Raw genomic sequence first — 72089 nt, 5'->3', positions numbered from 1 at the left:
CATGCCGGCCACATGCCTCCATGCCGGCTGCGCCACCGTGCCGGCGTAGCTCGCCGCCGCCCGTCCAGATCCGGGGAAGGATACCCCGGATCCAACTCCTCCGACCTCCTCCGCGCCGCCCCGCCGGCGATGAACTCGCCGGAGACGCCGCCGCAACCGCCTGGGTCCTCCTCTGCCTCGAACCGGCCCGATCCGCTCTGCCTCCGTGACCCAATCCGACCCGTTGACTTTTCGCGGGGTAAAAATCTCACCAAGTCCCCAGATTCCTATCGCATGTCGCCCTGTTCATCGTGTCGTAACTTTGCGCTCGCTACTCTATTTTGCATGAATGATATATCAAAATGTTCATCATGATGTGCTCTACATTTCATTATACTGCACCATGCTTGTTTGAGTCCATCTTGATGCCCTAAATGTTGTTGCAAGAGTGCTATGTAATGTTAGTTCCTGATTCTTATCAATTTATGAGCATTTGTCATTTTTGCCATGATTATTGTGTGCTCCATATGAGCATGAGCTCTACATGTGTTTTGTTATATGCCATGCCATCTTTACAGGGTTGCGTGCCATGTATTTTTGTGATCAATATGGTGTCTAGCACAAGCATGCAAAGTAGCTCTCGTGATGTTGCTGATTTCAGGGACTTAGAATTCTTCTAAGTCATTTCCCTGATGTTATTTTTATGCCATGTATTCATGTTGCTACAGAGTGATCCATGCCTCTTTTGAGCATGTTCAGTAAGGATGATTTTGAGATATTGTTATGTTCTATCCATCCATGTCTTTGTTTGCAATTATGGAGTACCCTAGTATGACTCAATCTTGCTATATTTTTGCTATAAAATGTTCTTGGCAGATTGTTTACATGTTATTTAATTTTGCCAAGGTTGTTGTAGCTGATCCATGCATGCTATGAGGTTGTTCTTGCCATTTTTAGCTTCTTGATCATGTCTTCTTGCTGGGTGTATGCTTAGTTTGTCATGCAATGCCTTGTGGTGAGTGCATGGAGCTCGCAAACATGCCTTCACAATTCTGTTTCTGCCATGTCTAGTTTTCTGCTAAGTCTGAATCTATTAACGAAACTTGCTATGTTTACATGGGTGCCATCTTATCTTCTGATCCTTTTTGGCTTATGGTCAGTCAGGGACTTTTGTTATATGCTTTGAGTTGTTTCATTCCATGCCTTGCTTTGCCATGATATGTTCCTGTACCATGTTGTTATCTTGCTCTAAACATTGCTTCGTGATGTTAATTCCTGACATGTTGTTATTTTCACTAAGTCTGTGAACCTGTTATCTTTTGCACTTTTGCCATGATTGTTTGAACCTGCTATTGTGTGTTTTAGCAGTATCTCATTGTTCATCTTTTGTCAAGCATCTTGAGTGGATCACTGCCATGTGCTTTGTTTCTATTGTAGACTGCAGTAGCTTATTTTCTTGATGCATTTTAGATGGCATAGTGTTGTTAATCGCAGAATCGTGCCATTATTGTTTTTGCTTGCCATTTGCAAACTGTGCATCCGATTCCGGTGATCTTTATATCGATTTCGAACAAAATCAACTCATCTTTCCAGCGGCGCTCTTGGTTTGCCAAGATGAGGCATGGTTCAATCTTTTCCTTCCGGAGCATGCATATGCGTTGCATATTACTTCCTGCATATCATGCCATGTTTTGCATCATGTTGCTTGCGCATTGCACCGTGGTTGATTGTGGTTCCCTTTGCTTGTGTTCTTGCTTTGGGTAGAGCCAGGAGACGAGTACGTGATCGAGGAACCGGTTGAGAACGCTTACGAGGTTCAAGCTTACGTCTTCTCGGAGAACTTTGCAGGCAAGATGACCATACCCTCGAAATCACTTCTATCTTTGCTTGCTAGATGCTCGCTCTATTGCTATGCCTATGTCGCATTACCTACCACTTTCTATATCATGCCTCCCATATTGCCTTGTCAAGCCTCTAAACCACCTTGTCCTAGCAAACCGTTGTTTGGCTATGTTACCGCTTTGCTCAACCTCTTTTATAGCGTTGCTAGTTGCAGGTGAAGATGGAGTTTGTTCCTAACAATATATCTTATTTAATTAATGCATCTATGTACTTGGTAAAGGGTGGAAGGCTCGGCCTTATGCCTGGTGTTTTGTTCCACTCTTGCCGCCCTAGTTTCCGTCATACCGGTGTTATGTTCCTTGATTTTGCATTCCTTATGCGGTTGGGTTATAATGGGAACCCCTTGATAGTTCGCCTTGAATAAAACTCCTCCAGCAAGGCCCAACCTTGGTTTTACATTTGCACTAACAACCTAGCTTTTTTCCCTTGGGTTTCCGGAGCCCGAGGGCATCTTTATTTTAACCCCCCCGGGCCAGTGCTTCTCTAAGTGTTGGTTCAACCTGAGCGATGTCCGGCGCCCCCTGGGAAACCAGGGTCTATGCCAACCCGACGTCTTGCTCATCCGGTGTGCCTTGAGAACGAGATATGTGCAGCTCCTATCGGGATTTGTCGGCACATTCGGGCGGCTTTGCTGGTCTTGTTTTACCACTGTCGAAATGTCTTGTAACCGGGATTCCGAGTCTGATTGGGTCTTCCTGGGAGAAGGAATATCATTCGTTGACCGTGAGAGCTTGTGATGGGCTAAGTTGGGACACCCTTGCAGGGTTTTGAACTTTCGAAAGTCGTGCACGCGGTTATGGGCAGATGGGAATTTGTTAATGTCCGGTTGTAGACAACTTGACACTTAACTTAATTAAAATGCATCAACCGCGTGTGTAGCGGTGATGGTCTCTTTCCGGCGGAGTGCGGGAAGTGAACACGGTTCTTGTGTTATGCTTGAACGTAAGTAGTTTCAGGATCACTTCTTGATCACTTCTAGTTAACGACCGTGCTTTGCTTCTCTTCTCGCTCTAATTTGTGTAAGTTAGCCACCATATATGCTAGTGCTTGCTGCAGCTCCACCTCACTACCCTTTCCTTCCCATAAGCTTAAATAGTCTTGATCGCAAGGGTGTGAGATTGCTGATTCCGCGTGACTCACAGATTACTTCCAAAACCAGTTGCAGGTGCCGATGATAACCGTGCAGGTGACACAACCGAGCTTAAGGAGGAGCTCGATGAAGATCGTGTTCGTGGTGTTGTTTCGTTTTCCAGTTGATCAGTAGTGGAGCCCAGTCGGGGCGATCGGGGATCTTTTGCATTAGGGGTCGTCTTCTTTTATTTTTGTTTCCGTAGTCGGACCTTGTTTGTATTCTGGATGATGTAATGCTATATGTATGTATTGTGTGAAGTGGCGATTGTAAGCAAACTCTTTATCCCTTTCTTATTCAGTACTTGGGATGTGTAAAGATTACCCCTCTTGCGACATGCCTACCATGCGGTTATGCCTCTAAGTCATGCTCTGACACGTGGGAGATACAGCCACATCGTGGGTGTTACATAGCTTGCTTGCCTTGATTCATATGATCGTTTGCTTTGTCGCATCACCCATGTTCCACTCTTACTTGCTTTCTTGGGTTGATGACATAAATGTTCATGCCTCTCACTTGATTTGTCTTGATCCATGTCGCTTGCCTCCAATTGTTGCATCTATGCTTATTGATCATGGAGACATGGACACTTTACTTGTGATGCATGCTTGCTTAATTGAGCCTATTGCATTTGGTTGTTCTCACATCATATGCCTCCTTACTATGAAATGCTCCCTTGTCCATTCTTATGATGAGCATGACGCATACACTTGTTGAGTATCTTACCACACGAATGATAGGTTTTGCATCTCCGCTAACCTCATTTGTTTTTCCGAGTGTTTGTCATGTTCTTTCATGTTGAAGGATTCACAAGGCGATACCGTCATGACACAATTTGGTCATGTGAAGGCATACACGATGTGCAACACCAACATTTGCGAGAATCTCCTAAAGGTGAACTCCTTTCCTTTGAGCCATCCTCAAATATGCATATTGGATGGGTCATTCTTTCATTGTTGTTTCCTTCTTCTTGTCTACATGTTGCACCTATTGGATGGAGGACCGACATTGAAGATTGGCTCTATGGACCTTCACATTGAGGAGCGCTCGGACTTCTTGGATGCACCTTCGAACCTCCACTCATGCCACGACATCGAGCATTGGTACACCAACACCTCCATATTTGTTGATTGTGCTCTCACATGTCATGCTCGATGGACATATCATACACATGACAAATTTGTATCTTATGCATGGATTGACTCATATTATGATTGCCTTGTTGCATCTTGTCTTTCTATGTCATCCATGATATATGAGCTTGTGCATTTCCTTAGCAAATTTGTTGTGATATACCTTGATGGCATATTCATACATCATGATCTTATTGCCTACCATCAATTGCATGATCACATCACATTGAGCATTCATTGCCATATTCATGCTATTGATAAACCGTCTCTCTATGACATCATTTTGCACCAATGTTGCATTGATCATATTCACAACACATTTGTGTGCACAATGAATGCTTTTGCTCCCATGAATGCTTTACATCTCATTTCATATCATCTTCCTAAGCTTCATGTGTTTTTTCACGAACAATATTGCCGAACGGACTCATTCTTACATGATGGACACTTTGTGTGCACTAACCATTGTATTCCCGAGTGTCGTTTGTGTTTTCTCTTTTTGCATGTATACCACTCCGGCGACACCTTGGAGTACTTGGATAGTGCAACGTCTTCCACTATGTCGAACTACAAGTCCGTCCACGACTACCGTTTCCATGGTGATGAGGATCACGATCTGAGGTCGGATCTTTCCCAATGGGGGGGAGATGATGCGGAGCATCCCACATTCATCCCCATGTACACTCCAACTACTCTCCAAGCCCCAAGGATACATAAGATGAGACCTCGACAATACACCATTTGACACAAGGTGAACCGCTCCTCTTCGAACTTTCACTTTCTACATGTGAGACATGGCTACTACCTCCAACGTCTGTGCTATGCATGATCAGGTACTTAGAGGAAAGCCACGGAGCCACCACATCCAACGGATGAGCTAGCAAGGACACCAAGTACAAGGACCAAGAGAAGTCTCCAGCCACCGGATGACCGGGAAACGCCGGATGTCCGACGCCTGGGCACTCATCCAGCAAGAAGGGCAAGCCAACGGAAGCTACAGCGGCCGGACGTCCGACAAGAACCAGATGTCCGACACACCCCAGCGACCGAACGTCCGACCGTCTCCGGAACTCCGGCGCCACCTCAACCGAGCGAAAACGCCAGACGTCCGACAAGTACCGGCCGACCGGACCCTCGCGAGCCACCGGACGTCCGGTACTTGTCAGACGACCGGCCCCTGGCTATGTCCAGTGTTGCGGGGCGAAGCCCATGTGCCACTCACTTACCCCTCCGTGTCTCTAGACTATATATACTCCTCCACCACCTCCTAGTTAGGGTTAGCATTGGTTTAGCTCATGCTTAGAGATAGAGAATTGCTCATCCACATTGGATCTACTCCACGAGAGAGACTGCGGCCTCTACGGAGAAGATCCCTTTGGATTCAAGACCTCCTTGCGGAGAAGAACTTCAAGACCTCCTCACGGAGAAGACCTGTTACCTCTTGTATCGTTCGTTGTTGACTTTGGATCTTGTACCTTCCTTTGTGTTCATGGATCTAGCACATGTGTGATCATACTTGTTGGTTTGACTGTTCTCTTCTGTTCCCCTTGTGTTTTCCCCTCGTTTCCCTCATCGTGTTCTTCGTGTTCATCACGGAATCCGCTCCTTTCGTCAAAGATCGGCCTATAGGGATTCTACCTTACCCTATAGGGATCCTCTCCTTTCGTGACAGATCGTCCTATAGGGATTCTCCCGCATATACCCAATCACTATCTTGGTTTGTGCATTCCGCATTGTGGCCATACACATACAAAAAAAGGATAAGCTTTTAAGCAAAAGAGAAGGGCAAATAAGTTTGTAAGGAAGTGCCATAGCATCATACCACATTGCATATAAGATTGTCATATCCGATCATCTTGGATCATAGCACCGGAACATCATACATATATAGCATACTTGGGATAGAAAGTTCTTACATTTTGCATATCATAGGTTGTGCACAAGTGTCGTATCCGCCTATTGATCAATCGTTCAAGCGTCTCTCTTGAGTTGTGCAACACAAGCGTTTTCCGTGGACTCCACATTTTGAGCTCATTCCTTGGTTGCATGACCCCATTTATCTATCCATGTGTGTTTTTCCATGTGCCATCTATTGCTATAGGTCTAGTTGTTTCACTTGCGAATTTGTGAATCTCTTTCAACATTATTGACTCTTGCTAAAATTTTGCATCAATTTTTTGTGCCACTATCCTCACTGAGCTCCACCATAAGCCTTATTTCTGTAGGTGTGAGAAACCGACAAGAATTGGTACCAATTGTGCTATTTCCTTGTTACATCATTGAGTGATCATTGATCCATCTTCAACATCGTTCAAGGTACATTTGGTATAGTTCTTCTCCTTTCTCCACTCACATTTGCTCGAGTATTCTGATGGATAGGCAAGGCATTTCAGCTTCGGTATACAACAACAACGACAAGTTCGATGCCACGAACAACTCCACCGACGCCAAGATGCAAGCTCAAATGGTGGAGATCAAAGCCCTCATCAATTCCTACAAGTGGTCTTCCTCATCTTCGAGAAGACGCTCAAGAGCACATGCTTCCGAGCTACCATCTCCGGCAAAATCACATCGGCATCGACACCATCACCAACAAGGACGTGAAGGTCAAGAGCTCAACGACTTCACCATCTCCCTTGGCATCTTCGCCAAGCGACTTCAAGGCATCTTCGCCTATGGACATACGGCATCTTCGCCCACAAGCACTTCAAGAGAAGCTCCCCAAGCTCAAGTTCTCGACTTCCACAAGCTACTACCTTAACATCGACCATGCGATTCCTTTCTATGGGACACAAGAACCCGAGGAGTATCTCGAATGGGAGCGTTTGATGGACGACTACCTAAAGCTACATCAAGTTCCTCCCGAAGATCAAGTGAAGTGCACCACAAGGAACTTCCATGACTACGCGTCCACATGGTGGCTTCACACACCTTCGGAGACCTACGACATGAGTTGGGCCAAAACGAAGAGAGCTATGCGGCGAGAGTTTGTGCCTCCAACCTACACGAAACAACTTCAACGCCAATTGGAGAACACCATCCAAGGATCCAAGTCCATCGATGAGTACTTCAAGGAGATGAAGAAAGCCTTGCGACGAGCCGGCGTGGACGACCCCATTTCGATAAAGTTCCACTTCATGATGGGATTGCACAATGACATCTCCAAGATGATCATCCTCGAGAACTACAAGTCCCTTGATGACAAGTAAATTGGTGCTCTCAAGGCGGAACAAGAACTCATGAAGGCCAAAGCTTCTCCACCCCAAGCTCACTTCATGATGACCAAGCTCCATGAGAACGAGCATGAGGCTAGTACCACCATGATTTCCAAGCCCGACAAGCTCCAAGACGATGCTCCCAAGTTCGACTTCACCGCCATAACTCTTTGTGGCATTGTTGATGCCGAGTCCTCCATGACTCTTTTTCAAGACGGTGCGGTGACGAGTACAACTACGGAGATCCTCAAGGACCAAGCTTTGGAGGCAAGCGACAAGGTGGCGAGCAAGAATGATGCTTCCATCTTAGGAGGTGAGAGTGATGATGTGCCATCTCACGGCGACGACGATGAGATGGTTGAGCATGGGATTTTCTCTTCGACCATGGCGACGTATGATGACTTCAGTGACTTTTGCCACCATATTGAGAGTGAGAGTGACTTCACCACTAGCCCCATATATGATGTGTTAGCCCAATTCCCATGTGAGGAGAGCCACAACCTCCACCACTTGAGTGAGATGAGTGACTCCACCATACGTGAGATTGAGTGCACCTATTTTCCGGGAGTGAGTGAACCACCACATAGAGAGAGAGAGTGATAGTTGATAGGGCATGTGAGGCCACTTCGATTTGGTCTTACCCACCACAATGATGATCTTGACCACCATTTGGTCTTACCCACCTCACCTACACCACTAGAGTGGAATGAATAAGGTAACATAGGAGACGGTGATGCTCTAATCCTGATAGAGGCGAAGGTGTCCCGATGTTTCGATGAGATAGATATCGTTTTCTGTGGGAGTCGACTTTGACGATCCGACTACGAACGTGCGAAGACGTCGCGCCTTAGCAATCGCTAAACCAAGTTATGAGGGTTATTGACCACGCCGGAGCATGATCAACCTGACCATGATGGTTTGTTTCCTCTGAGAAAATGAAGAACAAGCAAGAAACTGAGAGTGCAATATGGATATTGCGAATAAAAGAGGAAAGCTTTATTAATGAAGGTGGGGTTCTGTGATGTCTTGGTCTGGTCGTTGGATACAAATGAACTACGCGAAGTTGCAGCTATGGCGAACTTTTAATCTAAACAAAACCCAAAGTCTAAACGATGCCCTAAGGGTTGTATATATACAGAAGAGAGGGAGGAATTTCGTGGCCCTTGAAGGAGCGGTCCGAAAACAACACTAACTCTTGTTTCCCCACACATACGGACTCTAAAAACTGCCGATAATCAAGTATTTCGAAATTACATGGGCCTGGCCCAAAAATAAGGTGACACAGCACCTAGAATAGCATCTGGACAAAATTTATGAAGTGGCATCTTGTATATTTCGTCCAAGGCTTCATGCACTCATTATGGTGGCCTCAAAGTCCTGGAATCATCACTTGTAACTCCGTTCTTGTTCTCCTTGCGCATGCCATCATCTCCATGCTTGAACTTGCTCCAAGGTTCATCTTTCTTGTCCCAACCAGGCCCTTCATTTGTAAGCAAAACAAATGTATCCAATTTAGGCAGCATCATATTCTCATAAACATTAGAATCGTTACCAAGAAACGAAAGTACCGGATAATTCAATTGGCGTACGCGAGCTCTAGTAATTGGTCCAGTATGTATAGCAGCAGGGATTGTGGGTGTAACAATGGTATTGATGTCCTCATCATCCTCCCCTTCTTGAAATGAAGTCGTCCTCAACGAAAGCTCATCTTCCTCACCCAAATAAGGCTTCAAATCTGCAATGTTAAAAGTGGGACTAACCCCAAAATCTGTAGGCGGCTCAAGTTTATATGCATTATCATTTATTTTCTCTAACACCTTAAAAGGACCATCAGCATGTGGCATTAGCTTTGATTTGCGAAAATTAGGAAATCTATCCTTACAGAAAATGTAACCAAACAAGATCTTTAGGTGCAAACACAACATGTTTTCTACCCTTATCTCTAGCAAGTTTATATTTAGCATTCATACCCTCAATGTTGTCCTTACTTAACTCATGCATTTTTAAAATCAATTTAGCACGTTCTTTAGCATCAAAATTAACCTTCTCCGAAGATGGAAGAGGCAACAAATCAATAGGTGCATGAGGTAGGAAACCATACATAATTTCAAAAGGGCACATCTTAGTAGTAGAATGCAATGAACGATTATAAGCAAATTCAATATGAGGCAAGCATTCTTCCCACATTTTCTTATTATTCTTCAAAACAGCCGTAAGCATAGTAGACAATGTTCTATTGACTACTTCAGTTTGTCCATCAGTTTGGGGGTGGCAAGTAGTACTAAAAAGCAGTTTAGTTCCCAACTTAGCCCATAAACATCTCCAAAAGTGGCTAAGAAATTTAGTGTCACGATCTGAAACAATACTATTTGGCACACCATGCAAGCAAATAATTTCACGAAAGAACAAATCAGCAACATTAATAGCATCATCGCTTTTTATGACATGGTATAAAGTGTGCCATTTTCGAGAACCTATCCACGACAACAAAAATTCTATGTGTCCCCTTATTTGTTCGAGGTAAACCTAAAACAAAGTCCATAGATATATCCTCCCATGGAACACTAGGTATAGGCAAAGGCATATATAAACCGTGAGGATTGAGTCGTGACTTAGCCTTTTGACATGTAGTGTAGCGAGCAACAAAATGCTCAACATCCCGCCTCATCTTTGGCCAAAGAAATGTGTAGCAAGTACGTCCCCCGTCTTCTTCACGCCAAAGTGTCCCATTAGTCCTCCTCCATGTGCCTCCTGCAACAACAAAAGACGAACGGAGCTATCTGGAATGCATAGCTTGTTAGCACGGAACACAAATCCATCATTAACGACAAAATTGTTCCACGTTCTTCCTTCTTTACAATTCTACATTACATCTTTAAAATCAGCATCATGCACATATTGATATTTGATGGTCTCCAAACCAAATATTTTGAAGTCAAGTTGTGAAAGCATAGTATAGCAACGAGACAATGCATCAGCAATAACATTTTCTTTACCCTTCTTGTGCTTAATAATATAAGGGAAAGTCTCAATGAATACAACCCATTTAGCATGTCTACGATTCAGTTTAGCTTGACTTTTAATATGTTTCAAAGATTCATGATCAGAATGTATAACAAATTATTTGGGCCATAAATAATGTTGCCATGTCTCTAAAGTCCGAGCAAGAGCATATAATTCTTTATCATAAGTAGAATAATTTAGACTAGGCCCACTCAATTTTCCAGAAAAGTATGCAACAGGTTTGCCATATTGTAATAACACACCTCCTAATCCAATTCCACTAGCATCACATTCAAGCTCAAAAGTCTTATTAAAATCAGGGAGTTGGAGTAAAGGAGCACGTGTCAACTTATCTTTCAATAACGTGAAGGCTTCTTCCTGTGTGGTACTCCAAACAAAAGGCACATACTTCTTTGTAAGCTCATTGAGAGGTGCACCAATGGTGCTGAAATCTCTCACAAAACACCTATAGAATCCAGCGAGGCCAAGAAAACTTCTCACTTGTGTGACCATTTTGGGCTGTGGCCAACTCTCAATAGCTTCAATCTTGGCTTTATCAACTTCAATTCCCTGTGGAGTAACAACATAGCCCAGAAAAGATACTCGGTCAGTGCAGAAGGTGCACTTCCCAAGGTTACCAAAAAAACATGCATCACGTAGAGCAATAAAAATCACGTAAATGTTCCAAATGTTCCTCCAAAGATTTGCTATAAATCAGTATATCATCAAAATAGACTACCACAAATCGTCCAATGAAAGCACGTAAAACTTTGTTCATTAGTCTCATGAAAGTACTAGGTGCATTAGTTAACCGAAAAGGCATGACTAACCACTCATATAAACCAAACTTAGTTTTAAATGTTTTTTCCCATTCATCTCCCAATTTCATACGAATTTGATGGTATCCACTATGCAAATCAACTTTGGAGAAAATTGTAGAGCCACTCAATTCATCGTGCATATCATCTAGCCTAGGAATAGGATGACAATAACGAATAGTAATATTAGACTTGATCTAAACTAGAAAAACTATAAAATCTCACCGAGCAACCTGAAAATATGATACCACTTGATAGAGGCGAAGGTGTCCCGATGTTTCGATGAGATAGATATCATTTTCTGTGGGAGTCGATTTTGACGATCCGACTACGAACGTGCGAAGATGTCAAGCCTTAGCAATCGCTAAACCAACTTCTGAGGGTTATTGACCATGCCGGAGCACGATCAACCTAACCACGAGGGTCTATTTCCTGTGAGCAAACGAATAACAAGCGAGAAACTGAGATTGCAATCTGGATATTGTGAATAAATGAGGAAAGCTTTATTAATGAAGGTGGGGTTCTGTGACGTCTTGGTCTGGTCGTTGGACACAAACGAAGTACACGAAGTTGCAGCTATGGCGAACTTTTAATCTAAACAAAACCAAAAGTACAAACAATTCCCTAAGGGCTGTATATATGGAGAAGAGAGGGGGGAATTTCGTGGACCTTGAAGGAGGGGTCCGAAACCAACCCTAACTCTTGTTTCCCCACACATATGGACTCTAAAAACTGCCTATAATCAAGTATTTCGAAATTACATGGGCCTAGCCCAAAAATAAGTTGACGCAGCACCTAGAATAGCCTCTGGACGAAATTTATGAAGTGGCATCTTGTATATTTCGTCCAAGGCTTCATGCACTCATTATGGTGGCTTCAAGGTCCTGGAATCATCACTTGTAACTCTGTTCTTGTTCTCCTTGCGCATGCCATCATCTCCATGCTTGAACTTTCTCCAAGGTTCATCTTTCTTGTCCCAACTAGGCCCTTCATTTGTAAGCAAAACAAATGTATCCAATTTAGGCAGCATCATATTCTCATGAACATTAGAATCGTTACCAAGAAACGAAAGTACTGATAATTCAATTGGCGTGCGTGAGCTCTAGTAATTGGTCCAGTATGTATAGCAACAGGGCCTGTGGGTGTAACAATGGTATTGATGTCCTCATCAAATCCCACTAGTGGACTTTCTTGACATTGATTGCTTGCATGATGTTGATCAAACTATTACCATGCTTCATGCTAGTGCGACTTCCCCATGCGATGATTTACCCATTTATGATGAGTTTGATGATTGCCATGTGGAGTCTATTAGTTGTGATGCCATGTTGCATAGGATTTCTTGTGACAATTCTTTTGGTCACATCATGTTTGTCAATCCGCTTGACTTGTCATATGCTATGCATGAGATCAATCATATGTGACATTTTCAATCTCTTCATAGTGACTATGCATATGCTATTAAAATAAACCCAATTTGCACATATGGCATAGATGACAAGCCCATGGTTATTGGCATTTGTTTCTCTTGTGATGATATTGATATGCTCCCTTTGCATCATTTATCTCATAAGCCATGCCATGACCACCTAGCTTCGGATATGCATTGTTTTGGATGTTGTCCATTTTCTCCATATGATGTTTCCGATATTGCTCATGAGGAGACCCCCATAGTTTCCTCATACATGTTAGGAGATTTTTTTTCATCCTATCCATTGCATGATCCCAACACTTGTGTGCACAATATGCTCCCATGAATAAACATGCTATTGATGTGCCATATACTTGCATTCTCAATTTGTGTCCCCATCATGTTACACACAATAACTATTATTTCATGACGGATGACATGTTCCTATACCATGCATCAAATTTCTTTGAGCGATGCTTATCTTGTGCTAACTCTCACGTGCACATACACATCATGATGGATGATGTGTACATTTACCACACACACAATTTCTTTCGTTTGTGTTTCTTTTGTGTATAGGTACCCATGAATACTTGTCAACCTCGCAATCCCACGAGTTAAGAAAATGAGCTCTAGAGAGCAACAATAGCTTGGGATCCCATGGATTGTCTTTCCCACCGCTCTCTTCATGCAAAGACTCTGTGCATTTCTTCTACATGGTCCTCACTTGGCTATAGGTTATTGTCCATTACATATTATATGCCCATCTTGCCATTTTCACTTTGCATGATATGCTCATTCCTATGCCTTTTCCATGCATTTGTGACCCATGCTTTACATTACACATGATGATTGATTCTCATACTTGTATGTGTATTTGCAAGCTTGGTGGAGATATTGCTTGTTATTGCCATGTTTGCTTTGTGCCCCATGCCTATAATGATACTATGATCTTGCTTTGTGTTTGTGCTTGCGATATGTCATGTGCATTGCCTATGCCTATTATTTGCTCACATGACATGATTGCCATGATTTCCTCTAGTATGTTGCATCTTCGCACTACTAGCTTGCACGACTTGATTCTTATGATTGCTTGCCTTGTTGCATCACCGATGATTCATACTTGCTCACTTCATGCGGTTGATGACAACCACCTACATGCTTATCACATGATTGTTATTGCTTGCCATCATATATCTCCATATGTTTCCACTCTCATGCTAGATGATTTGCCATGTATTGAGTGCAATTATTCATCATATAATGAGTTTGCCCCCATAGCATTCTCGCATATATTTGGAGATTTTGACATTTCTTTTGTGAAGCATGCTTGTCTTACCTCTTTGCACCATATACCTAGTTCCATGAATATTGTCGTTGTTGCATCATATTATTCATGCACTTGTGCTTCTAATGGTTATGTGCAAGAGAAGAGACCCATCATGATGGATGATGTGTTTATCTACCATGCGCATATGTTCCTTGCCTTGTTTTGTGCATGTGTAGCAAACTTGGACCTCGTGTCAACTTCCACGTCACATGAGTTGACCATTCGAGCTCTTGAGAGCGAACCACCTCCTACCACGACGATTCTACATCACACTTGCTTGTACTTCGGCATTGTGAAGGACGCACAAGGACATGCTTTCACGGTGATATCCTTCTCTTTTGAGAACCCCCAAACCATGAGCATGGATATTGCGGATCATACTACTTGTGTTACTTGCACCATGAGACTTGATTGCACACATGTTAGAGATCTTGCTTCAACTTGTCATTTTCACCGTTCCATGCATCATGATATTTATGCCTTGTGTGTTGCATCCAATTCTTCTATTATTTGCTCCTATCACATGCTTGGTTGCAACAATATCATTTCTTCACATATTCCATGTCTCATTGATTGCTACATGCTTGCCTTGATTGCCTCACACATGATGAACAATTTCTCTTTCTATTGTGTTGAGTGCCACACTATATTCACTACACCCTATGCACATTATGCTCGGATTGTCTTGCACTTGACCCATGTGTTTAGACACTTCATTTCTGTTGGTGTTGTGAATGATTCCTATGCCTACCATAGACCTTTCATTGAGCACTTTGCCCATGTTTGCTATGATCTTGAGGTAGATGCTTATTCACTTATCCAACATATTTGCATCACTACCTCACATTTACATGCTTGTCCCCATGATATCTTTTCTTGTGCTCAATTTATGTGCTTATATGCCATGTCACAATCCTTTGTCACACCATATTCTTTGCATGATGACGACACTTGTTTGGTGAATAACCTCTTCAATGCTTGGTTTTGCACTAACACTAACCACATTTGTTTTTCCAAGCGTTTGTTGTCCTTAATCCTTTTGAAGGAATCACAAGACGGTGCGAGGAGAGTTCCCATTTCGAGCTACAAGATGACAAGTACTGGGTGAACGTCCACTTCTACACGGCGAAGCCATCTCTTTCCCATGGTGATTTGCTTTTCGATCCGAGGTCGGATCTTTCCCAAGGGAGGGGAGATGATGTCAAGCATCCTACGGACATCACCATGTCAAGAGTCCGTTTGGCAAGTGCCATGTTGTAGGGTGGAACCATAAGTGGGGATCTTTCATGAGTTGGAGGGGGAAACTCCAAGAACAAGAAGAACACAAGGGGGAAAACAAGAGGAATTGATGTAGGGTGGAACCCTATATGGCCGATCTTTCACGAAAGGAGCGGATCCCGTGATGAACACGAAGAACACGAGGAGGTAAACGAGGGAAAATCACAAAGGGGGCACAAGAGAACACTCAAACCAACAAGAATGATCACACATGCGCTAGATCCATGAACACAAAGGAAGATACAAGATCCAAAGTCAACAATGGACGATACAAAGGTAGCCGGTCTTCTCCGTGAGGAGGTCCTGATGCTCTTCTCCCCAAGGAGGTCTTGAATCCAAAGGGATCTTCTCCGTAGAGGCCGCGGTCTCTCTCGTGGAGTAGATCCGATGTGGATGAGCAATGCTCTATCTCTAAATTGAGCTAAACCAATGGTAACCCTAACTAGGAGGAGTTAGAGGAGTATATATAGTCTAGGTCCACGAAGGGGTAAGTGGGAGAGGGATACATGGGCCTCGGGCCCGATCTTTGTATGCAGACAGGTACCGGACGTCCGCTGGGGACCGGTCGTCCGGTGCCTCGTGGGCTTCCGGATGTCCGGTAGTCGTCGGACTTCCGCTCACTTTGGATCGGTTGGGGTGGCACCGGACGTCCGGTAGCTGGTGGACGTCCGGTCGCTGGTCGTCCGGTGTCGCGGTCTTCCGCTGAATGGGCTCGGGTGTAGATGTACCGGTCGTCCGGTGGGGGCCGGATGTCCGCTTGCTGGGAGGGGCCGGTCGTCCGGTGTCGTCTGGACGTCCACTTGCTGGAGCTTCTTCGGCAGCCCTTCTTCTTGCTTCTTCGTTTCCATGCTTCCCTCGCGGATGGTGTAGTTGTACACTTGCACTCGCACTCCTCCTCGTCGTCCGTAGCATTTCGACAATACCTATGCATGCACACGAGTGAAGTGTCAAGTAGTATTCCATCCTCGAAGGGGTCAAGTGAGCATGAGTAAAGGAGATGATTCACCTTTGTGTATGTGAAGTAGATGTCGCATGTGTCACTTGCCAAACGGACTCTTGACACGGTGATGCCCGTAGGATGCTCCGCATCATCTCCCCTCCCTTGGGAAAGATCTGACCTCGGATAAAAAACCAAATCACCATGGGAAAGGGATGGCTTTGCCGTGTAGAAGCGGACGTTCACCAAGTAGTCATCATCTTTAAGCTTAAAGTGGGCACTCTCCAATGTCGCATTGTCTAGTGATTCCTTCAAAATGAGCAAGGACAACAAATACTTGGAAAAATGAATGTGGTTAGCGTTAGTGCAAAACCAAGCATTCAAGAGGTGATTCACCAAACAAGTGTTGTCATCATGCAAAGCATATGGTGTGACAAAGGATTGTGACATGGCATATAAGCATATCAATCGAGCACAAGCAAAGATATTACGGGGACTAGCATGCAATTGTGAGGTAGAGATGCAAATATGTATAACAAGAGAATAAGCATCTACCTCAAAGTCATAGCAAGCATGGGCAAAGCGCTCAATGAAAGTTCTATGGTAGGCATAAGAAGCATTCACAACACCAAATAAAATGAAGTGTCTAAACACATTGGTCAAGTGCAAGACAATCCAAGCATAATGTGCATGGGGTGTAGTGAATATAGTTGTAGTGAATATAGTGTGGCACTCAACACAATAGAAAGAGCAATTGTTCATCATGAGTGAGGCAATCAAGTCAAGCATGTAGCAATCAATGGGAATCAAGTCATGCAAGCTAGTAGTGCGAAGATGTAACATACTATAGGAAAGCATGACATTCATGTCATGTGAGCAAATAATAGTTATAGGCAATGTACATGACATATCGCAAGCACGAACACAAAGCAAGATTATAGTATCATCATAGGCATGGGGCACAAACCAAACATGGCAATAACAAGCAATGTCTCCACCAAGCTTGCAAATACACATACAAGTATGATAATCAATCATCATGTGTAATGCAACGCATCGGTCACGAATGCATGGCAAAAGCATAGTAAAGAGCATATCATGCAAAGTGAACATGGCAAGATGGCCAGAGAATATGTAATTGACAATAACCCATAGCCAAGTGAGGGTCATGTAGAAGAAATGCGTGAAGTCTTTGCGTGGAGAGAGCGGTGGGAAAGACAATCCATGGGACCCCAAGTCATCATTGCTCTCTAGAGCTCGTTTTCTCAACTCGTGGGATTGCGAGGTTGACAAGAATTCATGGGTACCTTCACAAAAGAGACACAAACGAAAGAAATTGTGTTTGTGGTAAATGTACACATCATCCATCATGATGTGTATGTGCACGTGAAAGTTAGCACAAGATAAGTGTTGCTCAAAGAAATTTGATGCATGGTATAAGAACATGTCATCCATCATGAAAGAATAGTTATTGTGTATAACACGATGGGGATGCAAATTGAGAATGCAAGTATATGGCACATCAAAAGCATGTTTATTCGTGGGGAGCATATTGTGCACATAAGTATGAGGATCATGCAATGGATGGTAGTGATCAAAATCTCCTAAAATGTATGAAGAAACTATTGGGGTCTCCTCATGAGCAATATTGGAAACATCATATGGAGAAAATGGGCAACACCCAAAACAATGCATATCCGAAGCTAGGTGGTCATGGCATGGCATATGAGATAAATGATGCAAAGGAAGCATATCAATGTCATCACAAGAAAAACAAATGCCAATAACCATGGGCTTGTCATCTATGCCACAAGTGCAAATGGGGTTAATGTTAATGGCATATGCATAGTCAATATGAAGAGATTGCAAATATGACATATGATTGATCTCATGCATAGCATAGGACAAGTCAAGCGGATTGTCAAACATGATGTGACCTAGAGAATTGTCACAAGAAATCCTATGTAACATGGCATCACAACTAATAGACTCCACATGAGAATCATCATACTCATCTTAAATGGGCAAGAAATTATCATATGAGGAAGTCGCACTAGCATGAATCATGGAAGGTGGATCAACATCATGCAAGCATTCAATGTCAATAATGTCCACTAGTGGGACTAGAGCATCACCTTCACCTATGTTACCTTTTTCATTCCACTCTAGTGGTGTACGTGAGGTAGATAAGACGAAAAGGTGGTAAAGATCATCATTCTGATGGAACCATGTGGGGGTTGCATCATATTCCACCATGGCCATCGTCTTGTCCAAATGTAGGACGAAGTCATCGAGAATCGGCGCATCATGATATATGGGACCTAGCGCCAAATGAGAAGACACAATAGAGGTAGAGGTCATGTCGTTAGTGTTGAAAGTGGACTCACATGACCTATCAACTATCTCAATCTCTCTATGTAGTGGTTCACTCCCTCCCTCAAAATAGGTGCATTCAATCTCACATATGGTGGAGTCACTCATCTCACTCAAGTGGTGGGGGTTGTGGCTCTCCTCACATGGGAATTGATGCAACACATCATATATGGGGCTAGTGGTGAAGTCACTCTCACTCTCAATATGGTGGCACAAGTCACTCAAGTCATCATACGTCGTCGTGGTCATAGGGAAAATGCCATGCTCAACCATCTCGTCATCGTCGCCATGGATGAACGCCGAAGATGGCACATCATCACTCTCGCCTCCTAAGAGGGAAGCATCCTCCATGCTTGTCACCATGTCGCATGCCTCCAAAGCTTGGTCCTTGAGGGTTTCTGTAGTCGTACTCGTCGCCGCACCGTCTTGAAAAAGAGTCTAAGTAGACTCGGCATCATCAATGCCACAAAGAAGGATGACGATGAAGTCGAACTTGGGAGCATCGTCTTGGAGCTCGTCGGGCTTGGAAATCTTGGTGGTACTATCCTCATGCTCGCCTTCTTGAAGTTTGGTCTTCGAGAAGTGTGCTTGGGGTGGAGAAGCCTTCGCCTTCATGAGTTCTTGTTCCGCCTTGAGAGCACCAATGTAGTAGTCGTCGAGGGACTTGTAGTTCTCGAGGAAGAGAGTCTTGGAGATGTCGTTGTGCAATCCCATCATGATGTGGAACTTCATCGAAATGGGGTTGTCCATGTCAGCTCGTCGTAAGGCAATCTTCGTCTCCTTGAAGTACTCGTCGATGGACTTGGATACTTGGATGGTGTTCTCCAATTGGCGTTGAAGTTGTTCCGTGTAGGTTGGAGGCACGACCTCTCGCCGCAAAGCTCTCTTCATCTTGGGCCAACTCTTGTCATAGGTCTCCGAAGCTGCATGAAGCCACCATGTGGACGCGTAGTCATGGAAGTTCCTTGTGGTGCACTTCACTTGATCTTCGGGAGGAACTTGATGTAGCTTGAGGTAGTCGTCCATCAAACGCTCCCACTCGAGATACTCCTCGGGTTCTTGAGTCCCAAAGAAAGGAATCGCGTGGTCGATGTCAAGGTCATAGTAGCTCGTGGAAATCGCGGACTTGGGCTTCGGGAGCTTCTCTTGAGGTTCTTCTGGGCGAAGATGTCGTATATCCGAAGGCGAAGATGCCTTGAAGTCGCTTGGCGAATATGCCAATGGAGATGGTGAAGTCATTGAGCAGTTGTTGGTGTTGAGCTCTTGACCTTCACGTTCGTGGTGGTGATGGTGTCGATGCCGATGTGACCTTGCTGGAGATGGTAGTTCGAAGGCATGTGCTCTTGAGCATCTTCTCAAAGATGAGGAAGACCGCTTGTAGGACTGGGTGAGGGCTTTGATCTCCTCCATTTGAGCTTGCATCTTGGCGTCGTTGGAGTTGTTCGTGGCACCGAGCTCGTCGTTGTTGTTGTAGACCGAAGATGAAGTGCCTTGCCTATCCATCACAAGACTCGAGCAAATATGAGTGGAGAAAGGAGAAGAACTATACCAAATGTACCTTGGCCGATGTTGAAGATGGATCAATAATCACTCAATGATGTAACAAGGAAATACCACAATTGGTACCAATTCTTGTTAGTTTCTTCAACCTACACAAATAAGGCTTATGGTGGAGCTCGATGTGGATAGTGGCACAAAAATTTGATGTAAAATGTTAGCAAGAGTCAATAATGTTGAAAAAGATTCAAAAATTCGCAAGTGAAACAAGTAGACCAATAGCAATATGTGGCACATGGAAACACACACACGGATAGATAAATGGGGTCATGCAACCAAGGAAAGAGCTCAAAATGTGGAATCCACGGAAAATGCTCTTGTTGCACAACTCTAGAGAGACGCTAGAACGATTTCTCAATAGGCGGATACGACACTTGTGCACAACCTATAGGAGACAAAAATGCCACGACTTCTATCCCAAGTATGCTATATATGTATGATGTTCCGGTGGTATGATCCAAGATGATCAGATATGACAATGTGGTATGATGCTATGGCACTTGCTTACAAGCTCTTTGTTCTTTCTCTTTTGCTTAAAAGCTTTTTATTTATTTTTATTTTTTTGTATATGGCCACAATGCGAAATGCACAAACCAAGATAGTAATTGTGTATATGCGGGAACAAACTTGAGGCACAAGGGATGATATGATGATACCAATATGATATGGTGTGTATGCAATGTATGGTGTAGATCACTAATGTGCACAAGTAATGTTGCCGGCAATAATCAAATGGCTAGTCTCGATAGGAAAGTGACGCAAAATGGGCTAGGGGCTATCAGTGCAATGGCAAGGGAATATACAATGGAGGGATACCACAATACCAAGATGATATGGAGGTTACCGTTCGTGTTGATGATGAGTGGCGGTGATCTTGATGGAGATACCAAGATGATGGAGACTCGTCCCTAAGTAGCCGAAACACCTTAGGAAATGGAAAAACCACGAACTCAAAATCTCAAATGTCAAATGTCAAAATGGTAGTAGCAGGATGCGGTGGCGGAATGATGGGTTATGCGAGTAGGCAATGCGGAAGTGGAGGTTATGGTGGTGTACTAAACACGGTGTCAGAGTTGGAAGCACGGTCCCTAAGTAGCCAAAACACCTTAGGGTACACAACTCACAACACAAACAAAATTGGGTTAAGTCGGTGTGGCGGAAATGTAAGGTGGGTAAGCCTATGCGGAAATGGTGGTGGTGGTTGATGAAGAAGCAACCTTCCCTAAGTAGCCTAGACACCTTAGGAGACTCAAATCACTCCTCAAGCAACCACTAATGGTAAGGGGGTCAATATGGGTTAGGTTGCGGAAATCGGTGGTGGTGTAGCGGATGATGTGGTGGAAGCCCTAGGCAAAGATGCCAAAATTTACAAAATTTTATGGAGTCAAATGATTTTGGTGGTACTTTTGTGGGAAGGAGGATGTCAATAGCTTTCCAACGAGCTAAAGAACGCGAAAATCGGACTTTGGATGAATTAGTTATGGCCGAAACTAAAATCAGCCGAAGTTGATATCTAAAAGTAGCGGACGTCTGGAAAAAACGGATGTCCGGTCGCCGGACGTCCGGTCGGGTCGGAAATCCGCTAATTCTGCTCGGGTTAGGGGTTCCGGTCGTCCAGAAAGGTCGGACGTCCGGTGGTTCCTGCGGCTCCGGACGTCCGGTAAAGTGACGGTCGTCTGGTGGGTCTGGGTCAACGTGAGATGCGAGTTTCGGGACGCGGTTTTTGGCGGAATTTGGGGTCAAAATTGATGAGATTTTGTGGGTGAAAGATGGGGAAACATGGGGAGATGCTAGATCCACTTGAAACCAATCAAATGTATGGATCAAATCCAACAAAAAAATTCATCAAACCAACAAATCGCAAAAAAAATTGGGGCTATTTTTGGTGGGGATTTTCGAAATTGGGGAAGAAAACAACAAAATTAGGCTAGAAAACAAAGAGGGGAGGCTCCGAAATCGTGATCAACGTGGCTCATGATACCAAGATGATGTAGGGTGGAACCCTATACGGCCGATCTTTCACGAAAGGAGCGGATCCCACGATGGACACGAAGAACACGAGGAGGGAAACGAGGGGAAAATCACAAAGGGGGCATAAGAGAACACTCGAACCAACAAGAATGGATCCAAAGTCAACAACCGATGATACAAAGGTATCCGGTCTTCTCCATGAGGAGGTCCTGATGTTCTTCTCCACAAGGAGGTCTTGAATCCAAACCGATATTCTCCATAGAGGCCGAGGTCTCTCTCGTGCAGTAGATCCGATGTGGATGAGCAATGCTCCATCTCTAAAACAAGCTAAACCAATTCTAACCCTTACTAGGAGGAGGTGGAGGAGTATATATAGTCCAGGTCCACGAAGGGGTAAGTGTGAGAGGGATACATGGGCCTCGGTCCCGATCTTTGTACGCAGACAGGTACCGGACATCCGCTGGGGATCGGTTGTCTGGTGGCTCGTGGGCTTCCGGACGTTCGGTACTCGCCAGACTTCCGCTCACTTTGGCTCGGTTGCGGCGGCACCGGGCGTCCGGTAGCTGGCGGTCGTCTAGTCGCCGGTCATCCGGTGTCGTCGGTGTTCCGCTGAATGGGCTCGGGTGTAGATGTATCGGTCGTCCGGTGGGGGCCGGACGTCTGCTCGCTGGGAGGGGCCAGTCGTCCGGTGTCGTCCGCTCGCTGGAGCTTCTTCGGCTGCCCTTCTTCTTGCGTCTTCGTTTCCATGCTTCCCTTGCGGATGGTGTAGTTGTACACTTGCGCTCGCACTCCTCCTCGTCGTCCATAGCGTTCCGACAATACCTATGCATGCACACGAGTGGAGTGTCAAGTAGTATACCATCCTCGAAGGGGTCAAGTGAGCACGAGTAAAGGAGATGATTCACCTTTGTGTATGTGAAGTAGATGTCGCACGTGTCACTTGCCAAACGGACTCTTGACATGGTGATGACCGTAGGATGCTCCGCATCAGGAACACTCAAGAACAAGTCCAACCACACATCCACAAGACCAACAAACACACAAGATCCACAAGGTATATGAACAATCAAAGGGAAACAAGGTACATGGTAGAGTTCATCCCAAATACTATGAAGGAGATGAGGGCTTGATGATCTAGATAGATCCTTCCCTAGATGGGGGCTTTATCCTCTAGGGATCTTCTCCAATGGAGGTCTTGTACTCCAATGGAGTCTTCTCTCTCTCAAGAGGAACCCCACACGGGGAGGTACATGAGCTAAGCTCTAATATCTAGATCTATTCTTAGCTCCCCTAACAAATGGTCTAGGTACTAAATATATAGGTGGCTGGAGGTGAGGGACGAAGTGAAGGCGGAGGGGAAGTTAAAGATGCAATCTTGGCCGCCCATCCTATGGAGCCCGTGTGCACGGGGTAAGTCGGGCCCGTGCGCACGGTACACGCCCGTGCGCACGGGGTGCTGCAGCCATAGCACCCTGTGTAGCCCATGGGCACGGGGTCTCGGGGGCCCGTGCGCACGGGGTCGCCTGGGACCTCCTGCCCAGCTGCAGTTGTGCTTCTCCTTCTCCCTCGTGGCCTTGGGGTCCTTCTCCATGGCCTCCGGGATGCTCCATAGCTGCTGGGTGGTGGTCGTCCTCGTATCTAAAGATGCACGTGGTGAGGTAGCAACCAAGTCCAATAGATATTCATGTAAATCTCGAAGAGGAGTGGGTTCACCTTAGGTTCGTTAGGTCCACTTGGAGCTTGATGTGTTATGAAGGTATACATGGTGATGTCCGTAGGATACTCCACATCATCCCCTCCCCCTTGGGAAAGATCCGACCTTGGATCGAAATCTAAATCACCATGGGAAAGAGATGATGGCGTCGTGTATAAGTGGACGGTCACCACGCATTCGTCATCTTGTAGTTCCAAAGGTGCACTCTCCAATGTTGCACCATCTTGTGATTCTTTCAAAAGGAGCACGAACGACAAAAACATGGAAAAACAAATGTGGTTAGCATTAGTGCAAAACCAAGCATTCAAGTGGTGATTCACCAAACAAGTGTCGTCATCATGCATAGCATATGGTGTAACAAAGGATTGTGACATGGCATGAAATCACATAAATTGAGCGAAATCAAGGACATCATGGAAACAAGCATGTAGATGTGAGGTAGCGATGCAAATATGTGTGTCAAGAGTATAAGCATCTACCTCAAAATCATAGAAAGCATGCATAAGGCGCTCAAAAAATGGTCTATAGTATGCATATGAAGCATTCACAACACCAAACATAATGATATGTCTAAACACATGGGTCAAGTGCATGACTATCCGAGCATAATGTGCATATGGTGGAGTGAAGATATCATGGCACTCAACACAAAGGAAAGAGCAATTGTTCATCATGTGTGAGGCAACCAAGTCAATCATGTGATGCAAGCTAGTAGTGCGAAGATGCAACATACTAGAGGAAATCATGGCAATCATGTCATGTGAGCAAATTATAGGCATAGGCAATGCACATGACATATTTCAAGAACGAACACAAAGCAAGATCATAGTAACATCATAGGCATGGGGCACAAAGCAAACATGGTAATAAGAAGTGATATCTCCACCAAGATTGCAAATACACATACAAGTACTAGAATCAATCATCATGTGTAATGCAAAGCATGAGTCACAAATGCATGGCAAAGGCATAGGAATGAGCATATCATGCAAAGTGAACAAGATACAATGGGCATAAAGTAACAAGTCATATATAGCCGATAGCCTTGTGAGAGCCAAGTAGAAGAGATGCGCGTAGTCGTGGCGCAAAGTGAGCGGTGGGAATGAAAATCCACGGAATCCCAAGTCATCTTCATTCTCAAGAGCTCGTTTCGTCAACTCTTGGGATTGAGAGGTACACGAGCATACGTGAGTACCTACACAAAACAAAGACAAAGGGAAAATTGTGTGTGCGTGGTAGATGTACACATCATCCGTTTTGATGCGCACGTGCGTGTGTTGGTTAGCACAAAATAGCCAATGATCCAATAAATGAGATGCATGATAGAGAAACATGTCATCCATCATGATGGGTTTGTTGTTATGTATAGCATAATGGAGACTCAAGTTGTGTAATGCGTCATGGGAAACATCTAGAGCATTGTTATGCGGTGGAATGCATATGGTGTCTACAAGTGATGCAATCATGTGAAACACAATAATTGTCATGGCATGGAATATGAGATGAATTGCACAAGTCATGTAAAGGAAGCATGGCAATATCATCACATGAAAAACAAAAGCCAAAGACCATCATCTAGTCATGTATGCCATATGTGCAAATAGGATTTATTTTAATGGGGCATGCATAGTTACTATGTTGAGATTGAAATGATGCAATATGGGATATCTCACTCATAGCATATGACAAGGCTAATGGATTGTCAAACAGGATGTGACCAAAAGAATTTTCACATGATATCCTATGGAGCATGGCATCACAACTAGGCAATTCAACATGCTCCTCATCATATTTATCACAAATGGGTGGCATATCTAAGCATGTAGAAGACAAAGTATGTGGTGAATCCATAAGGTGATCATCATCATGCAAGCAATCATTGTGAATATAGTCCACTATTGGGACAGAGATGCACCACCACCTATGTTACCTTTGGAGCTCCACTCATGTGGTGTAGGTGAGGTGTCGAAGACCGAGTAATGGTCATCTTCATCATGATGGAACCATGTGAGGGTGCATCGTATTCCACCATGGCCATCATCTTATCCATAGGAAGGACGAAATCGTCAAGGATCGACGCGTCATCATAAATGGGACCTAGCACCAAATGAGAAGACACAATAGAGGTAGAGGTCAAGTTGTTAGAGTTGAAAGTGGCCTCACTTGACCTATCTACTATCTCATTCTCTCTATTTGGTGGTTCACTCACTCCCTCAAGGTAGGTGCACTCAAATTCACATAAGGTGGAGTCACTCATCTCACTCAAGTGGTGGGGGTTGTGGATCTCCTCACATGGGAGTTGTGGCAACTCGTCATATATGAGGCTAGTGGTGAAGTCACGCTCGCTCTCAATATGGTGGCACAAGTCACTCAAGTCATCATATGTCGCCGTGGTCAAAGGGAAAATCCCATGCTCAACCATCTCCCTTGAGGGGCTTCTGAAGATGGAAGTGGCGCCCTCGCTCGTAGGTGATCGCCTTGGACTTGATGATGTCGAAGTAGGAGTACTCGTGAGAAGTAGGCGAAGATGCTGTACGTCCAAAGGCGAAGATGCCTTGACGTCACTTGGTGAAGATGCCAAAGTTGTTGTCAAAACCGCAGCCTTGGGGTCAATGGTGCTGTTCTGTAGAGTCCATGCGCATGGGGGTGCAGGAGGCCATGGGCATGAGGGTGGTAGAGAAGCCAACTCTCATCCCAAAGGTCGCTCTTCATGGTATTGTCCATGTTCTTGGCGGTCGCCTCGAAGATGATGACGGTGCCGCGTGGTACTTGCATCGTGTGGCCGTAACATAGACTTGCGACTTGAGCGTCTCCGCCTTGAAGATGACGAAGAGGAAGAAGACTTGAAGTTGGCCCACACGTGTCGGATTTCATCCAATTGTGCATCCAACTTGGTGTCGATGTAGTCCCTTGTCCGTACTTCGCGTTGTTGAATGTCGATGGTGGGTTTTGTTGAATGTCGATGGTGGGTTGCTCAATGCTTCCCATTGCTTGTTGTAGTCTGAAGATGGGTGTTTTGGTGATGTAGTTGTTCGCGCCGTCGTTGTCCTGGAAGACCGGAGATGAAATGCCTTGCCTATCCATCGCAAGACTCGAGCAAAGGTGAGTAGGAAATGAGATAAACAATACAAAGCTACCTTTTTCCTGAAGTTGAGGATGTATCTTGTATCACTCAATGTGAAATGAAAGAATAGTGGAATTGGTACCGAACATGTTCACTCGAACCTACAGATTAAAGCTTATGGTGGAGCTTGGTGAGGATAGTGGCACAAAAATTTGATGCAAATTGTTAGCAAGAGTCAATAATGATGGAAAAGATTTCACAAACTCGCAAGTGAAACAAGTAGACCAATAGCAATGGGTGGTACACGGAATCACACACACGGATAGATAAATGGGGTCGTGCAACCAAGGAATGAGCACAAAATGTGGAATCCACGGAAAACGCTCGTGTTTCACAACTCAAGAGAGACGCTAGCACGATTGCTCAAAAGGCGGATATGACACTTGTGCAAAACCTATAAGATGCAAAATGTATGAGCTTTCTATCCCAAGTATGCTATGTGTATGATGTTCCGGTGTTTTGCATACGATGATCCAAGATGATCAATATGGTAGTATGGTATGCAATGTGGCGATGCTATGACTCTTGCTTACAAGCTTCTTGCTCTCTTTTCTTTTGCTTAAAAGCTTATTCTCTCTTTTTTTTGATATGGCCACTATGCGAAATGCACAAACCAAGACAGCGATTTTGTATATGCGGGCACAATCTTATGACACAAGAGATGATATGATGCCAAGATGATACCAATATGATATGGTATGTAAGCAATTGAAGGTGCGGATGACTATTGTGCACAAGTAACATTGCCGGAAGTACTCAAATGGCTAGTCTCGATAGGCAAGTGACGAATAAATGGGCTAAGGGGTTAACAATGTAATGGCAAGAATGTACAATGAAGGGATACCACGATACCAAGATGATATAGAGGTTACCATTCTTGCTTACGGTTAGGGTGTCAAAATGGTTAAGTGGTCAATGTCGATGATGACATCATGGCAATGATGAGTGGCGGTGGTCTTGATGTAGATACCAAGGTGATGTAGAGCCGTCCCTAAGTAGCCGAAACACCTTAGGAAATGATAAAAACCGCATACTCAAATTCTCAAGGAAAAAGTCAAATGGTGGTAGCGGGATGTGTTGGTGGTTCCGGAGTTAGCAATGCGGAAGTGCTGGTGGTGGTTGATGACGAAGCGACCATCCCTAAGTAGCCGAAACACCTTAGGAGACTCAATTCACCACTCAAACAACCACAAATGCTATATGGATCAAAAACGTGTTAGGTTGCGGGAGGTTGTGGTGGTTTTGCGGATGATATGGTGGAGGGCCTAGGCAAAGATGCCAAAATGTCAAAAATTTGATGGAGTCAAATGGTGATGGAACATATCTAGGTGTATGCATAATGTCAGTAGCTACTCAACAAGCTAAAGAACGCGAAAATCGGACTCCGGATGTGGAAGTTATGGCCGAAACGGCGAAGTGCTCGCGGCTGGCCTGGGAGGGTCGTGCGCACGGGGTCTAGGGCCCTAGGCATAGGGTGCCGTGCGCACGGTACATACACCGAGGGGACGGGGTCACCTAGGACACGCGGGTTTGGTGGATTTCTTCTCGATCTGGGCTCCAAATGGATGGATTTCGTTGGTAGGGTGTAGCTGGGGGTATGGGGGTGGTATGGGAGGGTGGGGGTGGGCGAAAACCAAGTGGCCGAGGCGCGCTGGAAGGGTCGTGCGCACGGGGTCTGCGAAGCCCATGTGCACGGGGGCCCGTGTGCACGGGGTCCCGAAGGAGCGGACGAACTGCTCTGGATCCGTGGCAAATCTCGAATCTGAGGTCAAAATCGAAGGATGGAAGGTAGGGGAAGGTGGAGGAAAGCTAGATCCACTTGAAACCAAGCAAATCCATGGATCAAATCCAACAAAACTTCATCAAACCAACAAATCACAAAAAAATTGGGGCTATTTTTGGTGGGGAATTTTCGAAATTGGGACCAAAACAACAAAACTAGGCTAGAAAACAAAGAGGGGGCTCCAATTTCGTGATCAACCTTGCTCTTGATACCAAGATCTTGTAGGGTGGAACCCTAAGTGAGGATCTCTCACGAATTGGAGGGGGAAACCCCAAGAACAAGAAGAACACAAGGGGGAAAACAAGAGGACCACCCAAGAACAAGTCCAATCACACATCCACTAGACCAACAAACACACAAGATCCACAAGGTACATGAACAATCAAAGGGAAACAAGGTACATGGTAGAGTTCATACCAAATCCTATGAAGGAGATGAGGGCTTGATGATCTAGATAGATCCTTCCCTAGATGGGGGCTTTATCCACCAGGGATCTTCTCCAATGGAGGTCTCGTACTCCAATGGAGTCTTTTCTCTCTCAAGAGGAATCCCATAAGGGGAGGTACATGAGCTAAGCTCTAATATCTAGATCTATTCTTAGCTCCCCTAACAAATGGTCTAGGTATGGAATATATAGATGGCTGGAGGTGAGGGACGAAGTGGAGGCGGAGGGGAAGTTGAACATGCAATCTCGGCCGCCCATCCTGTGGAGCCCGTGTGCACGGGGTAAGTTGGGCCCATGCGCACGGGGCCCCGTGCGCATGGTACACGCCCGTGCGCACGGGGTGCTACAGCCGTAGAGCCATGTGCATCCCGTGGGGTCCTTCTCCATGGCCCCCGGGATGCTCCATAGCTGCTGGGTGGCGGTCGTCCTCGTACCTAAAGATGCATAATGTTCCGTGGTGAGGTAGCGACCAAGTCCAATAGATATTCTTGTAAATCTCGAAGAGGAGCGGGTTCACCTTAGGTTCGTTAGGTCCACTTGGAGATTAATGTGCTATGAAGGTGTACATGGTGATGTCCGTAGGATTCTCCGCATCATTACACGTGTGACATCTACTTCACATACAGAAAGGTGAATCATCTCCTTTACAGGTGCTGACTTGACCCCTTCGAGGATGGTATACTACTTGACACTTCTCCCGTGTGCATGCATAGGTATTGTCGGAGCTTCACGGATGTTGAGGAGGAGTGCAAGCACCAAGGAACAACTACAACATCCACGAGGGAAGCCTAGAAGCGACGACGGATGAAGACGGAGCTGCTGAAGCTACAGCGGCCGGACATCCAGGCCAGAGGCCGGACATCCGGCGCCTGTGCAGCCTCCAAGGAGCTGCACCAACAGACGACCGAAGCATCAGCGGCTGGACATCCGGCCCATGTGCCTGGACATCCGGCATCCCTCCCGGAAATCCTGCATCCCATATCCAGAGAAGGACTCGAACTGCCACTTCAGCCCGGACATCCGGCCCGTGCACCGGACATCCGGCCTCCCGCGAACGGCCGGACCTCCGGCCCCCTGCCCGGACATCCGGCGCTTGCCTGCGCATAGAGTCGGGCCAGAGGTCCATGTATCCCTTTCCCACTTACCCCTTCGTGGCTTATACTATATATACTCCTTCCCCTCCTCCTAGTTAGGGTTAGCGTTGTGATAGCTCATTTGAGAGATAGAGCTTCGCTCATCCATATCGGATCTACTCCACGAGAGAGACCGCGACCCCTCTTCGGAGAAGATCCACCTTGGATTCAAGACCCCCTCTTGGGCGGCCCCATCAAGACCTCCTCACGGATGTGTGCAAATAGTGTGTATGAATAATTCACATGACATAGCACAAGCATGAAAGGAGGATACGAGTAAAATAGGATCAATAGCATGAGGCACATGATAAACATGGCAATAGCAACAAGGATCTCCACCAAGCATGCAAATACACATAGGAGTAGCATAATGTTGAATCATGGGTAGATGCAAGCAAGGGTCACAATTGCATGGCAAAGGCATAGAAGCAAGCATAGCATGCAAAGTGAACACGGTAAAATGAGCATGAAGCGACAAGCGGTATATAGCCCAATTGCCATGTGAGGAGAGCCACCACCACATGAGTGATATGAGTGACTCCACCATATGTGACATTGAGTGCATATCCTATGAGAGGATGAGTCTGACCACCACTAGCCCCCCACTTGAGAGCATCCAAGAGGGAGTGAGTGAGCCACCACACTTAGTGAGTGAGGTAGTTGACACGGCATGTGAGGCCACTTTGATTTCTAACGACTTAACCTCTACTCCTAGTGTGTTTTATTCTTTGGGGCTAGGTCTCCTACATGATGACACACCTATCCTCGACGTGTCAATACCTCCAATGGAGACGATGATGGACATGGTGGACGATGATGCACCCCCTACATGGTTCCATAAAGATGAAGATGACCACAAATGGGACCTACCTTGAAGATCATCATCATGAAAGAATACTTATTGTGTATAACACGATTGGGATGCAAATTGAGCATACAAATATATGGCACATCAATATCATGTTTATTCATGGGGAGCATATTGTGCACATAAGTATCCGAAGCTAGATGGTCATTGCATGGCATATGAGATAAATGATGCATAGGGAACATATCAATATCATCACAAGAAAAAACAAATGCCAATAACCATGGGCTTGTCATTTATGCCATATGTGCAAATTGGGTTTATTTTAATGGCATATGCATAGTCACTATGAAGAGATTGCAAATATGACATATGATTGATCTCATGCATAGCATATGACAAGTCAAGCGGATTGGCAAACATGATGTGACCGAGAGAATTAGCACAAGAAATCCTATGTAACATGGCATCACAACTAAGAGACTCCACATGGCAATCATCATAGTCATCATAAATGGGTAAATCATTATATGGGGAAGTCACACTAGCATGAAGCATGGAAATAGATTTATCAACATCACGCAAGCAATCAATGTCAAGAATGTCCACTAGTGGGACTAGAGCATCACCTTCACCTATGTTACCTTGTTCATTCCACTCTAGTGGTGTAGGTGAGGTGGGTAAGGCCAAATGGTGGTCAAGACCATCATCATGATGGAACCATGTGGGGGGTGCAACATATTCCACCATGGCCATAGTCTTGTCCACATGTAGGATGAAGTCATCGAGAATCGGCGCGTCATCATATATGGGACCTAGCACCAAATGAGAAGACACAAGAGAGGTAGAGGTCAAGTCGTTAGTGTTGAAAGTGGCCTCACATGACCTATCAAGCATCTCACTCTCTCTATGTGGTGGTTCACTCACTCCCTCAAAATAGGTGCACTCAATCTCACATATGGTGGAGTCACTCATCTCACTCAAATGGTGGGGGTTGTGGCTCTCCACACATGAGAATTTATGCAACACATCATATATGGGGCTAGTGGTGAAGTCACTCTCACTCTCAATATGGTGGCACAAGTCACCCAAGTCATCATACGTCGCCGTGGTCGTAGGGAAAATCCCATGCTCAACCATCTCGTCGTCGTCGCCATGGATGAAGGCCGAAGATGGCACATCATCACTCTCGCCTCCTAAGATGGAAACATCCTCCATGCTCGTCACCATGTCGCATGCCTTCAAAGCTTGGTTCTTGAGGATCTCCGTAGTAGTACTCGTCGCCGCACCATCTTCAAAAAGAGTCGAAGTAGACTTGGCATCATCAATGCCACAAAGAAGGATGGCGGTAATGTCGAACTTGGGATCATCGTCTTGGAGCTCGTTGGGCTTGGACATCGTGGTGGTACTAGCCTCATGCTCGTTCTCATGGAGCTTGGTCGTCGCGAAGTGTGCTTGGGGTGGAGAAGCCTTGGCCTTCATGATTTCTAGTTCCGCCTTGAGAGCACCAATGTAGTTGTCATCGAGGGACTTGTAGTTCTCGAGGAAGATAGTCTTGGAGATGTCGTTGTTCAATCCCATCATGAAGTAGAACTTCATCGAAATGGGGTCGTCCATGCCGGCTCGTCGCAAGGCAATCTTCATCTCCTTGAAGTACTCATCGATGGACTTGGATCCTTGGGTGGTATTCTCCAATTGGCGTAGAAGTTGTTCCGTGTAGGTTGGAGGCACAAACTCTCTCCGTGAAGCTCTCTTCGTCTTGGGACAAATCATGTCGTAGGTCTCCGAAGGTGTGTGAAGCCACCATGTGGACGCGTAGTCGTGGAAGTTCCTTGTGGCGCACTTCACTTGATCTTCGGGAGGAACTTGATGTAGCTTGAGGTAGTCGTCCATCAAACTCTCCCACTCGAGATACTCCTCGGGTTCTTGAGTCCCATAGAAAGGAATCGCGTGGTCGATGTCGAGGTCGTAGTAGCTCGTGGAAGTCACGGACTTGAGCTTGGGGAGCTTCTCTTGAGGTGCTTGTGGGCGAAGATGCCGTGAAGTCGCTTGGCGAAGATGCCAAGGGAGATGGTTAAGTCGTTGAGTAGTTGTTGGTGTTGAGTTCTTGACCTTCACGTTCGTGGTGGTGATGGTGTCGATGCCGATGTGACCTTGCCGGAGATGGTATCTCAGAGGCTTGTGCTCTTGAGCGTCTTCTCGAAGATCAGGAAGACCGCTTGTAGGACTTGATGAGGGCTTTGATCTCCTCCATTTGAGCTTGCATCTTGGCATCATTGGAGTTGTTCGTGGCATCGAACTCGTCGTTGTTGTTGTAGACCAAAGATGAAATGCCTTGCCTATCCATCACAAAACTCGAGCCATTATGAGTGGAGAAAGGAGAAGATGTCAAATGTCAAATGGTGGTAGCGGGAATGCGGTGGTGGTTGCGGAAGCTCAAAGGGATTGCAGAAATGCAATGATGGGTTGTGGAGTACGCAATGCGGAAGTGGAGGGTGAGGTGGTGGTCTATACACGGTCTCGGAGGTGAGAGCATGGTCCCTAAGTAGCCTAAACACCTTAGGAGACACAAGTCACAACACAAACAAAGTCAAACAAAATTTGGTTATGTTGGGTGGTAGAAGTGTATGGTGGGCAAGCCTATGCGGAAATGGTGGTGGTAGTTGATGAAGAAGCAACCGTCCCTAAGTAGACTAGACACCTTAGGATACTCAAATCAACAAAATTGGTTAGGTTGCAGAAGTCGATGGTGGTGTAGCGGATGATGTGGTGGAAGCCCTAGGCAAAGATGCCAAAATTCACATAATTTGATGGAGTCAAAAGATGTTTGTGGTATTTTTCTTGGAAGGGGGATGTCAAGACCTTCAAAACGAGCTAAAGAACATCAAAATCGGAGTTCGGACGAATTAGTTATGGCCGAAACAAAATTTGAGCGAAATCAGTTTTTACAGGTTACGGACGTCTGGACAAGGTCGGATGTCCGGGGGCCGGACGTCCAGGCGGGCTCGGAAATCCGTAAATTTGGCTTGTGTTAGGGGTTCCGGATTTCCGGAAAAGGTCGGTTGTCAGGAGGGTCGGGGTCAACACGAGATGCGAGATCCGGGGCGCGATTTTGGGCGGATTTTGGGGATTTTGGGGTCAAAATTGATGAGATTTCGTGGGTGAAAGATGGGGAAACTTCGGGAGATGCTAGATCCAATTGAAACCAAGCAAATCCATGGATCAAAATCAACAAAACTTCTTCAAACCAACAAATCACAAAAAAAACTGGGCTATTTTTGGTGGGGATTTTCAAAATTGGGGAAGAAGACAAAAAAATTAGGCTAGAAAACAACGAGGGGACGCTCCAAAATCGTGATCAACGTGGCTCATGATACCAAGATGATGTAGGGTAGGAACCCTATGGGCCGATCTTTCACGAAAGGAGCGGATCCCGCAATGAACACGAAGAACACGAGGAGGGAAACGAGGGGAAAATCACGAGGGAAACACAAGAGAACACTCAACCCAACAAGAATGATCACACATGCGTTAGATCCATGAACACAAATAAAGATACAAGATCCAAATTCAACAACGGACGATACAAGAGGTAACCGGTCTTCTCCGTGAGGAGGTCTTGAAGTTCTTCTCCGCAAGGAGGTCATCAATCCAAAGAGATCTTCTCCGTAGAGGCAGCGGTCTCTCTCGTGGAGTAGATCCGATGTGGATGAGCAATGCTCAATCTCTAAAATGAGCTAAACCAATGCTAACCCTAGAAAGGAGGTGGAGGTGGTCTATTTATAGTCTAAGCCACGAAGGGGGTAAGTGGGAGAGGGGTACAAGGCCAAAGGCCCACGGCTGCACACAGGCAGGTACCGGACGTTTGGTGGGCGTCGGACGTCCGGTGGCTCAGGACGGTCCGGACGTCCGGTGCGCGTCGGACGTCCTCTGATTCTTCTCGGGACAGGTGGTGCCGGACGTCCGGTCGGCGTCGGTCGTCCGTCGTTTCGCTTCGGGATCGGGGGCACCGGATTTCCGGTAAGAGTCAGACGTCCGGTGCTTGGGACTTGTCGGACGTCCGGTGTTCGTCGATCGTCCGGCGGCTATAGAGGGTCGGACGTCCGGTGGCTTCCAGTCGTCCGGTCGCTGTAGACTCTGCAACTCTTTCTTATTCTGTCTTCTCTTCCATGCTTCCCTTGCGGATGGTATAGGTGTTCCTTGGCGCTTGCACTCCTCCTCATCATCCGTGAAGTTTCGATAATACCTATGCATGCACACGAGGGGGGTGTCAAGTTGTATACCATCCTCGAAGGGGTCAAGTGAGCATGTGTAAAGGAGATGATTCACCTTTGTGTATGTGAAGTAGATGTCACACGTGTCACTTGCCAAACGGACTCTTGACATGGTGATGCTCGTAGGATGCTCCGCATCATCACTCATAGCATATGACAAGTTTAAAGGATTGTCAAACATGATGTGAACAATAGAATTTTCACATGATATCCTATGGAGCATAGAATCACAACTAGGCAAATCAACATGCTCATCATCATATTCATCATAAATTGGTAAGTCATGACATGAAGAATTCGCACTAGCATGAAGCATGGGAATAGGTGGATCAACATTATGCAAGCAATCATTGGTGAGATAGTCCACTAGTGGGACAAGAGAAGCACCATCACCTATGTTACCTTTGGAGCATCGCTCATGTGTTGTAGGTGAGGTGTCGAAGACCAAGTTGTGGTCATCTTCATCTTGATGGAACCATGTGGGGGTGCATCTTCTTCCACCATGGCCATCGTCGTCTCCATTGGAGGTACAGACTTGTCGAGGATAGGCATGTCCTCATGTAGGAGACCTAGCACCAAAGAAGAAAACACACTCAGAGTAGAGGTTAAGTCATTAGAAATCAAAGTGGCCTCACATGCCGTCTCAACTACCTCACTCACTAAGTGTTGTGGATCACTCAATCCCTCTTGGATGCTCTCACTCATATGGTTGGTGGAGTCACTCAAATGGCTCTCAACCTCACATAGAATGTGTGGCATGCTCTCAAGTGTGGGGCTAGTGGTGGTCACACTCATCCTATCATTGGAAATGCTCTCAATGTCATGTATGGTGGAGTCACTCATGTGGTGGTGGCTCTCCTCACATGGCAAGTGGGGCATCTCGTCACATGTCGGTGACGGGGAGATGTTGGTGCAAATGTCTCCATGCTCAATCATGTCGTAGTCGTAGCCGTGGATGAAGGCCGAAGATGGCACATCATCACTCTCCTCTAAGACCAAAGATAAGGTCTCATGTGCAGTCTCGTAGCTTGACTCGGAGTATGAGTCCAATATGGGCGTCGTATTCATGTTGCTGGAGAGGTCCGTTCTTGTCGACGTAGTCGAAGGGGATGGCCCTTGCTCGACCTTCTTGTCGCCATCTTGTTGTTGGAGGCCCATATGATGTGGCACCTCGTAACTTGTCTCCATGACCGAAGGGAATGTCCCATGTTCGGCCATCTTCCTTGGGGGGCTTCTGAAGATGGAGGCGTCGCCCTCGCTCGTAGGTGGTCGCCTTATACTTCATGATGTTGATGTAGGCGAAGATTCCGTACGTCCAAAGGAGAAGATTCCTTGATAGCACTTGGCAAAGATACCGAAGTGGTTGGTGTAGCCATAGCTCTGTTCTGGTTGTGCTCATCTCGCGGTCTTCTCTTGTGCTCATGATGTTTGGGCTTGGCGTGAAGTAGGGCTTGTTGGGACTTGTACGTTTGCGGTTGGCGAGCATCTTCATGTTGATGGTGTCGTTGTCGCACTTGAGCTCGTAGTAGATGTCGTTTGTCGTCGTTGTGCACATGTTGCTTGGAGGTGACTTGTCCTTCATGACGAGGTGGATCACGAATGTGATGGTGGTCGCCATGGAGACATGGACGTGGACGACTTGCGCTTGCATCATTTTTGCGCTCCGAAGACTTGTGACTTGAACATCGCCGCCTTGAGGATGATGAAGGGGAAGAACGGTTGATCAACAAGGTCCGAATCTCCTCCATCCTTGCATCTTGCTCCTTGTGCGCGGAAATCTTGTTGTCGATGTAGTCCCTTTTCCTTGCTTCGGATTGACGAATGTTGATGGAGTGGTTCTCGATGCGCTCTCGCAATATTGGTTGTGCGCCTTGCATTTGTCATTGTAGATCGAAGATTGACACTTTGGTGATGTAGTTGTTCATGCCGTCGTTGTTGTGGAAGACCAGAGATGAAATGCCTTGCCTACCCATCACTCCAAGAGAAAAAACCTGAGTGGTAGAAAGAGAAGAATGAATACCAAATGTTCCTTGACCGAAGTTGAAAGTGGATCAATGATCACTCCAATGTGGACAAGGAAATAGCACAATTGGTACCAATTCTTGTCGGTTTCTCACACCTACACAAATAAGGCTTATGGTGGAGCTCGGTGAGGATAGTGGCACAAAAATGTGATGCAAAATGTTAGGAAGAGTCAATAATGTTGAAAGAGATTCACAAATTCGAAAGTGAAACAAGTAGACCAATAGCAATATGTGGCACACGAAAACACACACACAGAGATAGATAAATGGGGTTGTGCAACCAAGGATGAGCACAAAATGTGGAATCCACAGAAAACGCTTGTGTTGCACAACTCAAGAGAGACGCTAGCACGATTTCTCAATAGGCAGATACGACACTTGTGCACAACCTATAAGATGCAAAATGGATAACTTTCTATCCCAAGTATGCTATGTATGTATGGTTCCCGGTGTTTCTCACAAGGTCATCCAAGATGATCTTATATGCAATGTGGTATGATGCTACGGCTATTGCTTACGAGCTCATTGTTCACTCTTTTTATTTGCTTAAAAGCTTATTCCCTTTTTTGTATATGGCCACTATGCGGAATGCACAAACCAAGATAGGGATGGTATGATGATACAAATATGATACCGATATGGTATGGTATGTATGTAATGGGAGGTGTAGACCACTAATGTGCACAAGTAACGTTGCCGGCAATACTCAAAGGCTAGTCTCGATAGGAAAGTGACGCAAAATAGGCTAGGGGTTATCAATGCAATGGCAAGGGAATATACAATGGAGGGATACCACGATACCGAGATGATATGGAGGTTACCGTCCGTGGCGATGATGAGTGGCGGTGATCTTGATGGAGACACCAAGATGATGGAGACTCGTCCCTAAGTAGACGAAACACCTTAGGAAACGGAAAAACCACGAACTCAAAATCTCAATTGTCAAATGTCAAAATGGTGGTAGCGGCAAAGCGGTGGTGGTTTTGTGGAAGCTCAATGGAATTGTGGAATGGAAATGATGGGTTGTCGAGTACGCAATGCAGAAATGGAGGGTAAGGTGGTCGACTATACACGGTGTCAGAGTTGAAAGCGCGGTACCTATGCGGAAGTTATGGTGGTGGTGGTTGATGAAGAAGAAACCGTCCCTAAGTAGCCTAAACACCTTAGGAGACTCAAATCACAACTCAAACAACCACTTATGCGATGGGGAACAAAATTGGTTAGGTTGCAGAAGTCGGTGGTGGTGTAGCGGATGATGTGGTGTAAGCCCTAGGAAAAGATGCCAAATTTGAAAACAATTGATGGAGTCAAATGATGTTGGTTGAATTTTTGTGGGAAGGAGGATGTCAATAGCTTCAAAACAAGCTAAAGAACATCAAAATTGGAGTTCGGATGAATTAGTTATGGCCGCAACAAACATCAGTCGAAGTTGATATCTACAGGTAGCGGACGTCCGGAAATGGACAGATGTCCGGTCGGGTCGGAAATCCGCTAATTTCAGCTCGGGTTAGGGGTTCCGGTCGTCCGGTAAGGTCGGACGTCCGGTGCTTCCTGGGTGTCCGGACGTCCAGTAAAATGACGGTCGTATGATGGGTCTGGGTCAACGCGAGATGCGAGTTTCAGGACGCGATTTTGGGCGGAATTTGGGGATTTTGGGGTCAAAATAGAGGGGATTTCGTGGATGAGAGATGGGGAAACTTGGGGAGATGCTAGATCCACTTGAAACCAAGCAAATCTACGGATCAAATCCAACAAAATTTCGTCAAACCAACAAATCACAAAAAAATTGGGACTATTTTTGGTGGGGATTTTCGAAATTGGGCAAGAACACAACAAAATCAAGCTAGAAAACGAAGAGGGGAGGCTCCGAAATCGTGATCAATGCAGCTCATGATACCAAGATAATTTAGGGTAGGAAACCTAATCGGCCGATCTTTCACGAAAGGAGCGGATGCCGCGATGAACACGAAGAACACGAGGAGGGAAACGAGGGGAAAAACACAAGGGGAACACGAGAGAACACTCAAACCAACAAGAATGATTACACAAGTGCTAGATCATCTAAACACAATAGGAGATACAACATCCAAAGTCAACAACGGATGATACAAAGGTAACTGGTCTTCTCCGTGAGGAGTTCTTGATGTTCTTCTCCGCAGGGAGGTCTTGAATCCAAAGGGATCTTCTCCGAAGAGGGGCCGCAGTCTCTCTCGTGGAGCAGATCCGATGTGGATGAGCAATGCTATATCTCTAAAATGAGCTAAAACCAATGCTAACCCTAACAAGACAAGGTGGAGGAGTCTATATAGTCTAGGTCCATGAAGGGGTAAGTGGGAGAGGGATACATGGGCCTCGGGCCCATACACTGTGCATAGACAGGTACCGGATGTTCGCCGAGGACCGGTCGTCCGATGGCTCATGGGTGGCCGGACGTCCAGTAGACGTCGGACGTCTGCTCGACCTGGCTCAGACGCTGGAGTGCCGAATTTCTGCAGGTGGCCGGTCGTCCGGTCGCCGTCGTCCGCTGGCGTCGGACGTCCACTCATTTGGCTCGGGTGCGGGGTCACCGGTCGTCCGGTGGGTCTTCACGTGCCAGACGTCCAGACCCGACCGGTCGTCCGGTGGCTGGAGCTTCTTCCACAGCTCTTCTTCTTGTTCCTCGCGCTTGGTGTCCTCGCCTTCTTGTCCATGGGCTTCCTCTTGGTTCCTGGTCATGCATAGTACACATGTTTGAGGTAGTAGCCATGTCTCACATGTGGAAAGTGACGATTCGGAGAGGAGCGAGTTCACCTGGTGTTCAATGACGTATACTTGAGGTCTCTTCTTATGTTCTCTTGTGGCTTGGAGAGTAGTCGGAGTGTACATGGGGATGAACGTGGGATGCTCCACATCAGAAAACCTCGCCGCCGACTTGCGACTCTCCGAGAAACGTACAAGGGAATACTTCAACCACAAGCTCGATGATCACAAGCAAGAGAATGACGCAATAATGGACGAGATTTGCGCTTTGTTTCTCAACTGCTCTTCTTCCACTTCGTCTTCATCAAGAAGAAGCCGCTCAAGTCGACACTCCTACTTCACCCTCTCCGGTCAAGTACACCGACATAGAACACTCTTCGACGTGCCATGAGAAACGATCGTCAAGCAAGCCTCAATCCTCTACGCGACACCAACTCTCCCGAACACCGACAACGTCAAACCCAAGAGGCTTTTGCGCTAGCACGAGAACGGCAACGACAACGCCAACATGAAGCGGAAGAGTGAGCGCGTCTACACCAAGAAGCACAAGATGCCGAGGCACAATGTCAAGAGCAACAATTGCGAGATGCTCTAGCACTTGAGGCGCAACAAGCCCTCCAAGATGCAAGTCGCGCCATAGCCAACCGAGACCGACAAGCTCATGAACAAGAAGAAGCACTTCACGAAGAAGCTCACGAACTAAGATTTCAAGCTTGCGTGCATCGTCAAGCTCCTCAAGTTCCTCCTCGAGATCGACAAGCTCCTCCACAAGCTCGCCAAGAACACCAAGTTCATCAAGAGCATGAAGACAATGGAAATCCTCCATGACAAGAGCAACATGAGGTTGACAACCCTCCTCACCAAGAGCAACACGAGTTGGACAATCATCAACAACATGGACATCATCATCCCCGAACCCAACAAAATGAAGAGCAACGCTACGGAAAACTCAAGTTCACCATGCCCAAGTTCAATGGAAGCAACGACCCCGAAGAGTATCTTTTATGGGCATTGAAGGTCGACAAAATCTTATGTTTACACAACTATGAAGAAGAGAAGAAGATCGCGATGGCATCCCTTGAGTTCCAAGACTAATGGAGAGCATCCCAAGGTCATCTCCATGGACATACCATCATCTCACCAAGTGCCTAGGGGACCCTTAACACGAGCATGTGCAAGAGCTCTCGAAACCGAGGTGACATCTCTCCTCTCACAAGTTCACGTCAATGCACATGAGACATGGATACTACCTAAAACGGAGACATTGTGCATACTCAGTATCAAGGAGTTGGCCATGAAGAAGCTAAGGAGCAAGGAAGATCAGAAGAGGAAGATGGGCGTGAAGACAAAGAAGAAGAAGGAGAGCTGCAGACGAAGCCCCAGCCACCGGACTACCGTCCGGGACCGGACGTCCGGAGCCTGAAGCCCCAACCAAGATCGGACGTCTGGAGCCTTAAGCCCCAGTCGAGGTACAACGAGCGGACGTTCGGCCCGGACTGGACGACCGGCGACACTGCACCCGAGCCAAACGAGCGGAAGTCCGGCGACCGGACGACCGGCCCCTTTCGGAAATCTGCAACTTCCACATCCGAGCTAGAACCAGCAGACGACCGCCTACTACCGGACGTCCGGCCGCCCATGAGCCACCGGACGACCGACCCCCAGCGAACGTCTGGTACCTGGCTGTGTCCAGTTTCGGGCCCGAAGCCCATGTACTCCCGCCTTTCGCCCCCCCCATTTGCACTCAGACTATAAATAGACCTCCTATTCATCCTAGCTAGGGTTAGCATTGGTTTAGCTCGTTTTAGAGATAGAGCATTGCTCATCCACATCGGATCTACTCCACAAGAGAGACCGCGGCCCCTCTTCGGAGAAGATCCCTTTGGATTCAAGACCTCCTTGCGGAGAAGAACATTAAGACCTCCTCACGGAGAAGACCAATTACCTTTGTATCGTCCGTTGTTGACTTTGGATCTTCTATCTCCTATCGTGTTTCGAGGATCTAGTACTTGTGAAATCATTCTTGTTGGTTTGAGTGTTCTCTCGTGTTCCCCTTTTATTTTTTTCCTCGTTTCCCTCCTCGTGTTCTTTGTGTTCATCGCGGAATCCGCTCCTTTCGTGAAAGATCGGCCGATTAGGGTTCCTACCCTACATCATCTTGGTATCAAGAGCCACGTTGACCACGATTTTGGAGCCTCCCTGTTGATGAGGACTTCAATACCATTGTTACACCCACAACCCCTGCTGCTATACATATTAGACCAATTACTAGAGCTCGCGCACACCAACTGAATTATCAGGTACTTTCGTTTCTTGGTAATGATTCTAATGTTCATGAGAATATGATGCTGTCTAAATTGGATACATTTGTTTGGCTTACAAATGAAGGGACTAGCTTGGACAAGAAAGGTGAACCTTTGAGCAAGTTCAAGCATGGAGATGATGGCATGCGCAAGGGGATCAAGAACGGAGTTACAAGTGATGATTTCAGGTCTTTGAAGCCACCATAAGGAGTGCATGAAGCCTTGGATGAAATATACAAGATGCCACTTCATAAATTTCGTCCATAGGCTATTCTAGGTGCTGCGTCACCTTAATATTGGGCCAGGCCCATGTATTTTCGAAATACTTAAGTATAGGCTGTTTTTAGAGTCCGTATGTGTGGGGAAACAAGAGTTAGGGTTGGTTTAGGACCCCTCCTCCAAGGGCCACGAAATCCCCCCCCTCTTCCTCCATATATACAACCCTTAGGGCGTTGTTTAGACTTTGGGTTTTGTTTAGATTAAAGATCGCCATAGCTGCAACTTCGTGTATTTCGTTTGTGTTCAACGACGAGACAAAGGCGTCACAGAACCCCACCTTGATCAATAAAACTTTCATCTTATATTCGCAATATCCAGATTGCAATCTTAGTTTCTTGCTTGTTCTTCGTTTGCCTGCAGGAAACAGACCTTCGCGGTCAGGTTGATCGTGCTCCAGCGTGGTCAATAACCTCTCGGAGTTGGTTTAGTGCTTGCTAAGGCACGACGTCCTCGCACGTTCATAGTCGCATCGTCAAATTCGAATTCCTCCAAAACGATAGCCACCATCTCATCGAAAGACGGGACACCTTTGCCACTATCAAGTGGTATCAGATTTCCGGGTTGCTCGGTGAGATTTTACAGTTTTTCGTAGTTTAGATCGAGTATGTTCTTCGTACCTACAGTCCATGAAAAAGCCAAAAAAATTAGGGTTAGTTCATCATATCCGAACTAGTCTGAGCCTTTGCATAGTCTTTTCAGTATTTTGCTTTGTTGAATTTGCGGTTGCATCGTCGTGTCTAGTTGCTGGTCTTAAAGTCTAGTCTTTTAGAGTTTCGAGTTCTGGTTATAAGTTGTCACGTCGCCGCCGCACCATCATCATCGCCCCTGCTATCTACCACCACTGCTTATCCGCCACCGATCCATCTCCATATACCATCACCAACCCGTATCCATATACCACCACCAATCTGTATTCATATACCACCAAAAATCCATATCCATATACCACCACCAATCTGTATCCATATACAACCACCGCTGCCATATCCTACCACCATATATCCACCACCAATCCGAGTTCCTTTCATATTAGGTTTGTTTTCGTGATCCATCTAATTTCCATTTCATGTTTCCTTGCCTGAGTAGGTTTCGAAAATAAAAAAATCGCAGTCTTTAGGACAAAATTTTCACAGGCAAAAAAAAATCTGGAGACCCTCGGGCAGTTTTTAGGCCAAAATTTTCGCAGGCAAAATTTTTCCCTATCCTATTTTTAGGCTTTTCTGAGTCTTTTGAGCCATGTGCCATCATAGTGATTTTTTGCCGCACTTTTTCGTCGTCGCTGCCCTGATTTCCAAAAAAAAATCAAAAAAAATTCATGCCCATCCTATCAGTTTGACGAGGGAAGACTTTTGAGACACTCGCCATTATAGTGATTTTTCGCAAAAAAATAGGAGCGCAAAAAAAGAGGAGTGCCAAAAGAACCGAGCGAAAAAAAAGTTCCAGAGTGTGCTTTTCCCTTGTTTACGTGTAGCGGCGTGATTTTGTTAGTGTTCTAGGCTCGTGTCTCTAGCACGGTCTAGCCTAGGACCAGCACAGTACCGTCGTTGAGCGTTTATTCAACTTTGCATCTCTGAATTGATTATTGCTGACCCTTTTTTGCTACCATATTATATGCCTTCCCAGCTCCACATACATCTACATCATGCCTTTGACTCTCCCTGGTAATCGCTCTATCGAAGCTTTGAGAGTTTTGACTACAACGGTTGCTGATCACCACATGCTACTTGATAAGAAATGGTAAGAATTTGAGATTCGCTTGATGGATTTGTGACTGTCCACCACACCATCACCACCACTTCCTAGTAGTCTATAGGATCATATTCTTGTGTGTTTCTATTGCTGCTAACCATGGCAGGATCACAAGCCGACGAGACTAACTGGAAGAACATGAAAAACAAAGAGTTACATGATAAGTTTCAGCAAATGGTGAGTGGACAGGTGGAAGATGTGCTAAATAGATTTGAGGAGGCCGTGGAGAAGATAGATGGCATTGAGAAGGTGTTTGAAACAAAGCTCGGTAACAAGTTTAATGAATTGCTCGCGCATCTTCCACCGCCCGCTGCACCTGCCGCACCTCTAGAACAACAACAACATCGTCTTCAAAATCAAGTGGGATGACCACATCGCGTTCCCATTGAGCCTGGTCAAACTTCTGGTGCTGATGTACCTACTTTTGGTGCTTCTGTAGCTCCTTCTGCTACTGCAGAGGTGGAGGACCATTACGAGGATGAGGTTGATCAAAATCAGAACTACGTGCAACCACCAGCACCACCACCAGGTCGTCCTCATGCATATCATCGCAACGGTAGGGCTGTACCACCACCTGAGGTACGAGATCATGACCATTTTCCTAAACTAAAATTGAATATTCCACCATTTGAGGGTAGATATGTTCCTGATATATATATCTTACTTGGGAGTTAGAAACTGAACAACGTTTTACATGTTTACAATATCCCGAGGAGAGACGTGTTCCTGCTGCTGTTTGTGCTTTCACTAGTTTTGCATGTGTTTGGTGGTCTGAATATTGTAGATTATATCCCATTCCAGCTACTTGGGCTGCTTTGAAAGCTGCTATGTGTACTCGTTGGGTTCCACCATATTATCAATGTGAATTACTTCAAAAATTGCAGCGTTTAAGACAAGGAAAAAATTCTGTAGAAGAATATTATCAGGAATTACAAACTAGCATGATTAGATGTGGTATTGTGGAGGAGAAGGAAGCTATGCTTGCACGTTTTATGGGTGGATTAAATAGAGAGATTCAGACCATTCTAGAGTACAAGGAGTATAGTAATATCGCTCGTTTATTCCATCTTGCTTGTAAAGCTGAACGTGAAGTGCAGGATCGACATGCATTGGCGCGAACTAACTTTTCTGCAGGTCGATCTGCATCATGGACACCACGTGCATCCTCTACTTCGACTGGACCAGCACCTCCATCAGGTGCCATCTCCAGCCGTGATACAAGAAAGCAGGCACAACCACCACTATCTGCCAAGAGCACACCTGCTGGGCCTGCGCAGAGCTCTTCTTCTTCCACGGCATCAACGGGTCACACAAGTGATATTATTTGTGATCGTTGTAAGGGAAGAGGACATTTTGTGAGAGAATGCAAATCTTAGCGTGTGATGATAGTTACTGAGGATGGTGGGTATGAGTCCGCTAGTGACTATGATGGGGATACTTTGGCTCTTATTACACGTGAAGAACACAGTGGAGATGATTCTGATCATGAGACGCAATACATGTCTCCTGAAGATGCTGATAGGTATGAATGTTTAGTTGCTCAATGTGTTTTGAGTGTGCATGTCACACAAGCTGAGCAACATCAGAGGCATAATTTGTTCCATACAAAGGGAGTTGTGAAGGAACGTTCTGTTCGCGTCATCATAGATGGTGGAGAAGCTATCTTTCACCACAAGACCACATCCACATCCTTACTACATCCAATGGTTCAACAGCAGCGGCAGGGTTAAGGTAACACATACTATTCGTTTGCATTTTAGTATCTCTACATATGCTGATTATGTTGATTGTGATGTGGTACCTATGCAAGCATGTTCCTTATTACTTGGTAGATCATGGCAAATTGATAAAAAATTCTGTACACCATGGTAGAAACAATCATTATACTCTTGTTCATAAGGATAAAAATATTACTTTGCTTCCTATGACTCCTAATTCCATTTTGAAAGATGATATTAAAAGAGCTAATAAAGCAAAATAGGAGAAAAATAAGAGTGAAAATCAGATTGTGGCAATAGAATTTGAGAAACAAATGAAGCCTAATAATAAACCATCTAGTGTTGTTTCTGAAATTAAATTGAAAAGTGCATGCTTACTCGCCACCAAATCTAATATTGATGATCTAGATTTTAGCAAATCTGTTTGCTATGCTTTTGTTTGCAAAGAGGCATTATTTTCATTCAAGGATGTGCCTTCCTCTTTGCCTCCTGCTGTCACTAACATTTTGCAGGAGTTTGCTGACGTCTTTCCACAAGACATGCCACCAGGATTACCACCTATTCGAGGGATTGAGCATCCAATTGACTTAATTCCCGGTACATCATTACCCAACCGTGCACCATACCGTACCAATCTAGAGGAGACAAAGTAGATTATGCGTCAACTACAAGAACTGCTCGACAAAGGTTATATACGCGAATCCTTTAGTCCTTTTGTTGTTCCTATCATTTTAGTGCCGAAAAAGGATGGTACGTCGCGTATGTGCGTTGATTGTAGAGACATCAATAATATTACTATTCATTATCGTCATCCTATGCCTAGGCTAGATGATATGCTTGATGAATTGAGTGGCTCTGCAATATTCTCCAAAGTTGATTTGCGTAGTGGATACCATCAAATTCGTATGAAATTGGGAGATGAATGGAAAACAACATTTAAAACAATGTTTGGATTATATGAGTGGTTAGTCATGCCTTTTGGGTTAACTAATGCACCTAGTACTTTCATGAGATTAATGAACGAAGTTTTACGTGCTTTCATTGGATGATTTGTGGTAGTTTACTTTGATGACATATTGATTTATAGAAAATCTTTGGAGGTACATTTGGAACATTTACCTGCTGTTTTTATTGCTCTACGTGATGCAAGTTTGTTTGGTAACCTTGGAAAGTGCACCTTTTGCACCGACCGAGTATCTTTTCTTGGCTATGTTGTTACTCCACAGGGAATTGAAGTTGATAAAGCAAAGATTGAAGCTATTGAGAGTTGGACGCAACCCAAAACGGTCACACAAATGAGGAGTTTCCTTGGCCTCGCTGGTTTCTTTAGGCGTTTTTTGAGAGATTTCAGCACCATTGCTGCACCTCTCAATGAGCTTATAAAGAAGGATGTGCCTTTTGTTTGGGGTACCGCACATGAAGAAGCCTTCACGGTATTAAAATATAAGTTGACACATGATCCTTTACTCCAACTTCCTGATTTTAATAAGACTTTTGAGCTTCAATGTGATGCTAGTGGAATTGGATTAGGAGGTGTGTTATTACAAGATGGCAAACCTGTTGCATACTTTTCTGAAAAATTGAGTGGGCCTATTTTGAACTATCCTACTTATGATAAAGAATTATATGCTCTTGTTCAGACCTTAGAAACATGGCAACATTATTTATGGCCCAAGGAATTTGTTATACATTCTGATCATGAATCTTTGAAACACATTAAAAGTCAAGCAAAAATGAACCGTAGACATGCTAAATGGGTTGAATTCATTGAGACTTTCCATTATGTCATTAAACACAAGAAGGGTAAAGAAAATGTTATTGCTAATGTTGTCTCGTAGTTATACTATGCTTTCACAACTTGACTTCAAAATATTTGGTTTGGAGACCATCAGAGATCAATATGTGCATGATGCTGAATTTAAAGATGCATTGTACAATTGTAAGGAAGGGAGAACTTGGAACAAGTTCGTTCTTAACGATGGATTTGTGTTTCGTGCTAACAAGCTATGCATTCCAGCTAGCTCCGTTTGTCTTTTGTTGTTGCAGGAGGCGCATGGAGGAGGACTAATGGGACACTTTGGCGTCAAGAAGACGGAGGATATACTTGCTACACATTTCTTTTGGCCAAATGTGAGACGGGATGTTGAGCGTTTTGTTGCTCACTGCACTACATGTCAAAAAGCTAAGTCACGACTCAATCCTCATGGATTATATATGCCTTTGCCTGTACCTAGTGTTCCTTGGGAGGATATATCTATGGACTTTGTTTTAGGTTTACCTTGAACAAAGAAGGGGAGGGATAGCATGTTTGTTGTCGTGGATAGGTTCTCGAAAATGGCTCACTTTATACCATGTCATAAAAGCGATGATGTTGTTAATGTTGATGATTTGTTCTTTCGTGAAATTATTCACTTGCATGGTGTGCTAAATACTATTGTTTCAGATCATGATACTAAATTTCTTAGCGACTTTTGGAGATGTTTATGGGCTAAGTCGGGACTAAACTGCATTTTAGTACTACTTGTCACCCCCAAATTGATGGACAAACTGAAGTAGTCAATAGAACATTGTCTGCTATGCTTAGGGTTGTTTTGAAGAATAATAAGAAAATGTGGGAAGAATGCTTGCCTCATATTTAATTTGCTTATAATCGTTCATTGCATTCTACTACTGCCAGGACCCCGATTCCAAGTCACATCGATCTAGCTGGTAACACCTCATATCACTTTGCGGCCTCACGCACGGTATTCCCACGGGTGTCGGCTTACCATGGCCCGGGACTGTTTGCGCCTTTTGGCTCATGTATATGATAGTGTGGCTAGCATCCATATGACAGAGAACCCGGGCCGACATGGCTAGTCGTGAACCCAAAGCGGCACAAACCTATGGGGACGGGCATACATGAATCACATCGAGCATGTCGGTCAGCAGCGTGTGAATCCGGGTTGTAGCACTGGGCTAACAGGACTCCGGGAACCCGGGCTGTAGCAGGTTAGGCAGGACTCCGGATGTCACCGCGTGACATTCCCCCGAAGGGACAGACACATGAACGAAGTGAAACACATGCCGGCCAGTCAAGTGCTCCGGAGCAGTAGTGCTGGGCTAGCAGGACTCTGGTGAACCGGGCTGTAGTGGACTACTATGGCTCATGGAAGCAGCAAACTACATTTCCCCACAAGAGAGGCTACCAAGGATAAACAACTAGGTTGTCGGATCCCACACATACCAAGCATTTCAAATCATACACACAATATGCTCGATATGTGTAAATACAACATGGCATCACAACAAGACTCTACGACTCAAAGTATTTACTCATTAGGCCCCGCGGAGCCAAGTATTACAAACATGGGTCTTATGACTCAACATTCAGAGCATACAAGTCAAAGCACACGTGGAAGCTTAACATGTCTGAGTACAGACATCTACAAATCAAAAAGGCTGAGAAGCCTGACTATCTACCAGATCCTGCCGAGGGCACAAGATCGTAGCTGAGGTAACAAGCTAAACGTCGAAGTCCACACGGAACTACTAGCGAGACTGACGTCTCACTGCAAAACATAAAAATAGGCAAATGTGAGTACAAATGTACCCAGCAAGACTTACATCAGAACTAACTACACATGCATCGGCATCAACAAAGGGGTAGTGGAGTTCAACTGCAGCAAGCCAGCTTTGACTCAGTGGCTAACCTGAACTACGGCTGCAAGCAACTCTTTTGAGGTGGCGCACACGATTCCACATATTCACCATTCAATACACCACTATGGATCCGCTCCCTTCTCCCTATGAGAAGGCCATCCATAGCACTCACACTTATCTTGCGAGTTTTAGAGTATCCACTTCAAGTTATCTATGAACTGTACAGGCAACCCAGAAGTCCTTCAGCACAGACACGGCTATTCGAATAGATCATTTATAACCCTGCAAGGGTGTACTCCTTCACACACGCTCTCGCCACTTACCACCATGTACACGTCATGTATCTCGGCAACCTTCAAGCGGAAACCTGGTGAGGGAGTCGGCCACGACCGGACTAACCATACAAGTCTCTAGTCCAGGTTTATCGCCTATTCAGGTTCCATCCGCGAGGAGATCCGACTGGAGTTTTGCTCACAGCCCCAAACGATGTGTGCAGGGTTCCGGAGACACCAAATGGGCGCCTGGTACACCGTGCCACTATGTATCTACCGCATCATAGCCCACCCCTAGGGTCAGCGCTATGCACGGCCGCCAACACATATCCTACAACCACTAGAAACTAGTTGCAACTCCTGGACAGAGGGCAAGGGCAGTTAATAAGTTGAGAGGGTCCATTGGTTTCGGGCCCAATGCGTGGTAGTAGTTGTTCATGGATCACAAACACAGAACTCAGTTCCTGAGAACGGTTTCAATGAGACAACCCACCATGTACTCCTACATGGCCTCTCACCACTACCTTTACCAAATCGTGTTCACACACTTAGCTCACACACAGTAGGACATGCTCATCACCATTCCAATTCATCCCCGATGAATCAGACCTGAATCAACTCTAAGCAGTAGTAGGCATGACAAACAAGCATGAATGCGTAGGCACATCAGGGCTCAAACAACTCCTACTCATGCTAGTGGGTTTCATCTATTTACTGTGGCAATGACAGGTCATGCAGAGGATAAGGGGTTTAACTACCGCAACAAGTAACAGATGAATCGTTGTTGTCCTAATGCAGTAAAAGAGCGCAGGAGCGAGAGAGTGGGATTGTATCGGAATGAACAAGGGGGTTTTGCTTGCCTGCCACTTCTGAAGATAGTATAACTCTTCATCGGTGTCATCGAACTCATCGTCAGAAGCACGTCTATCGAGAGGGGACAATCACCGGCAATTGAGAAAGAACACAATCAATGCAATGCCACAATATGATGCATGATCATGACTTGGCAATATGCTGTGATTTGATCTAATGCATCTAGCTATGATTTAAATGAAGTTGGTTTGAATACATGATTCAAATTCAAACTCCATATATGATTATTTAAATGCCCTTTATGTGTTTTGTCCAAAAGAGAGGACAAATATTGTTCAAACATGCATGAAAACGGTGCAGATGGATTCCTTGAATTTTTCTGACAATTTTTCATATATAAATTATTTCATTCTGAGTTATAGATTAATTGCTATGATTTTTAGAAGTTTTAGACATTTTCTGGAATTTTCTAATTACTTTAAATCCAGAAAATGATTTACTACGTCAGCATGACATAGGTGTGATGTCAGCAGGTCAACTGGGTTGGCCAGGTCAAACCTGACCAGTAGGTCCCACTGGTCAGTGTCACGGTACTAGCTAGGGTCGCTGACTTGTGGGCCCAGTCAACAGCCACGTCAGCATGGTCAAAGCTGACGCGTGGGCCACTGTGGTTAGGTTAAATCTAAATAGAGGATTACCCCGTGGTTAATTAGGGTGTGGGGCCCGTCTGTTAGTAGCACAGGGCGAGATTAATGCAGTAATTAGCTCAAGCTAATGATGCCACATCATCTAACCAGAGTTTGCACGCCGGCGAGCACATCCGACGACGGATGCTCATCAGGATCGAGCTACGGGCAACCATTTGCCTCACCGTTAGCTCCTACGGGTTCCTCGGGTTTGCACTCATCCAAAGGAGCAAGCAAGAGGAGCCGGGGTGAGCTGTGGCGTCGGCGGTGGCGAGCGAGGCGGCGGCCGGAGTTCGGGAGCAGATGGGTTCGGGGCTGTGGTGCGCTAGGGAGCAGGATGGGCTGCGGGTTGGCTCCCTAGAGATGCTAGGAGCACGTTCGTGTACTCAAGAGCGACGGAAACGGGCTCTGGCCACAGTGGCGTGAGGTCCGGCGGTGGTGAGCTCTCGGATCCGGCGGAGCAGCTAGCTAGGGGATGAAATCGAGAGTACGGAGTGAGGGAAGGAGAAGAGGAGCTCACGAGGAGTCGGACGAGATGCTAAGTGGGCTCGGGGACGTCCTGCGTGCGGTGAATCGACGACGGTGATCATCAGACAGAGACGAGGAAGATGGCGACGATGGCGGCTCCATAGGGCCTCCGTGTTAGCTTTCTTCGATGGAGAGGCGTGGTGCAAGGTGGCGGAGGTGCTGGACTGATCGGGGAGGCAAGGCATCGGCGGTGGGCGCGGTAGCAACGAGCGGCGGCGAGGGGCACGCTTGGTGGTGGGGAAGAGAGCGAGACAGGGGAGGGGAGAGAGAGCAGCGAGTGAGGGAGAGAAGAGAGGGGTCTCCAGGGGGTGTCGTGGCGCTCGTAGCGGCGTCGGGGAGGCATCAGGCAGGTAGGAGGTGGCGGTGCGCGTGCGTGCGCGCCGCGGGCCCGCGCCCCTGTCCTCCTGGAGAGAGGAGAGGGACGACTGGCGTGGCCAGTCAGCTGGGCTGAACTGCTGGGCCGGCTGGTAAGTGGCCCAGGTAAGCCTCTCTCCCCCTTTTTCTTATTTTGTTTTCTTTTCTATTTCTGTAATTTTGTTTATGATTTAGTAAAATACTAAACCAATTTATTTTCTTCTGAAAATTAATATAGGAACTAATTGGATTATTCCAGAGCCCCACAGTAAAAATCAAAATTATATTTACTGGATTAACTCAAATGGCCAAAAATAAATACTTCTGAGCTCCCAAAAATATTGGTTAGAATTTTAACTCTGGCCAATATTATTTGGGAAAAACGGGAACATTTTCTTCGGCCAAATTGAAGCAATTTTTATCTTGATCATTTCCAAAATGATTTCTGAGGCTTTCACAAGTCCCCAATTCAAATTCTTTGAATTTTAAACATGATGCACACATGACTAGCTAGCCCAGAGCAAATCAGAACTAGGAATGTGACAACTCACCCCCACTAAACAAGAATCACGTCCCGAGATTCAAGCGTAGGGTAAGAAGTCAGAGGGGAAACAAAGCCAGCACAATCTTCTCGATCCAACTGCCTTCTCGAAGATGTTGATTCATTGCTCCAATTTATCTTGACGTCTTTGCTTGCGAGAACTTACCCAACACGATGACAAGGAAAGAAACTCTACAGTGATCGATCTTCGCGAAGATCAAGCAAATCATGATCAAATCACGGAATGAGACATTGAAACATCTCTCGAGCTAAGACATGAAACATACATCCAAGGGATGGAGTGTAACATATGACAAAGGTTCACTAGGTAGACAACAATTTCACGCTTAAGAAGGTGGTGAACGGTTGTCAACGTAGCGAGGAGTTGAGTTGCCATGATGCCATAATGAGACATCTTAGAAGAAGGTGACTCGCAGAGATATGCCCTTAAGTGGCAAAATAATTTCTTTGAATCACAGATCATTGAAACTCTTCATACCAGCCTAGGGCAAATCACAACAATCATTTGGCGGAATACGAAGGGATGGCATACCCGGACTAGGATGGATGATGTGGACTACCTTGTTGAAGACGACGCAAGGGATGATTTTTGCTTATCATCGGAGATGGATGGGACCCATGGTAGGAACACTTTTGAAAATGATCCTAAACAACAATTACTGAGAGGGCAGCTCATGGGAATTGGCACAATGACGGTGCAAGCTTGGAACAACATGCAAATGTTGGGAGTGTTCCAACCATCATATCTGCCTGAGATTCAGATCTGGTTAGAAACAGGATACTTCAGACTCACGTGTCTGAAAAGAAGAGTTGCAACACAAATCGACGAGATGATGTTGCAAGATTCTCGGGAAATGAACTACGATAGCAAGCTCCAAAACATGATCGGCTTCTACTACACACATGTAAACACGATGTCCTAGATAAGCATGACCACGTAGTAGTCTTATAATAAAACACTACCGAGTTTAGGTGGGAACCATCAACGAGGATATCGAAGTCCTTGCGTAAGGCATGCTCTTAAGAAGGAACTTCTTCTCCTTGAACAAGTCACTCAGTGGCTTGGTGTGCTAGGAAACACATATAGAATGGAGGTAGCGAGCCTGTCAAACCATAGCATACTTCGCACATGCATGACTGACTTGGGATGGTACCAGAGGAAACAAAAGCAATCTTCCTCGAACTCAGGGCGGCAACTTCTACCAAATGCACATGAATCAGAGAAAGTCGCTTCTTTCATCCAACATATGCTTCATGAACGGGACATGAGGATAATTCTTTTAGAAGTTTCCAACACTAGTGGGATGTTCAACACGAATCATGGAGGAGATAAAAATGTTGCTAATGGGCTCAACAATAATTCATCCAGGTTTCCACTTAAGTGGAATTCCAAAATTATGTGAACAAGGTGATAGCATTGGTCAGACCCAAAAGATATAATGGTGTATGCTCGAAGAAACAACCACGAGTAAGACAACTTTACGAATACCATTGGTTTTGATTTGATTTGAGGATAGCCCATACTCGAATCAAAGATTGGATAAGATGATAGGTCCATTAACTGATCACGAGGGTCAATTGATGAAAATACCATCTTTCTTCAACACCCATACCAGATATCCCTTAAAATGAACTAAGTCAGACAAGCTTTTATCTTCCAACTCTCCAAGTTGTTGTTTAGCTTAACCAACTAGCTCAGGGGTATCCAACACAGATTCTTGGAGAAAGGGGTGGTTTATAAGAAACCAACTTGATCACGAGCTCAACATTATAGTCAGGAAACAACCCAGTAATACCTCCGAGAAGATATTGGGAATATTACGAACCACCGATATGTTACTAAGCTCGAGAACAATCTTGCATTTTAGAGCAAGATGATATGAACAAATAATCAAGGGATTGAATAATCCTAACTCATTGATCAAAGAGTGCACCGGAAATAAGGACAAGGTAGCACAATCAATCCTAGAATAGTGTTTCGATAACCAACATGCTAAGAATGATATTAGTGTCCATTAACTACCAAGCAACACGGTTGCTAGGAGTATTGATTTCACACATCATGGTTCACTTGCCGGCATTCCGGTTGCAACAACATGGAACTGAGGAATGAAAAATGATGGCACGAAGTATCACTGCATCAAGAATTCATGAGAGATGGTGCAATTCTCATGACAATCCTAACATAAAGGGGGTAATACTCCAGGGTAGAACAGAGCAAAAGCTGGATGGGCATTTGATCTGCAGAACACAACTACTTTGACCCAATCCTGGATATGGATGAGGTACTGGAGTTTGTTTCTCCTAGTCATTCTGAAATAGAATGGCTTAACACACCACAAGAATAATAAGCATCGATAACACGGATGCACAATTACTCCTGACTATCAATTGATAGGCGATGGTTGGAATACAAAAGAAGAGGGACAACTCAAGATGACATATATCTTTCTGAGTTGTGGATGCATAGATTAATATGTCGAACCAAGTTCAACAGGTTTCTTCCAGATAACCCATGCAGGAAGGTAGAACTGGCAGAATCACAATTATGAATGGAGAACTCCTCAAGAGTACTCTGATTGTGATATTTTGGTTCAAAGAACTTCTGCCTTAATGGTTCATGGTATTTGGAAGAAAGAAATACCACAGACCTCGAGGACTGTCGCAAGGTTACTAATATCATAAAGGAACGAGCAAACACTATCAACAGGAGGTATGTAGGGTGAATCTCGGGTTCAAGAACCCAGGAATAGAATACCTACTACTAAATGGCATCACGGGATGCTTTCGAGAATGGTGGCCAGAATCATCACACCGGAACACAAAACATGGCTAGATTACTAGGTGACTCTCTAGAACACCTAGGGTCATAATAATAGCCCCAACATATATACCGAGGCAATAGAGTACCTCAATGCACCGGTTAGTGTGCTTATTCTGACCAAAAAGACATCGGCAATGGAAAGAAAGGATTTGCAGATGCATCAGACTATTTAGTAACCTAGGATGACTCGGACAGCATAACGGCTATAATTGCTCAAAAGATTTGAGACAACCTGCAAAAATGGTGGCATAACCACTTAACATCACGATATCAAAGTTCTGAGATGAACAGTCAACACACAGAAGTAGTAGGAACCGAACTCGGGCTTGAATCCACCAATCCTACGGGTCTACGGATTAGTAACACGTGATCCTGATAGAAAGACGAGAAGCCTAGTTCTTAATCCCCGTAGAAAGGAAGAGGATGACTCAGATCAGAAGGGCATAAGGTAAAGGAGTAAAAAGAGCCTTACGTTCCCTTCCACAATCAATTCCCTTATATAACTGAAGCATTTCTAGACTCAACTTCGACCAGTTGGCTTGGTAATCCTACAGGCAGTCAGGCTCTGATACCAAAGCTGTCAGGACCCCGATTCCAAGTCACATCGATCTAGCCGGTAACACCTCATATCACTTTGCGGCCTCACGCACGGTATTCCCACGAGTGTCGCCTTACCATGGCCCGGGACCGTTTGCGCCTTTTGGCTCACGTATATGATAGTGTCGCTAGCATCCATATGACAGAGAACTCGGGCCGACATGGCTAGTCATGAACCCAAAGCGGCACAAACCTATGGGGACATGCATACATGAATCACATCGAGCATGTCGGTCAGCAGCGTGTGAATCCGGGCAGTAGCACTGGGCTAATAGGACTCCGGGAACCCGGGCTGTAGCAGGCTAGGCAGGACTCCAGATTTCACCGCATGACATTCCCCCAAAGGAATAGACATTGGAACAAAGTGAAACACATGCCGGCCGTCAAGTGCTCCAGAGCAGTAGTGCTGGGCTAGCAGGACTCCGATGAACCGGGCTGTAGCGGACTACTATGGCTCATTGAAGCACAAGACTACATTTCCCCATAAGAGAGGCTACCAAGGATAAACAACTAGGTTGTCGGATCCCACACATACCAAGCATTTCAAATCATACACACAATATGCTCAATATGTGCAAATACAACATGGCATCACAACAAGACTCTACAACTCAAAGTATTTACTCATTAGGCTCCGAGGAGCCAAGTATTACAAACATGGGTCTCATGACCCAACATTTGGAGCATACAAGTCAAAGCACACGCGGAAGCTTAACATGTTTGAGTACAGACATCTACAAATGAAAAAGGCTGAGAAGCCCGACTATCTACCAGATCCTGCCGAGGGCACAAGATCGTAGCTGAGGTATCAAGCTAAACGTCGAAGTCCACACAGAACTACTAGCGAGACTGACGTCTCTCTGCAAAACATAAAAATAGGCAAACGTGAGTACAAATGTACCCACCAAGACTTACATCAGAACTAACTACATATGCATCGGTATCAACAAAGGGGTAGTGGAGTTCAACTGCAGCAAGCTAGCTTTGACTCAGTGGCTAACCTGAACTACGGCTGCAAGCAACTCTTTTGAGGTGGCGCACACGAGTCCACACATTCACCATTCAATACACCACTATGGATCCGCTCTCGTCTCCCTACGAGAAGGCCATCCATAGCACTCACACTTATCTTGCGAGTTTTAGAGTATCCACTTCAAGTTATCTATGAACTGTATAGGCAACCCAGAAGTCCTTCACCGCAGACACGGCTATTCGAATAGATCATTTATAACCCTGCAGGGGTGTACTCCTTCACACATGCTCTCGCCACTTACCACCATGTACACGTCGTGTATCTCGGCAACATGCAAGCGGAAACCTAGTGAGGGAGTCGGCCACGACCTGACTAACCATACAAGTCTCTAGTCTAGGTTTATCGCCTATTCGGGTTCCATCCGCGAGGAGATCCGGCCGGAGTTTTGCTCACAGCCCCAAATGATGTGTGCAGGGTTCTCGAGACACCAAACGGGCGCCCGGTACACCGTGCCACGGTGTATCTACCGCATCATAGCCCACCCCTAGGGTCAGCGCTACGCACGGCTGCCAACACATATCCTAAAAACACCAGAAACTAGTTGCAACAGCTAGACAGAGGGCAAGGGAAGTTAATAAGTCGAGAGGGTCCATTGGTTTTGGGCCCAATGCGTGGTAGTAGGTGTTCATGGATCACAAACACAGAACTCAGTTCCTGACAACGGTTTCAATGAGACAACCCACCATGTACTCCTACATGGCCTCTCACCGCTACCTTTACCAAATCGTGTTCACACACTTAGCTCACACACAGAAGGACATGTTCATCAACATTCCAATTCATCCCCGATGAATCAGACCTGACTCAACTCTAAGCAGTAGCAGGCATGACAAACAAGCATGAATGAGTAGCCACATCAGGGCTCAAACAACTCCTACTCATGCTAGTGGGTTTCATCTATTTACTATGGCAATGACAGGTCATGCAGAGGATAAGGGGTTTAACTACCGCAACAAGTAACAGATGAATCGTCGTTGTCCTAATGCAGTAAAAGAGCGCAGGAGCGAGAGAGTGGGATTGTATCGGAATGAACAAGGGGTTTTTGCTTGCCTGGCACTTCTGAAGATAGTATAACTCTTCATTGGTGTCATCGAACTCATCGTCGGAAGCACGTCAATCGAGAGGGGACAATCACCGGCAACTGAGAAAGAACGCAATCAATGCAATGCCACAATATGATGCATGATCATGACATGGCAATATGCTGTGATTTGAGCTAATGCATCTAGCTATGATTTAAATGAAGTTGGTTTGAATACATGATTCAAATTCCAACTCCATATATGATTATTTAAATGACCTTTATTTGTTTTGTCCAAAACAGAGGACAAATATTGTTCAAACATGCATGAAAATGGTACAGATGGATTCCTTGAATTTTTCTAATAATTTATCATATATAAATTATTTCATTCTGAGTTATAGATTAATTGCTATGATTTTTAGAAGTTTTAGACATTTTCTGGAATTTTCTAATTACTTTAAATCCATAAAATGATTTACTGCGTCAGCACGACATAGGTGTGATGTTAGTAGGTCAACTGGGTCGGCCAGGTCAAACCTGTCTAGTGGGTCCCACTGGTCTGTGTCACGGTACTGGCTAGGGTTGCTGACTTGTGGGCTGAGTCAACGGCCACGTCAGCATGGTCAAAGCTGACGCGTGGGCCACTGTGGTTAGGTTTAATGTAAACAAGGGTTTACCCATGGTTAATTAGGGTGTGGGGCCCGTCTGTTAGTGGCACAGGGCAAGATTAACGCAGTAATTAGCTCAAGCTAATGAATCCACGTCATCTCACCGGAGTTTGAACGCCGGCGAGCACATCCGACGACGGATGCTCATCAGGATCGAGCTACGGGTAACCATTTGCCTCGATGTTAGCTCCTACGGGTTCCCCGGGTTCGCGCGCATCCAACAAAGCAAGCAAGAGGAGCCAGGGTGAGCTGTGGCGTCGGCGGTGGCGAGCGAGGCGCCGGCCGGAGTTCGGGAGCAGCTGGGTTCGGGGCTGTGGTGCGCTAGGGAGCAGGATGGGCTGTGGGTTGGCTCCCTAGAGATGCTAGGAGCACGTTCGCGTACTCAAGAGCGACGGAAATGGGCTCTGGCCGTAGTGGCATGAGGTGCGGTGGTGGTGAGCTCTCGGATCTGGCGGGGCACCTAGCTAGGGATGAAATTGAGAGTACGGAGTGAGGGAAGGAGAAGAGGAGCTCATGAGGAGTCGGACGAGACGCTAAGTGGGCTCGGGGACGTCCTGCGTGCGGCGAATCGACGACAGCGATCATCGGACAGAGACGAGGAAGATGGCGACGATGGCGGCTCCACAGGGCCTCCGCGTTAGCTTTCTTCGATGGAGAGGCGTGGTGCGAGGTGGCGGAGGTGCTAGACTGATCGGGCAGGCAAGGCATCGACGATGGGCGCGGCAGCAACGAGCGGCGGTGACGGGCACGCTCGGTGGTGGGGAAGAGAGCGATACAGGGGAGGGGAGAGAGAGCAGCGAGTGAGGGAGAGGAGAGAGGGGTCTCCAGGGGGTGTCGTGGCGCTCGTAGCGGCGTCGGGGAGGCATCAGGCAGGTAGGAGGTGGCGGTGCGCGTGCGTGCGCGCCGCAGGCACGCGCCCCTGTCCTCCTGGCGAGAGGAGAGGGACGACTGGCGTGGCCAGTCAGCTGGGCTGAACTGCTGGGCCGGCTGGTAAGTGGCCCAGGTAAGCCTCTCTCCCCCTTTTTCCTATTTTGTTTTCTTTTCTATTTCTGTAATTTTGTTTATGATTTAGTAAAATACTAAACCAATTTATTTTCTTCTGAAAATTAATATAGGAACTAATTGGATTATTCCAGAGCCCCACAATAAAAATCAGAATTATATTTACTCGATTAACTCAAATGGCCAAAAATAAATACTTCTGAGCTCCCAAAAATATTGGTTAGAATTTTAACTCTGGCCAATATTATTTGAGAAAAACAGGAACATTTTCTTCGGCCTAATTGAAGCAATTTTTATCTTGATCATTTCCAAAATGATTTCTGAGGCTTTCACAAGTCCCCAATTCAAATTCTTTGAATTTTAAACATGATGCACACATGACTAGCTAGCCCAGAGCAAATCAGAACTAGGGATGTGACAACTCACCCCCACTAAACAAGAATCTCGTCCCAAGATTCAAGCGTAGGGTAAGAAGTCATAGGGGAAACAAAGCTAGCACAATCTTCTCGATCCAACTGCCCTTCTCGAAGATGTTGATTCATTGCTCCAATTTATCTTGACGTCTTTGCTTGCAAGAACTTACCCAACACGATGACAAGAAAGAAACTCTATAGTGATCGATCTTCGCGAAGATCAAGCAAATCATGATCAACTCACGGAATGAGACATTGAAACATCTCTCGAGCTGAGACATGAAACATACATCCAGGGGATGGAGTGTAACAGATGACGAAGGTTCACTAGGTAGACAACAATTTCACGCTTAAGAAGGTGGTGAATGGTTGTCAACGTAGCGAGGAGTTGAGTTGCCATGATACCATAATGAGACATCTTAGAAGAAGGTGACTCATAGAGATATTCCCTTAAGTGGTAAAAGAATTTCTTTGATTCAAAGATCATTGAAACTCTTCATACCAGCCTAGGGCAAATCACAACAATCGTTTGGCGGAATACGAAGGGATGGCATACCCGGACTAGGATGGATGATGTGGACTACCTTGTTGAAGACGACGCAAGGGATGATTTTTGCTTATCATCGGAGATGGATGGGACCCATGGTAGGAACACTTTTGAAAATGATCCTAAACAACAATTACTGAGAGGGCAGCTCATGGGAATTGGCACAATGACGGTGCAAGCTTGGAACAACATGCAAATGTTGGGAGTGTTCCAACCATCATATCTGCCTGAGATTCAGATCTGGTTAGAAACATGATACTTCAGACTCAGGTGTCTAAAAAGAAGAGTTGCAACACAAATCGACGAGATGACGTTGCAAGATTCTCAGGAAATGAACTATGATAGCAAGCTCCAAAACATGAGCGGGTTCTACTACACACATGTAAACACGTTGTCCCAGACAAGCATGACCACGTAGTAGTCTTATAATAAAACACTACCGAGTTTAGGTGGGAACCATCAATGAGGATATCGAAGTCCTTGCGTAAGGCATGCTCTGAGGAAGGAACTTCTTCTCCTTGAACAAGTCACTCAGTGGCTTGGTGTGCTAGGAAACACATATAGAATGGAGGTAGCGAGCCTGTCAAACCATAGCATACTTCGCACATGCATGACTGACTTGGGATGGTACCGGAGGAAACAAAAGCAATCTTCCTCGAACTCACGGCGACAACTTCCACCAAATGCACATGAATCAGAGAAAGTCGTTTCTTTCATCCAACATATGCTTCATGAACGGGACATGAGGATAATGCTTTTAGAAGTCTCCAACACTAGCGGGATGTTCAACACGAATCATGGAGGAGATAAAAATGTTGCTGATGGGCTCAACAACAATTCATCCAGGTTTCCACTTAAGTGGAATTCCACAATTATGTGAACAAGGTGATAGCATTGGTCAGACCCAAAAGATATAATGGTGTATGCTTGAAGAAACAACCACGAGTAAGACAACTTTACGAATACCGTTGGTTTTGATTTGATTTGAGGATAGCCCATACTCGAATCAAAGATTGGATAAGATGATAGGTCCATTAACTGATCACGAGGGTCAATTGATGAAAATACCATCTTTCTTCAACACCCATACCAGATATCCCTTAAAATGAACTAAGTCAGACAAGCTTTTATCTTCCAACTCTCCAAGTTGTTGTTTAGCTTAACCAACTTGCTCAGGGGTATCCAACACAGATTCTTGGAGAAAGGGGTGGTTTATAAGAAACCAACTTGATCACAATCTCAACATTATAGTTAGGAAACAAACCGGTAATACCTCTGAGAAGATATTCAGAATATTATGAACCACTGATATGTTACTAAGCTCAAGAACAATATTGCTTTTCAGAGCAAGACGATATGAACAAATAAGCAAGGGATTGAATAATCCTAACTCATTAATCGAAGAGTGCACCGGAAATAAGGACTAGGTAGCACAATCAATCCTAGAATATTGTTTCGATAACCAACATGCTAAGAATGATATTAGTGTCCATTAACTAGCAAGCAACACGGTTGCTAGGAGTATTGATTTCACACATCATGGTTCACTTGCCGGCATTCCGGTTGCAACAACACGGAACCAAGGAATGAAAAATGATGGCACGAAGTATCACTGCGTCAAGAATTCATGAGAGATGGTGCAATTCTCATGACAATCCTAACATAAAGGGGGTAATACTCCAGGGTAGAACAGAGCAAAAGCTGGATGGGCATTTGATCTGCAGAACACAACTACTTTGACCCAATCCTGGATATGGATGAGGTACTGGAGTTTGTTTCTCCTAGTCATTCTGAAATAGAATGGCTTAACAGACCACAAGAATAATAAGCATCGATACCACGGATGCACAATTACTCCTGACTATCAATTGATAAGCGATGGTCGGAATACAAATGAAGAGGGACAACTCAAGAGGACATATATCTTTCTGAGTTGTGGATGCATAGATTAATATGTCGAACCAAGTTCAACAGGTTTCTTCCAGATAACCCATGCAGGAAGGTAGAACTGACAGAATCACAATTATGAATGGAGAACTCCTCAAGAGTACTCTGATTGTGATATTTTGGTTCAAAGAACTTCTTCCTTAATGGTTCATTGTATTTGGAAGAAAGAAATACCACAGACCTCGAGGACTGTCGCAAGGTTACTAATATCATAAAGGAAGGAGCAAACACTATCAACAGGTGGTAAGTAGGGTGAATCTCGGGTTCAAGAACCCACGAATAGAATACCTACTACTAAATGGCATCACGGGATGCTTTCGAGAATGGTGGCCAGAATCATCACACCGGAACACAAAACATGGCTAGATTACTAGGTGACTCTCTAGAACACCTAGGGTCATAATAATAGCCCCAACATATATACCGAGGCAATAGAGTACCCTAACCCACCGGTTACTGTGCTTATTCTGACCAAAAAGACATAGGCAATGGAAAGAAAGGATTTTTAGATGCATCAGACTATTTAGTAACCTGGGATGACTCGGACAACATAATGGCTGTAATTGCTCAAAAGATTTGAGACAACCTGCAAAAATGGTGGCATAACCACTTAACATCACTTATCAAAGTTCTGAGATGAAAAGTCAACACACAGAAGTAGTAGGAACCGAACTCGGGCTTGAATCCATCAATCCTATGGGTCTACGGATTAGTAACACGTGATCCTGATAGAAAGACGAGAAGCCTAGTTCTTAATCCCCGTAGAAAGGAAGAGGATGACTCAGATCAGAAGGGCATAAGGTAAAGGAGTAAAAAGAGCCTTAAGTTCCCTTCCACAATCAATTCCCTTATATAACTAAAGCATTTCTAGACTCAACTTCGACCAGTTGGCTTGGTAATCCTACAGGCAGTCAGGCTCTGATACCAAAGCTGTCAGGACCCCGATTCCAAGTCACATCGATCTAGCCAGTAACACCTCATATCATTTTGCGGCCTCATGCACGGTATTCCCACGGGTGTCACCTTACCATGGCCCGGGACCGTTTGCGCCTTTTGGCTCACGGATATGATAGTGTCGCTAGCATCCATATGACAGAGAACCCGGGCCGACATGGCTAGTCGTGAACCCAAAGCAGCACAAACCTATGGGGACAGGCATACATGAATCACATCGAGCATGTCGGTCAGCAGCGTGTGAATCAGGGCTGTAGCACTGGGCTAACAGGACTCTGGGAACCCGGGCTGTAGCAGGCTAGGCAGGACTCCGAATGTCACCACGTGACATTCCACCAAAGGGACAGACACAGGAACAAAGTGAAACACATGCCAGCCAGTCAAGTGCTCCGGAGGAGTAGTGCTGGGCTAGCAGGACTCCGGTGAAGTGGGCTGTAGTGGACTACTATGGCTCATTGAAGCACAAGACTACATTTCCCCATAAGAGAGGCTACCAAGGATAAATAACTAGGTTGTCGGATCCCACACATACCAAGAATTTCAAATCATACACACAATATGCTCAATATGTGTAAATACAACATGGCATCACAACAAGACTCTACGACTCAAAATATTTACTCATTAGGCTCCAAGGAGCCAAGTATTACAAACATGGGTCTCATGACCCAACATTTAGAGCATACAACTAAAAGCACACGCGGAAGCTTAACATATCTGAGTACAGACATCTACAAATGAAAAAGGCTGAGAAGCCTGACTATCTACCAGATCCTGCCGAGGGCACAAGATCGTAGTTGAGGTATCAAGCTAAACGTCGAAGTCCACACGGAACTACTAGCGAGACTATTATCTCTCTGCAAAACATAAAAATAGGCAGACGTGAGTACAAATGTACCCAGCAAGACTTACATCAGAACTAACTACATATGCATCGGTATCAACAAAGGGGTAGTGGAGTTCAACTGCAGCAAGCCAGCTTTGACTCAGTGGCTAACCTGAACTACGGCTGCAAGCAACTCTTTTGAGGTGGCGCACACGAGTCCACACATTCACCATTCAATACACCACTATGGATCCGCTCCCGTCTCCCTACAAGAAGGCAATCCATAGCACTCACACTTATCTTGCGAGTTTTAGAGTATCCACTTCAAGTTATCTATGAACTGTACAGGCAACCCAGAAGTCTTTTACCGCGGACACGGCTATTCGAATAGATCATTTATAACCCTGCAGGGGTGTACTCCTTCACACACGCTCTCGCCACTTACCACCATGTACACGTCGTGTATCTCGGCAACCTTCAAGCGGAAACCTGATGAGGGAGTCGGCCACGACCTGACTAACCATACAAGTCTCTAGTCCAGGTTTATCGCCTATTCAGGTTCCATCCGCGAGGAGATCCGACCGGAGTTTCGCTCACAGCCCCAAATGATGTGTGCAGGGTTCTCGAGACACCAAATGGGCGCCCGGTACACCGTGCCACGGTGTATCTACCGCATCAGAGCCAACCCTAGGGTCAGCGCTACGCACGACCGCCAACACATATCCTACAAACACCAGAAACTATTTGCAACTCCTGGACAGAGGGCAAGGGCAGTTAATAAGTCGAGAGGGTCCATTGGTTTCGGGCCCAATGCGTGGTAGTAGGTGTTCATGGATCACAAACACAGAACTCAGTTCCTGAGAACGGTTTCAATGAGACAACCCACCATGTACTCCTACATGGCCTCTCACCGCTACCTTTACCAAATCATGTTCACACACTTAGCTCACACACAGTAGGACATGTTCACCACCATTCCAATTCATCCCCGATGAATCAGACCTGACTCAACTCTAAGCAGTAGCAGGCATGACAAACAAGCATGAATGAGTAGGCACATCAGGGCTCAAACAACTCCTACTCATGCTAGTGGGTTTCATCTATTTACTGTGGCAATGACAGGTCATGCAGAGGATAAGGGGTTTAACTACTGCAACAAGTAACAGATGAATCGTTGTTGTCCTAATGCAGTAAAAGAGTGCAGGAGCGAGAGATTGGGATTGTATCCGAATGAACAAGGGGGTTTTTCTTGCCTGGCACTTCTGAAGATAGTATAACTCTTCATCGGTGTCATCAAACTCATCGTCGGAAGCACGTCTATCAAGAGGGGACAATCATCGGCAACTGAGAAAGAACACAATCAATGCAATGCCACAATATGATGCATGATCATGACATGGCAATATGCTGTGATTTGAGCTAATGCATCTAGCTATGATTTAAATGAAGTTTGTTTGAATACATGATTCAAATTCCAACTCCATATATGATTATTTAAATGCCCTTTATTTGTTTTGTCCAAAACAGAGGACACATATTGTTCAAACATGCATGAAAATGGTACAGATGGATTCCTTGAATTTTTCTGATAATTTATCATATATAAATTATTTCATTCTGAGTTATAGATTAATTGCTATGATTTTTAGAAGTTTTAGACATTTTCTAGAATTTTCTAATTACTTTAAATCCAGAAAATGATTTACTACGTCAGCATGACATAGGTGTGATGTCAGCAGGTCAACTGGGTCGGCCAGGTCAAACCTGTCCAGTGGGTCCCACTGGTCAGTGTCACGGTACTGGCTAGGGTCGCTGACTTGTGGGCCCAGTCAACGGCCATGTCAGCATGGTCAAAGCTGACGCGTGGGCCACTGTGGTTAGGTTAAATCTAAACAGGGGTTTACCCCGTGGTTAATTAGGGTGTGGGGCCCTTCTGTTAGTGGCACAGGGCGAGATTAACGCAGTAATTAGCTCAAGCTAATGACGCCACGTCATCTCACCAGAGTTTGAACGCCGGCGAGCACATCCAACGACGGATGCTCATCGGGGTCGAGCTACGGGTAACCATTTGCCTCGCCGCTAGCTCCTACGGGTTCCTTGGTTTCACGCGCATCCAACAAAGCAAGCAAGAGGAGACGGGGTGAGCTGTGGCATCGGCGGTGGCGAGCGAGGCGCCGGCCGGAGTTCGGGAGCAGCTGGGTTCGGGGCTGTGGTGCGCTAGGGAGCAGGATGGGCTGTGGGTTGGCTCCCTAGAGATGCTAGGAGCACGTTCGCGTACTCAAGAGTGACGGAAATGTGCTCTGGCCATAGTGGCATGAGGTGCGGCGGTGGTGAGCTCTCAGATCTGGCGGGGCACCTAGCTAGGGATGAAATTGAGAGTACGGAGTGAGGGAAGGAGAAGAGGAGCTCACGAGGAGTCGGACGAGACGCTAAGTGGGCTCGGGGACGTCCTGCGTGCGGTGAATCGACGACGGCGATCATCGGACAGAGACGAGGAAGATGGCGATGATGGCGGCTCCACAGGGCCTCCGCGTTAGCTTTCTTCGATGGTGAGGCGTGGTGCGAGGTGGCGGAGGTGCTGGACTGATTGGGGAGGCAAGGCATCGGCGATGGGCGCGGTAGCAACGAGCGGCAGCGACGGGCATGCTCGGTGGTGGGGAAGAGAGCGAGACAGGGGAGGGGAGAGAGAGCAGTGAGTGAGGGAGAGGAGAGAGGGGTCCCCAGGGGGTGTCGTGGCGCTCGTAGCAGCGTCGGGGAGGCATCAGGCAGGCAGGAGGTGGCGATGCGCGTGCGTGCACGCCGCGGGCATGCGCCCCTGTCCTCTTGGCGAGAGGAGAGGGACGACTGGTGTGGCCAGTCAGCTGGGCTGAACTGCTGGGCCGGCTGGTATGTGGCCCAGGTAAGCCTCTCTCCCCCTTTTTCCTATTTAGTTTTCTTTTCTATTTCTGTAATTTTGTTTATGATTTAGTAAAATACTAAACCAATTTATTTTCTTCTGAAAATTAATATAGCAACTAATTGGATTATTCCAGAGCCCCACAGTAAAAATCAGAATTATTGGACATATATATAATATATATAACATATATATATCCAATACAAATATTTACTGGATTAACTCAAATGGCCAAAAATAAATACTTCTGAGCTCCCAAAAATATTGGTTGCAATTTTAACTCTGGCCAATATTATTTGAGAAAAACAGGAACATTTTCTTCGGCCTAATTGAAGCAATTTTTATCTTGATCATTTCCAAAATGATTTGTGAGGCTTTCACATGTCCCCAATTCAAATTCTTTGAATTTTAAACATGATGCACACATGACTAGCTAGCCCAGAGCAAACCAGAACAAGGGATGTCACAACTACTAAGTTGTGCCCTTTTCAAATTGTGTATGGTTTGCTACCTCATGCACTTATTGATTTGTTGCCTCGTCCATCTTCGGAGAAGGTTAATTTTGATGCTAAAGAACATGCTGAATTGTTTTAAAAATGCACGAGTTAACTAAGGAAAACATTGAGCGTATGAATGCTAAATATAAACTTGCTGGAGATAAGGGTAGAAAATATGTTGCGTTTTCACCTGGAGATCTTGTTTGGTTACATTTGTGTAAGGATAGATTTCCTAATTTGCGCAAATCCAAGCTAATGCCACGTGTTGATGGTCCTTTTAAGGTGTTAGAGAAAATAAATGATAATGCATATAAACTTTAGCTGCCTGCTGATTTTGGGGTTAGTCCCACTTTTAACATTGCAGATTTGAAGCCTTATTTGGGTGAGGACGATGAGCTTTCGTCGAGGACAACTTCATTTCAAGAAGGATGATGAGGACATCAATACCATTGTTACACCCACAGCCCAAGCTGCTATACATACTAGACCAATTACTAGAGCTCTCGCACGCCAATTGAATTATCAGGTACTTTCGTTTCTTGGTATGGATTCTAATGTTCGTGAGAATGTGATGCTGCCTAAATTGGATACATTTGTTTTGCTTACAAATGAAAGGCCTTGATTGGACAAGAAAGATGATCCTTGGAGCAAGTTCAAGAATGGAGAGGATGGCATGCGCAAGGGGAACAAGAACGGAGTTACAAGTGATGATTTCAGGACTTTGAAGCCACCATAAGGAGTGCAAGAAGCCTTGGACGAAATATACAAGACGCCACTTCATAAATTTCGTCTAGAGGCTATTGTAGGTGCTGCGTCACCTTATTTTTGGGCCAGGCCCATGTAATTTCAAAATACTTGATTATAGGCAGTTTTTAGAGTCCGTATGTGTGGGGAAACAAGAGTTAGGGTTGGTTTTTAGACTTTGGGGTTTTTGTTTAGATTAAAGTTTGCCATAGCTGCAACTTCGCGCACTTCGTTTGTGTCCAACGAACAGACAAAGGCGTCACAGAACCCCACCTTCGTTAATAAAGATTTCCTCTTTTATTCACAATATCCAGATTGCAATCTCAGTTTCTTGCTTGTTCTTCGTTTGCTCACAGGAAATAGACCCTCGTGGTCAGGTTGATCGTGCTCCGGCGTGGTCAATAACCCTCAGAAGTTGGTTTAGCGATTGCTAAGGCGCGATGTCTTTGCACATTCATAGTCGGATCATCATAGTCAACTCCCACAGAAAACGATATCTATCTCATCGAAACATCGGGACACCTTCGCCTCTATCACGACAAGACACTTGCTACGCTCTCCAAGGACCATTCTTCGCCCATGATGCTTCGCGACGTCAATCGCTTCACCAACCAATACTCTACATGTCACCAAGCTAAGTGCAAAGCTCAATCTCTTGGCCTTTACATGCCTCTACAAATTCCATACCAACCATGAGAAGATATTAGCATGGATTTTGTACTTGGATTGCCTAGGACTCGCAATGGAAAGGATTTGGTATTTGTCATTGTGAACCATTTCTCCAAGATGGCACATTTCATTCCTTGCAACAAGATAGACGATACTTCACATATTGCACATCTATTTTGTAGGGAAATCTTGCAACCGTGCCTACCGATCGCCGAGCAGGCCTACAACAGTGCAAGACACTCAACTACCGGCAAGTCCCCCTTCGTGGTCGCCTATGGATTCAACCTATTGTCACCATCAGACATTCTTCCTCCACCACTCCAAGAGCACATCAATATGGACGCAAGTGCACGTGTGAACCATCTCAAGAAGGTGCATGAGGATACAAGGCACAACATCGAGCGCCAAGTACAACGACTTGCGACCAAGCTCAACATCAACAAGCACTCCATGCTGTTCAACATCGGAGATCTTGTGTGGCTTCACCTTCGCAAGGACCGCTTTCCCCAAGAATGCAAGTCCATACTTCGACCATGAGCGGACGGACCCTTGAAGGTGCTTGCACGCTACAACGACAACGCTTACAAGATCGACCTCCCCTGCGACAAGTACAACATGAGTGACATCTTCAATGTCAAGGACCTCTCGCCCTTCCATGGTGATGAAGAATTTGATCCGAGGACGGATCTTCCCCAAGTTAGGGGAGATGATGCAGAGCATCCCAAGGTCATCTCCATGGACATACCATCATCTCACCAAGTGCCTAGTGGACCCATGACACGAGCACGTGCAAGGGCTCTCGAAACTAAGGTGACATCTCTCCTCTCACAAGTTCATGTCGATGCACATGAGACATGGCTACTACCTCAAACGGAGACATTGTGCATACTCAGGTATCAAGGAGTTGGCCACGAAGAAGCTAATGAGCAAGGACGATCAGAAGAGGAAGATGGGCGTGAAGACAAAGAAGAATATGGAGAGCTGTCGACGAAGCCCCAGCCACGACCGGCCGGGACCGAACGTCTAGAGCCTGAAGCCCCAGCCACCGGACGACTGGCCAGGACCGGACGTCCGAAGCCTGAAGCCCCAGCTGAGCTATAGTGAGCGGACGTACGGCCCGGACGGTCGACCGGCGACACCGCACCCGGAAGTCCAACGCCACCGGACGTCCGGCGACCGGACGATCGGCCCCTTCCAGAAATCCGCAACTTCCACATCCGAGCGAGAACCAGCGGATGACCGGCTACTACCGGACGTCCGGCCGCCCGTCAGCCACTGGACGACCGGCCCCCAGCGAACGTCGGGTACCTGGCTGTGTCCAGTTTCGGGCCCAAAGCCCATGTACCCCCACCTTTCTCCCCCTGAGGGAGTCCTGGATTAAGGGGTCTCCGGACAGCCAGACTATATCCTTTGGCCGGACTATTGGACTATGAAGTACAAGATTGAAGACTTTGTCCCATGTCCGGATGGGACTCTACTTGGCGTGGAAGGCAAGCTAGGCAATACGGATATGTATATCTCCTCCTTTGTAACCGACCTTGTGTAACCCTAGCCCCCTCAGGTGTCTATATAAACCGGAGGGTTTTAGTCCGTAGGACAACATACAATCATACCATAGGCTAGCTTCGGGTTTAGCCTCTCTGATCTCGTGACAGATCAACTCTTGTACTACTCACATTATCAAGAATAATCAAACAGGACGTAGGGTTTTACCTCCATCAAGAGGGCCCGAACCTGGGTAAAACATCGTGTCCCCTGCCTCCTGTTACCATCCGCCTTAGACGCACAGTTCAGTACCCCCTACCCGAGATCCGCCGGTTTTGACACCAACATTGGTGCTTTCATTGAGAGTTCCTCTGTGTCGTCGCCGTTAGGCTTGATGGCTCCTTCGATCATTGATAGCGATGCAGTCCAGGGTGAGACTTTTCTCCCCGGACAGATCTTTGTATTCGGCGGCTGAGCACTGCGGGCCAACTCGCTTGGCCATCTGGAGCAGATCGAGAGTTAGGCCCCTGGCCACCAGGTCAGGTTTGGAAGCTTAAACTACACAGCCGATATCCACGGAGACTTGATCTTCGACGGATTCAAGCCCCTGCTTAGTGCGCCACACGGTCACGATGAGCATGATTTAGCTCTGCCATCAGACAGTGTCCAGGAGATCGCGCCGGCAACCGCTCCGACCCTCAATTCGGAGCCAGTTGCGCCATCCATGGACGGGTGGATAGACCCCACCGAGGCCGCACTCTCATCGGCGATCGAGCCGAGTATCGACCTTACCCTTCACGGGAGCGGTGACGCCAAACTACCGGATTCTTCCCCGGCCACGGACTCCGAACCGCCTGCGCCCGTGCCTATCGAATCCGATTGGGCACCAGTCATGGAGTTTACCTCCGTGGCTATTTTTCAGCCACACGCCCTTCGGCGACATACTGAACTCATTAAGGTCTCTCTCCTTGTCAGGA

The sequence above is a fragment of the Triticum urartu genome, chromosome 1A, assembly GCF_056163025.1.
Source record: "Triticum urartu cultivar PI428250 chromosome 1A, HENAU_Tu73, whole genome shotgun sequence".
NCBI classification, from domain to species: Eukaryota; Viridiplantae; Streptophyta; class Magnoliopsida; order Poales; family Poaceae; genus Triticum; species Triticum urartu.
The sequence above is the reverse complement of the archived record's forward strand: the minus strand, read 5'-3'. Positions refer to the sequence as shown.